Source organism: Telmatherina bonti (genome assembly GCF_933228915.1).
Source record: "Telmatherina bonti genome assembly, chromosome: 9".
Lineage (NCBI taxonomy): Eukaryota > Metazoa > Chordata > Actinopteri > Atheriniformes > Telmatherinidae > Telmatherina > Telmatherina bonti.
The window spans coordinates 10,442,990-10,505,639 of record NC_136627.1 but is presented as its reverse complement, the minus strand read 5'-3'; the positions used below and the strand labels follow the sequence as shown (position 1 = coordinate 10,505,639).

The following is a 62,650-nucleotide window of genomic DNA, read 5'->3' as shown; positions in this document are numbered from 1 at the left end:
TGCAGCATCTGCTGTCCATGTGAAACGTTCCGCTACGACTAAACTACGAAACAATTATCAGGACTTTCAATGCAACTGATGGTTTTTATTTCCTCACTCTGTAGCTACCTTTATACTACTGCATCCTCCATTCAGGCTCCATTCATTAAACTAACAAAACAAATTCTTTTTTTTTTTTTATCTTTTATATTGACCCATAAATAAATCCAACAAGGATCAAACATATTTTTCACAGTCTTAAAATTTTCCATGTAATTTTCAGGAAAAGCGTGTCGGTGCTGACGCGGGCTCTGACGATACGCTTTTGTCCCGATTCAATTCGATTCAGACTTTTTTGGATGCCGATTGCATTTAATCAAATCAATCAATCAAATCAAAGATACTTTATTCATCCCCGAAGGGAAATTCAGAGTTCAAGCCAGCTCGTCCAAGGTCAGACATACAGACATGTAGCATTAATGGCAAAAGAGTAATACAGAACCGAGCTTAAGCTTAGGCCGTGCAGCCAGTTTACATTTTCTGCTGCTGTAAGAAAACAAGTAAAAAGATCAATAAAAACAACAAAGATTTTATAATGGATTATTTTTTATTTATTTGGGAAAAAAATAGATTTTAAAATTGTGAAGCAAAAAAATCCCGATATTGGATTTTTCCATTCGATTTTTCCACCCCTGGTGCTGACCCGAGCTGGAACGGCGCTGCCGTCACACGTCTGCAGTTTGATCAGCAGATTTTATTCTGGCTTTAAACAGCTTGGATACGGAGTAAGTCTCGTACAGATCTGGTCTGTTTTCATGTCCATAAAAACTGAAACGTGTCCAGACGCGATGAGGAAACGTCACGCTATGTAACGATGGCGACCAGGCCAGCCGCCGGCAGGTGTGTCGGAGCAGGAATACACTGACAACCTGCAGGACTGCAGCCCTGGAGGATGACTGGACGCCATGCTCTAAATGCAAAGCTGGAAAACTGTCAGATTCTTCATAAATAAAGAGGATAAAGTGATTTTTGGTGGATTCGGTTCACCGCTATAAAAAGACAACTAGGTCTAAATGTCCAAACAACCTGGTTTCATGAGGAGGATGTCACAATACTGGAAATATTATACACCAATACAGAGACATGGAGCTGAAAGGACTCAATAATAACACCTGCAAAGAAAAATGACGCATCTATGCGACATTAAAAAGTAAAAACTATAAATATGTTGCATCTGGTCAGAATGAGGAAAACGGCATGTTTTAGTCAGCACGACTAAAAGCAGCTTCTCTCACAGAACTGATGTCAAATTCAGATTTTTAACATGAAATGGGAACCAACTTTGTCATTTATGTGTTAATGTAATAAATAAAAAAAAAGGTGCTAATTTCACTGATTTATGTACATTCATGTTGAAAGCCTTGATAAAAATCCTGAATTTGTTTGGTAAATACCTGGCAACCCCCAGTTTGGAACCGCTGCTCTGCAGCGTCCAGCAGATACATGCGACTTTTGTGTTCCTACCACACTTTACAGCCGTGTTTCTGAACATTTCTTCCATGTAGAAACATGACAGTAACGTATTCCTCGTCTCCCTGCACGTCTTCCTGGACAAAAGCTGCAGCGCATGTTGGTCTGTCTTTCCTGTCCTCTGTACCCCAACCAGCTGAGGCAGATGGGTGCCCTCCCTGAGCCGGTGTCTGCTGGAGGTTTTTCAAGATTCGATGCAATCTTTTGGTTTTCCTTAAAGCGGCTCTATGATGTTATGTCTACTTTTCTGACCTTTCTACAGTGTTACAGCATTGGATACTCATCAGACATGTGAGCGGCGCTGTTTTTCTCATGACCTAAACGCATGTTTGAGTTTTCCAGCACTCGACACATTCGGTTTCCATGGCGACAGAAACTATTGGTTTTAAAGAGTTTTTTCTACTTTGAAACTTTAGTGATCGATCCTCTTCTCCAGGTTGTGCACGTTCATGAGGAGAAAGCCCCGCCCACCTTCACGAGTCAGTATAACTACTCCTAGCGGCTGACCAATCAGACACAGCCTGCAGGCAGGACAGAGGGCGGAGCTTTCTCTGAGGCTGATCTGAGAGGATCGATACAAAACAAATGAAGGGGTTTGTGGAAAACAATTGATTATTTCTTGCCCTTCTGGACTTGCATATTAAAATAAATTAGACTGAAATAGAGACACTTTAACTAGACTATTCATTATGAACAGACTCAAACGGATGTGTGTGTAAAGTGAGATGACGTTGTGAGGTGGCACGACAAATTAAGCTGCACTGAATTGAATTAATGAATTGCATTAGAATCAGCCCGCGTTGCATCGTGATGAACCGATTATGTCCATCAGCTCGCCCCTATTTCTGACCAATCAAAGCACGGTGAATCTCTGAGGCGGCGAGACTGAGAGGGAGCTTATCAAGCAGAACATTGGCTCTTACAGACAGCAGTACACTCGCACAGATCAGACTTCCGCACTAGAACGCAAACATTTTATGGGACCGCCGTGGCCGACATTTCCAACGACAGTTTCTATGAAAATGATGCAACTGTGCAGTCTCAGCTTTCATCTCCAGCCAATGTTTCTTTCAAGACTTTGTACTGATGATGAGGAGGGTCGAACTTCAACCCAGTGCATCCTTCAGATTTACAGTTTGGACTCTGTGGTGGTCTCACGTTGTTTGAACCAGTCTCACCATTAAAATCCAATGACTCCTGGCGCTGTAGCCATGGAAATGGCCTTTGCTATCAGTATACCAAGATTCATTCTTAGACTCAAAGAAATAACCAAGGAGATAAAGTATGGCTCCATCCCTGAAGATAACGACCTTACAGGTGAATAATCAACTGGAAAGTTCTTAACCCAGTTTGGGTAATTTGGCCCCATTGAAAAGCAAAAAGATATTTTCATCTATTTGCCTTCAAACAATGCTGTTAACGATGATTCTCCCGGCATCGTTAGCAACGTTTCACCAGAGGAAACTTTAAAAGAACCGCAACATTTCTCCAGAAGGAGGTCTTTACCAGTTTTTTTTTTTTTACTTACGCTCTGACTTCATCCTCTTTGTAGAAGATTTCAGGCACAGTCTCCTTCTTGTTGACGACAGCTCTGGTGTTTTTCTGCACATAAAGTGGGTCTCGCTTGGGTGGAAAGGCCTTGTATACGTCAAACCAAATGGGCTTGTCTTGTGGCTTTATCACTCCTGCGCGCATCAGATCTCGAACCCTGGTGATCGCACAGCAACAGAGGATTAAATCCAGTTTATTGGTGCTGGCTATATTCAGACTATTCACCTTAAAAACATTGAAAGAGTCCACCCATTTCTCTCTCTTGCCTGCACAGAGGTGCTGATGCATGCTTTTATTTCTGGCAGAGTAGATGACTGCAATCTCCTGCTCTCTGCTCTTCCAAAAAGAGTATTTTTAAGCTACAATTACTTCAAAATTCTGCCACATGTCTTCTGAGGAGGAGAAGAGTGCAGGAACTTATATAATCGCTTATTATTTTTTACTCATTATTTAATGAGATACTTTTCTATTTATACCATAATAGTATACTTTTATACCATTTATACCATAGTGGTATAAACCATAGATGGTATACTATGTATACCATCTATTTATGTGTTTTTATTACTCTGTATTATTCAAGTGCATTGTTCTTATGAGCTCATTTTGTTTATTATTATTTCGGAAGAATTTATTTGGTCTTATTAAAATCTTTATCGTTAGTGTTTTCCTTATGGGGATCCGTATGCCAGCGGCTATGCCTACTCAGCCTGGATGGTTGTTGCCATGGTGATTGGTCTTGTCTAGGTGACTGTGGGCCATGCACTCGCAGCCTTATGGCTGTGTTGTATTGACCCTGGCCAACCCTGATCCGGGTGGTTTCCGGTGCTGGTGGAGGCCTTTGTGGCTCCTAGTGCAAACAAATTCCCAATGTTTTCATCACAGCAGCGTCAGCCAGATGTGTTACTAACTAGAGGAGATAGTAGCACATCCAGTCCAGTCCTCGAGATCTACTGTCCCGCAACTTTTAGGTGCAACACACATCAAATGAATGACTGGTTACCAGACCTCGGCAGGGTTGAATGACATGTGCATTGTTCAATGTGACTGAGGACTGCTGTCCTGGAAAGTTTTAGATGTTTCCCTGTTTAAACACCCAATTTAATTTAATGACTCCCTGTGCTGAACTTGATAAGCTGCTGGATAATTTAATTGGATCAGGTGTGTTGGGAGAGAAACATCAGACACTGACAGGACCAGGGTTCACTGCCACTGACACCAGCGTCTACCTGGTAAAATAAAGGTTGAATTAAAAAGAAAAATCAAGTTTTAATGTTAGTCTGATGTGCTTGAGAAAAGACTGGTAAACTTACAAAAATAAGAAGGAGGGGAAAAAAGAACTGGTACCTTAGAGAGCCAAGATATTGTTTCCACACGAGGCACTGAGGAGGTGGGACCAACATGCCGCATTAAAACAAGCTAAGTTAACCTAATTCACATTTATCCTTCTAATGAATTCTTAGAGAATAAATTTAATATTGGTATGAACATGTGTACTTTCTGTAATGCTGACATTGAAACTGTAGAACACATTTTATTTGTGTGGAAAATCGGCTGATTTCTGGGTTAGTTTTCAACATTGGAATTCCTGCAAAAATATTGACGGTCCCCCGCTATCCTTTCAAACAATTAGATTTGGTCTGCAAAGGGAAAATAAAACATTTGAATTTGAAAATATTAATTCGATTTTATTGGCAAAAAATTTTTATTCAAAAATGTAAAGTTTTGAAAATATACCCAATTCTTGAAGAATTTAAATATATATATATATATATATATATATATATATATATATATATATATAAATATACACACACATACTTATCAGTACAGTGAAGAAACAACAAAGTGTGTTCAGAGAGAGGCTTCTTCAGGTTCAATGTAAGACTGAAAGATACAGAAAATCCTTCCTGCCAGCAGGCATCAGCCTCCGGAACAAGACCTCAAGTTAATTATACACTACAATATTGAATTTCCCTTTGAGGATGAATAAAGTATTTTTCATTAGTTTTCATTTCATTTTTCATTTTATTTAATTTCACTATCCACATATATTTGAAAACCTTTTTTTGCAACAGAGCAAGCTCTTGTTTGTTTTGTTTTGTTTTTTTTTTCTCTCTCTTTCCTTCTTATGTTACAATTTTACAGCTCAGTTGCATTATTTGTACCTGGAAAGACCTGGTACAAGCTGTGTAGTTATACAATTTATTTAAATAAAGTTTAAAAAAATAAATAAATAACCCATTTCACTGCCTAGTAGTGGTGTTCCCACCCAGAGAAACATGATTTTCTGGACAAAATGCTATCTTACATAACTAATATATCCTTTACTGTTTAAAAGGATCATTTAACAGCTTGTACCACAGTTTTAACCAAGATAATAAAATTCCTCCTGTAAATGTTCAACATTTCTTGGCTCCCAAACAAGCGTGGACCTTAACGTGGCGTCTTTTAAGGACATATTTAGCACTTAGCTGTCTTGTTTAATTGATGCTTTTACATGCAGACAAATAAAATCTGACCTACCTGGTGAAGACGGTTCCAAACCTTTCCAACCTGCTGCCCGCCATCTCAGCAGATACAGAAACTCTGTCAGCTCTGGAGGAGGAATCACTACGTTCACCTTAACGTCGACAGGCAAACAGCTGCAAACACAAGACTTTTCATATTTCTCTCGTGTGTTCTTCCTCTTCTTCTCCTTAGTCCTTTTGCCTCTGACCCGGAAATCGATCCCAGTATAATCGTATTAGAAATGGCAGCGCCCGCTATGCGCGCGCTGTGGTAGATGACATTGAATTACGTGACCGTTGTATACTTTGACTCTAGGGGGCGCTGTTGTTTAATATTTATCTATTGATAGAGGAATAACCCGCCTTTTCAAGGGGGTTCCTTTACATAAAAGTAAAAACATAAAACAAGAGCAGAAGCGTCTACAAAAAAAAAAAAGAAAAAAGAAAAAGAGAGAAAGACATTTAAAAACAGGGAAAAAAGAATAAGTAAATAGATAAATAACAAAACAACAAAATAAAAATAAATAACATAATACATGTTGCCCCTGGTTTCACTGGCTGCGCAAGTAACGGTTGCTACGCAGACTGCGTAAGAAATGAAATGAAATTAAATAAAATGAAATGAAATGAAATGAAATGAAATGAAATTGTTGAGCTGCAACAAGAAACATTTTGTCTGTAAGTGACTATAGAGCTTTCTGACGTTCAAGAAAATCCTTCAAAAATTTAAATTCCCTTATATTTCAACTTCAATTATATATATATATATATATATATATATATATATATATATATATATATATATATATATATATATAGAGATAGATAGATAGATAGATAGATAGATAGATAGATAGATAGATAGATAAAGATAGATATAGATTTAGATATATATATAGTTGTGCTCATATGTATTCATCCCCTTTCATTAAAGAAAAAACTGAATTTACAACAGTCACTCAAATAATTGGAGACTTAAAAAATGAACAATAACTAAAAATTTGCAAAAATTTGCAAAAAAAAAGACACTGTTTTTTCATTTAATAAGTTGAACAAAGAAAAAACAAACAAACAAACAAATTGGTCCTGGATAAATTAGAGCACTTTTCTGTTGAACAGTGGGACAAAATACCTGTCAACAGGTGCAGAAGTCTGACTGAGAGGAACAGAAAACACCTGACTGGAGCGGAAACATTAAAGGATTGTCTTAACAAAGTATTAGTTTATGAGTGATGCAATATGTAATAAATTATCTTATTTCTTATACGCTTTTTGAAAAAAATATATTTCTATTGAACCAGAATTAAAAAATAATGTAATGATTTTTATTTATTATTACTTTAGTCTATTTCACTTTATTTTACAGGCAGCTGTTTTTTTCCTTCTTTAATAAAAGTGTGTGAATGAATATGAGCACAACTGTATGTATATACATACATACATACATACATACATATATATATATATATATATATATATATATATATATATATATATATATATATATATATATATATATATATATATATATATATACATATATATATATATATATAAGTGAACCTATGACAAGGCTGAAATTTCACCGTTTAGCTCTATGTTTTCCATTCATCTATCTTCCCTCCCCCTCCTATCAGCACACAAAAACACAAGCTAATCAACCTCTGCATACAATTATGCAGCAAAATTGAGAGAAATTATTGGAAAAAGCAGCAGTGAAACATTAATTGCTTTGAAAATATAACAGTTTTTTTTTTTTGTCCATTTTTCATTTGTTTACTGCAACATACTCAAAACCAAACTTTTAGAAAGAATTGGGACTGGCAACCTGTCCAGGGTGTACCCTGCCTTTTGCCCAAACACTGCTGAGAGGCTCCAGCTACCCTGCAACCCTTCACTGGACTAAGTGGTTTCCTCAGAGGTTTTGCTCCATGTTGACATGAAGCATCACACAGTTGCTGCACATCATGATGAGAATCTCCTGTTCCACCTCATCCCAATGCTGCTCTACTGGACTGAGATCTGGTGACTGTGGAGGCCGTTGGAGGACAGTGAACTCATCGTCATGGTGGAGATGATGTGAGCTTTGTGACATGGTGCATCATCCTGCTGGAAGTTTCCATCAGAAGACGATACACTGTGTTCAGAAAGGGATGGACATGGTCAGCAGCAGGACTCAGGTAGGCTGTGGAGGTTAAACCACGTCATGTTGGTACTAAGGGGTCCAAAGTGTGCATCAAGAAAACATCCTCTACACCAGCAGCAGCCTTTAGTGTTGATCCAAATCAGGATGGATCCATGTTGTCATGATGTTTCCAGCAGATTCTGATCCTACCATGTGAATGTGGAGCTGAACTGGAGACTCATCAGACCAGCAACGTTTCTCCATCTTCTATTGTCCAGTTCTGGTGAGTCTGTGTGAATTGTAGCCTCAGTTTCCTGTTCTTACTGACAGGAATGGCACCCGGTGTGGTCTTCTGCTGCTGGAGACCATCTGCATCAAGGCTGGAAGTGTTGTGTGTTTAGAGATGATGTTCTGCAGATCTTGGTTGGAACCAGTGCTTATTTAACTTCCTGTTTTCTTTCCATCATCTGAAACCAGTCCAAACAACTGCTGCTCGCTGGATATTTTCCCTTTTCAGATCATCCCTGTAAACTCTGGAGATGGTTGTATGTGAAAATCCCAGTAAATCAGCAGGTTCTGAGATCTCAGACTAACAAACATGCCACATTCAAAGCCATTTAAATGATCTTTCGTCCTCATTCTGTGTTCAGTTTGAACTTCAGCAAGTCGCCCTCACCATGTCTACAAGACAACATGCTTTCAGTCGCTGCCATGTGATTGGCTGATGAGATATTTGTGTTCACCAGATGTCACTCTTACTTCGCACATCGTTCCACTGAGCAGCAAACTTGATTTAAACACTAATGTTTCAGTTCAGATGATCACAGGAGCAAATACAAAATGGGTTTTTCCATTTCTGAACATGTATGTTGCTTTCTTATTTCACTTTTTTCAGTACTTCCATGAGAAATGGCCCCAGTGTATCTCCTGTATATAAATCCTGAGAAACCTTTGCCTGAACCAGGCTCAAGGTGGTGAGGGAACAGGAAGAGGAATGAACAGCTTATTGAAACAGTCATATAACAATAAAAACGAGGCAGGGCAGCAAGATCTGCAGCCGCAGATGAGAAACATGCAGTAGTTTAAACATTTCCAAGCAGATCGAGCTATCTGAGGTCATTAGGGTCACTTAGCTTTAGAGCTTTCAACTAGTCTGACCTGAACTTGTTCATAAAGGTTTAATTGGCACATTGCAGATACAACAGTACATGTTGAATTCACATAGTATTTTGTTGGATACACACTGTAGCATTCCTTTTCTATCACACACATTTTCACACATTGATATATTTTGTTGGTTTTTCTGGTTCTAACTTTAATATTTTATATATACATATATATATATATATATATATATATATATATATATATATATATATAGATAGATAGATAGATAGATAGATAGATAGATGTAGATAGATATAGATTTAGATATATATATAGTTGTGCTCATATGTATTCATCCCCTTTCATACAACAGTCACTCAAATAATTGAAGACTTAAAAAATGAACAATAACTAAAAATTTGCAAAAAAGACACTATTATTATATAATATTATATATATTATATTATATATAATATAATATTATATAATATATATATATATATAATATTATATATTTTATATATATATATATATATATATATATATAATATTATATAATATATTATATTATAATATAATACACTATTATTATATAATATATTGAAATACAGCAGAATCCAACATTAAAATAACACTGTGCAACTTTCTGACCTTAAACATATGTGTGTAGCTTGTTTGGATGGCTGATTGACATTTGTTCATTTGTGGAGTCATTGTTGCCCCGTAGCATCAAAAAGGCTGAGAAACCACCCTTCACAACTTCTTTTTCCTGGGATGCTGCACCATTTTAGCAGCATCTCAATTTACGGCACAATATACCAGCAAGCAAACAGCAACACACCAGATGTTTAGAATGTGTAACATGGCTGATCTATCAAAGAGACACAAGATGACTTCATAGGAGGAAGTGAGAAAAACAGTGACATAGCCAGAGATAAGGCGAGGGTCAATACCAGACTGGCTTTTATTGGCTGGAATACCAACATATGTTATCTTGGAGGACAGAAATGGGAAGTTTGAGTCTTTTTTTGACTCTGCTCCCACATAAGAGTTGACTCTTTTGGCTCCTAAATGGTTTTTCATTTCGTTTCACTCAGTTTCTATTTTAGTCCAATTCAGCAATTATGAATGGTTTGTTTGTTGGTAATCAGTTTTTATTTATTTAGCTTGGGGTGAAGAAGTGTGCAACACAGAACCACACCGAGCAAATCAAGAAAATAAACACCAAAGTCTGAATATTATGACACTAAAAGTGGCTGAAGGAGTTCCGGGTAAGATGGCGTGAAGGACACACGCATCACTCCGTTAATGAGTAAACCTAGGAGAAATAATATCTTCCACCTTCCACTTATTAGGTCTGAAGTCAGGTCAAAAAAAGAAATCAGTGCCTGAATCCATTTTGCTCCAGAACACAAACGGGTGAAGGGAACATGACAACACTGATGAAGCTAACACAAGCAATAACAAAAAGGACAGAGAAACTGTAACACGAACAAGCACCCTGGACAAAAACCACAGAGAAAGAAAAGAAATGAGAAGGAGTTATGGCCATGGAGGCCGTCCTCAAAGGAATAGATGAACAAGGGGAAGCATAGGGAGGAGACTTGTAGCAAGATGCAAAGTCACAGCGCTATTTTCACCTTCATTAACTTGGAAGAGCTCAAAGAATGCAAAGGGGAAGTCAAAAACCTGGAAATAAAAGTCCAACTATTGAAAACAGAAAATGAAAATCTGCAAGAATGCATACTAAAGCAGAAGAAGTGCAGAGGAAGATTGTGTGTTTGCATCAACAACAAAACTAAAGAAGCACTAAAAACACAAGAAATGACATCAGACTCCTGAGAAAACACCTAACTGCAGACCCAGGCGGATCACCGTCCTCGTCACTAAAAGAACAGTAAGAGATCAGATTAGAAAAGAACAAAGAAAACTCTTGCATGTAGGAAGAAAGGGTACGATCTACCGAAGATCTTACATGAGAAGATGCGATTGCGTGAAAAAAAAATCAGGCAAGGAGTCAAGAAAAGGCAGCGGCACGTTGAGGCCCTTTTTAAGGAAAGTAAAATTAATGAAGCAGAATTACACACGAACTTCTCTCATATTTTACAAGATCGACTGGGAATGTCAGAAGACACGAACGAGTCAGCGCTCTGCCAGCTTGGTTGGGTGATCCTGACGATAAAAAAGCTGAAGGAGTGTATGTAAGTCCCAGAGCCAGACAGATGGAGGAAGTGGGAAGAATACTGTGTAGTTTTGCAAATTAGAAAAACACAGACAAGAATTCATCCTTACTGATGAATTGGGCATAAAAACACTAACCTAGACAACATTAAATAAAGAAATATTTCAAATTTATGGTAACACTTCTTCTTCAGCATTTTCAGATTTCAAGTGTTACAACTTTTGTTGAAAAAAAACATTTTTTTATTCAAGTTATTGATGAAACCTACAAAGAAAAATGTGATGAACAATTAAGAATGGAAAAATTTGACTTGGTCATGAATAAAATAGCTCTAAACCATTCACCAGGTCCTGAAAGATCATTTCTAGACACTTTTGGACAAAATTAATCATATTATTATTCCAAGTAATTAAAGAATCCATATTTAAAACAGAAATGAAAACTAGGATGAAGGAAAGTGTTTTTAAACTCTCACCAAAACTAGGAAAGGACAGAAGAAAGGACAAAAACATTAAATGATCAAATATGACAGACAGCACTTAGTCAGGATTCATCAGAGGCAAATCAGTACGCAGCAATATGCGGTTCTGGACCAAATACAATCCACCTGATAAATGTCAAGTATTTTATATTCATTTTAGATTTTTGCAAGGTGTTTGAATCAGTGGAGCATAAATGTATCTCTGAGATGCTCAAACATTTTGGAATCAGGGCACATGTCAGAGATGTGGCTACTCTGCTGTAAACCAACATAAATGGTTGAATTTTTACTTGGAGAAGTCCCATCCCCCAGGTTTGACATAAGGAAGGATACGGCAGGGATGCTACATTTCCCACCTCCTTTTCATCCTAACTGTGGTGAGGAAGGCTACACCTTCTAATGCTAATCTGCAACCACCAGGTGTAAGCATACACCGTATATCAAAGATGGACGGAGCCTTCGGCAGTTAAAAGTGAAGCCTATGCGGAAGTGCGTGAAACTGCAGTTCCCCATTCATCCACTAGGGGCTGCAAAACAGAGCGAATCCCCATAGACTCCCATGTTAAAAAGGCCAACTTCACAGCAGAAATAAACATGTTTACAGCCTGGTTCAAAAATCCATTTTCGTTTAATTGGTCAGGTTTACCTTCATGACAACTGTGGAGGGAGTGAATTTTTTTCTAACTCACCCGTTTAAAAGTAATTTAATATCAACGTTAGGCATATTTAGGGGCGTGTCCTTTGATTGACAGGTATCCGATCTCCCGCTTCAAGATCGAAGAACGTAGAACAACCGCAGTTTTTAGCTGGTTAACAATGTGATTAGCTTTAGCCTGCTTACCTCCGTTAGCTGGTTAGCTCCTGTTATTTCTGGGTTAGCTCTGTTAGCTCTTATTTACAGGCAGCTCGGAGTTCACTCGATGTCAATCATCCACCGTGATGCTCACAGCCCCCCTCTCAGCTCCACCTCTTTGCCCATATTTGTATTTTCCGGGTGAGACGACGCGCATGCCCCTGCCAAGATGTCGATGGTAGGAACCGCCCACCGAGCTTCAATTCAGCTCTTCAGAAACCTATGATTTACGTCACGGAGGCTACGTCCATCTTTTCTGATGCAGTCTATGGGTGTACGCCATTAGGGCTAATCAGAGGGCCTATAGATGGGCAGGCATGTCTTCTCCTCAGTCTGTCTCCTGGATCTATCCTGCTGCAGCTTAGCAGCAAGTGGTGTTGGTTCAACCCATTGGCAATTTGTGACTATGATCTATTTGTGAACACTTGCCATTTTTGTCTCTGGGTACTCTCTGGGTGTCAAAAGGGTCTTGGCTGCAGCCTGGAGAATGAGGCGGGGCTGGATCAACATTTTGATTGGCTTAACCCTAACCCCACACACATTGGATGTCCAACCCCGCCCAATTTCCAGGCCCACCCCATTCTCCAGTTTGCAGCCGGGGGTTATCCTGGGAGTCTGCCAGCTGTGGCTGCTGTTGGGCTGCCGGGTGAGCTGAGCCTTCAAATCCTCCCAACATCCGTTTGGCTGTAAATCTGGGTAGGCTGCACTTCACTTCCAGGTAGGATATCCAGATTTTCACATGGTTTGTTCGTTATACCAATTAAGTCATTCTTTTTAGGCACACTGGTGAGGTGTGGACCCAAACGTGCCATTGCTCCAGGTGCCTTGGAGGCGCTGCTGTCTTGTCTGGCTCACAGTAAGCATTGGAGCGGACCTGCTTCATCCAGTGGAGGGATTCATCTTAGCGGCTGTGGTTTCCGTCGACATCTAACTATTCCTGCTCTTCCTGGGTGTGTTTGTGCACGGTTGGGACTTATTGGTACAGAGGCAACCTGCCTTCAAACATTTTGCATGGTTAAAGTTTTTCATGTTTGCTTTTGGTTGTGGTTACTTTGTTTTGCTGTTTGCATGTTTATTTGAGTTGGTGGGTTGCTCTCCTATCTGCAGGCCCATCCCAGTGTCCATCAGGCTGTGGACTCAGGTTTTTATAAGTGTTTGAATTTAAAGACTTTTAACCATTTGTTTGTGTTAAACTTTGTTTTATTGTGAAATCCACAATCACAGTCCAGGGATTTTATTTAACTTGTGGCCTTGTTGGCAGATCACTAGGGAGTCACCCCTGGTTGGCGTTGTCGTACTCAGTCCTCCCCTCTACCCCTCGCCAAGGGTTAATGTCCCTTCCAACAATAAAATCTTCCCATCAAAAGCACTCAGAGCGCAAACCTCCGCCAAGTGCCACAGTTCTCCCCATATCGTAATTATTTGTTCTCTTGCTATGATGATTACAAAGGCCCTTTTTTTCTTTTTGTTTCATATTCTGGATCATAGTATCCGTAATGATTCCTTTACATGGATCAGTCTTCGATATATTTTACTACCTGTTGGAAGCTTGTCCTGTATTTTTTCCTAAGTGCTCCAATCATTTTTGTTGGAGTTAAATTCACATATGTTTAAAATGGCCCCATCTCACAATGTTAAAGGTAGAGTATGTTAGTCAATATTTTCAAAATGAATTACTTAAAATAATAACTACAATCATAATTAGATAGTTTTTTTTAAACATGTAGGTCCCAGTCAGTCCATATTTGGTGCGTTATTAAATTACAAGTTTAATTAATGACAAAGACCCTTCTTGAATGTTTTCTGACCAGTAAAAAAAAAGTACTTTTTTCCACCAGTAGGGGGAGTATAAGCCCATTTATTGCAGTGTGGCTCTGAGCTACAGCTCACAAGCGATTCCTGCTCTCATTGGAGCTGGCAAGGAGGAGGGGTGAGGGCTGACTTTTGCTCATTATTGCCAACCTGTGGTTGTTTGTGGAGGTAGCAGTTTTGTGGTTTTGCTCACGACCTGATGTTTGCCACCTGGTGGTGGAAAGAATCACCTTGAAATCTTACATACTCTGCCTTTAAACACTACTTTAAATTCCTGGATCCAGACGGTGATCCAAATCACCACTAAAATAAATCAGTTTTTCTTTTTTTACATTTCCAACAATTTCTGAAAATTTTATTAAACTCATTCCATACCTTTTTGAGTTATCTTGACCACAAAACAAATGCTGGTAAAAACATAACCTCCTTGGCGGAGATTATAAAAAACCTTATGTTTAAAACATGTATTGATCCAGATTTCTCAACCTCGCAGGTCATTGTGTTGTTGTGACTGATTTCACTGAGACAGTATCGTCTTATCGCTGCATGGAAGGAAAGAAAAGGGGAAAATGTGAACTTTAAACCCTTGTCAGCTGACCACAGCTGAAGCTCCAACATGGGGCCCTGGCTAAGCAGGACTAGGAACACCACACTCATTACTTTCCACAAAACGAAACAAAATACATCATCCTCAACATCTTGCTGCATTTCTGCTCTTTGTTCTCAACTTAAGCTGGTTCATTTAACCTTCACCTCGGGGAGGGAATAAAGCAAAAAGAACACATAATGTTCTGGAAACTCTGAAAGCAGATGGAACTGAACAGGCTATTTGCCAAAATGTGGCTTTTCTGGTTCCACAACAGAAAGGGGTTTAGAGCCGAGAGCTGGCTGGTAAGTCCGGGCTGAGTTCAGGAATGTCAGCATGTTGCTGGGTGTGTAGACACACACACACACACACACACACACAGACACAGAGAGAGAGAGAGAGAGCAAAACAGAGGAGGGACAAAGAGCAGAAGAGAGAGTCATAAATGCAATAATTACAGTTCAGTCAGAAAGCGGCTTTACTCTCTTCTGGTTTCCCAGGCTGCCACATTGCTGATCCACTGACAGGAAGGAGAAACAATCTGAGGATACCCTTCTTTGGATTTATTTCTTCTGCACACATCGCCAAGAATTCAGAGATCTCCAGAATTCCCATTCCTAGCCATGGATTTGCTCCTGGATTTTGGCTAATTATGACAAACACCTCTCATCCACTTTCCTCAAACAAATCTTTATTTCACCTTGCACCGTCCTCACTCCATATTTATGGGGAAAAAAAAGGACGAGGAGTCCTTTGCCATGTCTGTGACGGCCCTCTTCAGGGGCAAGTGGGGACATAAGTCACAGGAAACTCCAGATAAGCAGCGAGAAGCAAACACGACTCAAACGATCCACCAGGACGACGATGATGAGGATGAATCCAGCACCGGCTTCAGCAGAGAGCCAATCCGCAGGAACTCCCGTTTCTACCGGTCCATGAGAAAGAAGAGGATGGCTGCATCTGAGCAAGCTGAAAGTAAGACAACAAGCAGCCTCAGCTGCAGCTGTCATCATTTACCTTCACTTCGGGAGTCAAATTTATTTGCATTAAAGAAAACTGCTGCAACCTGAAATGTAGTTCATATTGAAAGATAAACAAAGGCTTGGTAGTTACTATTCTTCAGTAGAAGTCAACCTGAGGAACAGGTTCTCTCTACACCTGTAGAGAAGCTATATTTCCCTCAGCTCCGCTCGAGTTTAGGATGTGGAAGCAAACAACAACCTTGGATCTGTGTGTGAACACGCAAACAGCTGACATGAAACCAGCAAACTTCTTTCAACTCACTCATCGCAGACTTCTTAAAACCTTTAAATGAAAATAACCAAACATACTTATCATACATTTTAGAGATTTGTCTGTGTGAATGCAGCATGTGCAGACTGACAGCAAGTACGTGTTTGACCTCAGACTTTGCCCAGCAGCTTAGTTAGTGATTAACTAATACATAACTAGGCTGTTGGAACATAATTATAAAAGAAAACCATAAAAGAGGCTGAGATTCGAACACTAAATTAAGTCACAAATGGTCTGAAAATAATAATAATAATAATAAATACTAAACTGTGTCAACATGGCAGCAGGAGTTTATGTTCCCAGTTCTTCCATGTGTCCAGGTGTCTTTGTGCAACGTATTCAACGTCTCAATGTCCGCATTAGGAATGCTGCATGTGCATGAATAAGTAGAGGAGAAACCTTTGGCCAGAACACAGTACTGATGGTCAGACTGTCACTAATGAAAGCATAAAATCCAGCACAGCTTCAGCACAAAATGGGACGGGGGTCCACGCCTTTTAGTTGTTGGCATGACGGGAGTCCTGAAAGGAAAACAGGTTGGGAACCGCAGCCTCAGATGGAGCCTGTCCCACAGTATGTGGTGTGATGCTGGTGGTATCTGCTCCTCTGTGGAAGTTTTGATGAGCGTGGCTCAGGCGTGCAGTCTGCCTAAGTTTCCTTTAGTCTTCTAAAAGAGAAAGTGTCCCAACTGTGAAAACAAATAGCCAATGTGCTGAAACTGTTTAAAGAGAGCTCACCTGAACCTTCGTTAAAGTTGTTCTTTTATCTCTGCAAAGGCCACTTCTATTAATGTTCACGTATTGTTTTATTATTATCATCATAAAAACTTCTAGCTGCAGCTTGCATCATTGCAAATGAATATTCACCTTGTAGGCTTTATTCTTTTAGTCTGAAACTTTAGTCATTTCTGCCATCACCGTGTTTTCCTAATGATTACAAGAATCATTTCATAGCTTAACGGATCTCCTCTGACTGTGACTCCGGTATTCAAAAAGACCTCGTGGCTGCAGAGATATACTTATTTTATTATGGATATGCAGTTCTAAGCACGAGGCTCAAAGGCTTAGCAGGTTCCAGTCATTTATGAAGCAACATGACAAGTTCTCTGTCACATCTGTTTACCAGAAACCTGAAACTGTTCACCTGCTTCTCAGCTCCAGCGATGTACTCAGGGGTGTGGACCTTTGTCTTCGCTGCTTCTAAAATGATTTGCAGCCTTTCAGCTGATCCTCTCACAAATCCCGGTGCAGTTGTTGTACACCAGGTCACACTGTGCATTATAAACACATTTTAAAGAGTTGGGATGACTCAATCAAAAATTTGCTTTTGTTGTTGATTTGAAGTAAATCCTGCGATTAAAACCATGATCTAATTAACCTAAAAAGTTGGCAGAAACTTCCAAACAAGACAGATTCTTCAGCATTGAGGTTGTTTGGTGTTGGATGAACATTTTCTTTGATGAAAAAGAAAATTGATGTTGCTGTAAAAAGTATTTAGTTCGTGTTTCTTAGTGAAATTATTGAACGCATTAAACAACAAGACCTTAATAAATAAACCCAGTAAAACCTGCAGGGGTTCAGTCAACAAGTGATGAGAAATGTGTGGAACCACCTGATCATATTCAGACCCATAAACAGACGATGTTTAATAAACTCAAACATATTAACTAGAAAACACACGAGTTTAAAGATAATTTTCCTTTTAAAGATCAGATTTAAATGTATCATTCAAGCAAACCAAACTCAGTCCATAAATCCATACAGCAAACATATTGATTGATATTGATTCCACATTGTAGCTGTGTACATTTTAGTGCATATATCACATGAGGTGATGGATTCCCATACTGAGTTTTTTGGACAACTTTCCAGTTTTGCATCCTGAAGACACAGGATGACTAGAACATGTCACATATAAGCTTGTCAGGCTGTTTGTCCAGCTGATGGCAAACTGCCCTTCAGTCGTAGTTTAGTGCTCAGAAACATGAGCAGCTCCTAGCGTCGTTTCTCAGTGTACTGCTTACAGAACTGTCTGTCTTTGGAAAGACTGATGAAGCCATTTTACTGGCAAGGACCTCATCCCAGCACTGGGAGATGACTGGTTTCATGTGGAGTCTCAGTGTCAGAAAGTAAGGAGGAGAATTAGAGGTCAGGGACTAGATGAACCACGACACAGAGGAAGGACATTCATGCTGCTTTCATCTCTCACAGCTATTGATCCAAACTCAGTTAAACTCAATTAATTTTACTGCTAATTCCCAACAAGTTGCTTCAGAGCGCCTAAATACAACCATTTAGTTTAGCTCAATTCAGTTGTATGTAATTGAACTGTATTACTTACAGCAGGGGTGTCAAACTTCAGTACTCGAGCAGGTTTTTGTTGTCTCCCTGCTCCAACACACCTGACCGAAATCCATAAATATGTTGACAAGAAGCTGCTGGATCCATTCGATTTGAATCAGATGTGTTGGTAGAAGGAAGCAACAAAAACCTGCCGGATAACGGCCGTTTAGGAATGGAGTTTAACACCCCTGATTTACAGCATCTGCATCCACTCGCACCCAAGGCGACAACACTTCTCTGAGCACCATTCGCCGCGTGTTGAATGGGGCGACGAGTGAAGTGTCTCACACTGCTTCTGGATTTCAGCTTAGTTTTAGTCAAACAAATAACAGAATGTGTTGCGATTCTTCACCTGACGTTGTGTTTACCTGTTTAAAGAAGGGTGAAGAGCACAGGGTTGCTTTCTGCACGTCTGTAAGTCAATAATTATCTGCAACACAGCAAAGATTTTTAACCACAGGATTCCAGCTGCTGGAGGGAATATAACAGCGAGGGTAGATCGATCTGATTAGTCATAAATACACAGAATAGTTATAAAGGAATGTTTTCAGTTTCTATGTTAAATGTCTGAAGACGTGAAAGCAGAGCTGTCCCTGTCCACGTCTACACTTTACGCATTACGCAACACAGAAAGACCAGAGAAAGCAGATAAAACTGGGATCATAAACAAGGTAAAGAACTAAAAAGAATTTGTTTGTCACTTTCCACTTTGGGTGTGAAAAATGAGTCAGACTCTGACGAACAAGAACTAATACAGTGCTGAGGGCTGTGAGAGGAGGGAGGAGATAAGAGGGTGTGAGGCTGACGTGCAGGAGGGTTAATGAATGAAAGATAGGGAGGGTGCAGTTGAGACTGACTGAGCTGTCCTCAGTTCTGACAACTTCTGCAAACCTTCAGGAATAGTTGCAAAACATGTTCACTTAAAGGCTAAAGCAAGACGTGAAGTTCAAACTGATCAACATTATTGTTTATTTGCAATATTCACTCATTTTGAACGTGATGCCTGTGACGGGTTCCAGAAAAGCTGGGGCAGGTTCACGTTCTCCGCTGTGTTACATCATCTTTCCTTTTAACAACATTCAATAAGGACACTGCATGTTGAAGCTTTGAAGGTGGAATTCTTTCCCAGTCTGAGTCTCCGTTGTCGTAATTTGGGCTTCATAAATGCACCAGACATGTTCAGTGGGAGACGTGTGGACTTCAGGCTCGCCAGTCTAGTACCTGCACACCTCCACTATGAAGCCACGCTGCTGTAACACCTGCAGAATGTAGCTTTGCATTGTCTTTCTGAAATAAGCAGGAAAATCCCTGGAAAAAGTTGTCACTTGCTCCAAAAATCCTCTCAGCATTATGTTGCCTTTACAGCTGTGCAGCCATGGGCACAAATCAAATCAAATCAAATCAAATCAAATCAAATCAAATCAAATCAAATCAAATCAAATCAAATCAAAGATACTTTATTCATCCAGGGGAAAATCAAGGTTGAAGCCAATTGGTCCAAGGTTTGACATACAGACATTTCACATTTATGACAAGTTTACAGAACTGAGCTGAGGCTTAGGCCCCGCAGCCAGTTTTACCAGCACCGCCTTATAAATGAGGAAAAGATGACATGAGGAAGGATTGGTGGGTGTTGGAAATAAAGAAGTGTCTCTACACTTCACCTAAAGGGGGAAGGATAAAGATGCAAGGAAAAAAACACACACCTCTAAACATAAGCACAAATTCAGACAATAGACAACACACAAAGTGTGGGGGGGGGGGGGGGTCTCCCAGGCAGCCAAGCCGCACGCCCATCCAACTCGCCGTATGGTAGTGGAGGGAGGGGCGCGGTCTGGAGAAGGCGGTGAAAGATAGGTGTGTGTCTGTAACAGTGTGTGTGAGTGTGTGCGTTTAGTGAACTTTCCCCAGTTCATCTGTGCCACCTGATGTAAATGCAGCCTTGCGAGCTGAGTTCAGTTTAACACCCCCCCCCCCCCTCCTTACCATCACAGATACTGGCTTTTGATCTTTACACTGAAGGGACGAAAGCTTCCAGAGGTTCCTAGTTCTGAGAAACATGGTTGTCTCGTGTGCAACACCTGAGTGAAAACAGGTTGTTCATATCCAACGTAATGCCTTCTCTCTCTTTACCTTTCTCCTCAGATCCCTCCACGCCTGGTTTGGACCCCAATCCACCCAACAGAGCTGGAGTTTCCTCCTCTAATGCTCCTTTGGCTCAGAGATCACCTTTATTGCCGGGGGCCAGACGGTGAGGCTGCATACCGACATCGCCAAACCCTCTTATTGAATACAAACACGCCCAGAAAAGCAAACAGGCGCATACACTTCAATACTTGTTTAAACAATTCACACTATTTGTATACATCACACTCTTATAATGGCTCATCGTGTCTGTGATATGCACACAAGCCTGCTGAACCTCTTCTAAGGTTAAGCCATTGTGTGTGAGACAGCAAGTTCATCGAGCTTAAGAACCAGCGCTGTTCACAGGATTGCTGCCCTGAGCTGCATGGGAGCTTCTTCACTTGCAAATGCAATCTTCCTCAAAGTTGCTCTGTTGTTTTTATTACTGTCAAATTACAGATAAGCATGTTGACTCCTGAACGAAGAGCATGGAAAAATGCAGTTGTTTTCAATGACGGCCAAGTTTTTCAGGACATAAAAACATGATAATGAAACATTCCCGAGTGCTGGAGTACAACAGGGAAAGCTATCTGAGTAGAAAGAACCGTAGATGCAGACTCTGAGGCAATGTCCCACTGCTGAAATATGGAATGTCAGTAATCCTCCACAAGGAACTTCATTCGTGGTGGGAAACAAAAGAGCAACCAGCTTTCTCGGCTGAGCTGCTTAGTGAGCGCTACTAGAATAATATACTCAAATCAAAGCTTCAAATACCTTGTTGGAGTCTTTGTTTTAAGTTCTACGTGCCAGATACGAGGAGGAAAATGTGACAGAAAACATGCAGACGAAATGTTCAGAGAGTTGTGTTGCTATTCAGATAAAACATGAGCCAAGAGTTGTAATTATCTTCCAAGTTATGCTGCTTTGTGTTTCCTTTCTGTAGTAAAATGTTTTGTTTTAACAGGAAACAGCTTGTCTTCTTGCATTCTGGAGAAACAGAATTCCCAAATACCAGATTGTCCACTGTAAAATGTACCAGTATAATATGGGTTTTAACAGAACATATTTAGTGGATATGACTTATCTGCAGTAGGGCACTGAATGCAACTTTTCTTATTTACTTTTGTACTGGAAGATTAGTGATTTACTTTTTATTACCTCTGCCAAGGTGGAGGTCATATATTCAGCAGTGCTAGTCCGTCGGTCTGTCTCTTAGCAACATAATTACATCCACAAAGGAGGTGGTTATCTGTTTACCTATCTGTTTTTCTCACTGTTAGCAACGTTACACAAAAACTACTGGATGGATTTTTTTGTTTTTGTTCTATTTTCTGAGAAAAGTGCTTGGTCTAACTTAGATACTATAAAATTTGGGAATGCTCTGGATCACCATCTGGATCCAGGATTATTTAAATCAGTGGTTCCCAAACTGGGGGGCGGGCCCCCCAGCGGGGGCCCAGAGTAATCACAGAGGGGGTGCGGCAAGGCTAAATAAAACTTGGGAGTTTTTACACCAGATTAATTTGTAAAAACATAATTGGAAATGATGATAAATCAGCAAAAGAGACTTCAAGTACAAAAAAAAAGAAAAAAAAAAGCAAACTATCATGGAGTATATCTGTCCCAGCTTGACCAGTAATAATAATCACCAATGGCGGGTAATAATGACACCATAGTCTTTTGTATGGACCAAAATAGTATAATTTAATATCATGAAGTACGAAGCCAAACAAGTTACACCACTTGTGGACTTTTCATCCTGAACACAAAGAAAAGCCTGCAGGTTACTTTAGAAATAAACTGTCCAACTATTATATATAGCAAAGTTGTTTTACTAAAGCAGCATCGTCTCATAGAAAACTCTCCTCAACCAAAAGTAGTAGTAGTGTTTGACACTAAAGCAGAAGAATGGATAATAATACTGACACGATTTTAATTATAGTTACCTACAATACAGCCACTAAAACTAAAGACGCATTTCTTAGTATGTTTCTTTGGTTTATGTGACTCGACATTATTGTCGTCGATGACAAGGGGGCCCTGCAGAAAAACTTTGGAAACCACTATAACATTGTGATACAGAGCCATTTTCAGTTTATATGCATGTAATTCAACAATAAATTATCGTGGTGATGAGGACCGCTGTCTTGCAGGTTTTTGATGTATTCCTGCTCCAACACAGCCGGCTTACATTAAACTGATCCAGCAGCCAATAAGTCCTACACAATAAATGATTGGTTTCAGTCAGGTGTGTTGGAGGGGGATACATGGAAAACCTGCCGGACTGTGGCCTTCGAGGACCGGAGCTGGACACTCCCTCTCTACCAAAACAAGTTCCTGCCACAAAGTACACTTTTTCAGGAAATATTGTTTACAGTATAAATTTTTCATCAAGGATAGAAATAAATAATTGCAATAATAAACATCCAGTCAAAGGTTTTCCTGCTTCCTTCATGGAAGTTAGACTGTTTCCTGATGGTGAATTCACAACTTAAAGCCAATTAGAATGGGACCCCCAGAAAATGACATTTTATCTTATATAAACCTGTTCCAACCCTGAAAGTTTTACATCAATTCATGCAAACTATATCTTGGATTTTTATACTGTGTAGTTTTTGCATCAGTCGGGACAAGGTTTAGCTAAAGAAATAACCTATTTCTCCCAATAAAGTGCTCTTGGACAGCTGTCTGGTGAAAGTGTTTAGACACTACTGAGCGCCTGGGAACCAGTTATGTATGTTTGAGCCAGATTTGGATTAGGAGTTTCAAGTTGAACAGCATGACAAACTCATTATAAATGATTGCACTTCTCTGGTAAATGTGCTCATTACCCACAACATTACTTGACACTAAGAATGACTTTTCTTTGTACAAGCGGGGGATGGTAAGTTCAAACTACAATTGAGGAAGAAAGGCCCATTTTTGTTTGCTTACATACGTAAATTGGTACCTCTGTTTCAAACGTGGTCATACATCGCCGCCTTCGTGCTCCATGCGTCTTTTACGTTGCCACAGTTGTTAAGTCAGTTCATCCACAAGTGGGCAGTTCTGAGTTCAGAATTCATTTTTGTGTTTTTACGCCTGTAGCAGTAATTTACCACTATAAAGTTATTTACAACCACGTGAAAACACCGAAAGAAGAAGAAGAAGAAATCCACAAAGGTTTCTGGTTTTTCTCTTCAACTTCTTTGCATCTTCTTCTGGTGCTTTTTATTAGGAAGCATCTGCATTGTCTGCTTCCTGTTCCTCATCTTCTCTGGTTTGTGCCTTGCGCTGGTTGCATGTCAGCTGTATAACTCCATACTGCCACAGGGATTACCAGTAGTTTTTCTCAGTTTTCTGCGTCAAATGACAGACAGCTGAGCCACTTGTCCGTCTGCGTATCCATCTTGTGCATCGTGAATAAATGGGCCTTCACTTCTTATGTTTGATCTACAGTTGAACAACAGACATACTTTGTCTTGTAAACAAGTGTAAATGCACAACATACTGCCTGCTGTTTCACTCACTGTTCCCATGATGTTTGATCTAACATCCATTCATACGCCTCAGGCTGACACAACAGACATCTGAAACAGTTTCACAAGCGCCTGGGGCTCAGTCATGCCCTTTGAGTGTTCAAGCAGCCTCAACTTTTGGCTTCAGTCTCTCTGCAAAGTCAGCACAGAACTTGTCCTCATATTCATATGTGTGTGTGAACAAATCCAAACATTATCACAGTTGTGTTGCTGGCCAAGAAAAACAAACAGCATCTACTGAACCAAGAGTCCTGGGACTTAGGGAAACTGAAAGGGGTCAACCTGTCCTCATAACCAAAAACTCACCTTCTAGACATCTTGGAAATAAAAACACAGGGCTGTGCTGTAATCTGGGGATGTTGAAATCATATTTAGATGTAGATCAATCAGGAAATATGAAAAAACACACAACTGGGCCTTAAACAGAATCAACAGGCCCCTTTGTGTTACAAGAGTAGTTATAAAAAAATATAAAGATACAAACAACACGTTCTTTGAAGTTGTTATACATAAATACTTTCACTTTAGTATTGTTGTATTTCCTGTTTTTCTCATTCTTATTCTGAGCTCAGCTGCAGTTCCAAGTCAGTAAAACCACAACGTCTGATGCCTGTCAGATATAAAATCGTTGCCTGAAAGAATTTTACGACTTGAGGCAGTGGTTTTTATCCTGGAACACCATTTCTCAGATGGGGGAGGACACGAACCCCTGTGGGGTATTTGGAGACACTGCAAGTAAAAACAATAACAAAAATATAAATGTACTTATAATCCTGTTAAATCAATAAAATATATATTTCTAAGCTAAAATTTAAATTTAGTTGATTGTTTATTCAGTTTAATTAATTGATTTTTACATATTCTGGTTCATACCAAATGACTTGTATCAAAAAATTTACACTGCGAATTCACTGTTTGAAGTGTAATATCCATGTTGCTGACAAAGTTAAGAGACAAAAGTAGAGCTGGTCAAATTTCTCTCTGCATCTAGGAGTGATTCATGTCCACAAACAGCAACCCACCCATGACATTGTATGTCTTATGTGGGCAGGAACTAGCCAATAGCAGCATAAAGTTTGTGCAGATTTTTTTAGAACAGAAATTTGATTAATTCAGGTCAATACATGACTCGATGTGCAGAACCTTCAGCAGATCATCCAAAGCAAAGCTTCTTCTGTGGTGCCCCTGCTCATGGCTAAAGCCATAAAACCTCGCTATCTCTGAAAACCCATCTTCTTGCTGCCGATACTCTAGCAGAGATGATGATAATAATAACTAGAAAAGCAAACCTCTGGCAAACACAATGTTAAAGAATTCTTGAAAAGATTCCTGGATCCAAACGATGATGTGAATCACCACCAAAATTAAATGATTAAATTTCTTTTTATATTTCCAACAACTCCTGAAAATTTCATGAAAATCCGTCCATAACTTTTTGAGTTATCTTGAACACAAACAGTCAAACAGATAAACGCCAGTTACAACACAACCTCCTTGGCTCAATTACCTCCTTGGAGGTAATAATAATGATGATGATGATGAACAAAAAACAGCAAAAATCTCCCAGTTTGTTGCAGGGCAGGTAAAAATTGGACTGTGTAGAACAGGTTGAGGGTTACCAGACTCATTTTCACTACAGCTGGGTGGATCCATCCATGTGAGTGGAAATCCACACTGACAGATTTTCACGTTGCTGATTTTGTTTGACGCGTTGACAATGAAATGTTTACAAACATGTCTTGTTCTTCAAATGTTTGGAGAGGAAATCCGGAGTTTAAATCTTAGATGTTGTTAACACGTTTTTCCATAAAACTGCTCTGAGCTTTAAGGGATGACAAGAAGGTTCACCATGAACGTAGTCATGAACGTCACCGGTGTCACTACTATTTAAAGACAGGAAAGGCTGAGCTCCATTCAAGGTTGTTCAGCCAGTGGTGATATGGGGAAGATGACAAGTTAAAGGGGAAACTGAATGCACTTTATACCCAAATTGAAACAGTTCTCTGACATATTAGGGGTGGAAAAATCAAATTTTAAAAAATCACATTTTCAGGATTTTTTGCTTCACAATTTTAAAGCTGATTTTTTTCTGTTAAATTTTTTTTTCAAATAAATAAAAATAATTCCATTATTGATTTTTTTTTCATTTTTATTGTTTTTATTGATCATTTTACTTGTCTTCTTGTGCATTATAGCAGCAGAATAATTGTCTAGCTATTGTGTTGTTTTTTCTGAATTGAAATCAAGAAAAATGACCACCAAAAAAGGTTTTGTGCATTTTTCCTTTTTTGTTTTTAATCTACAAAAATCAGCAATATTTCCAAGAATTGTGAGAATCGCAATTTAAATAGAATTGACACCCAAAAAAATAGCATATATGATATATCAATTAAACTTTGGAGCCCTGCTTTGGTGAAAACGGTCCATAGTTTTAGTGCAGCTGCTTCTCTCTCACCCCCTCAACAGCACCGGTCAGGCTACGCTTCGGTCCGGCTAATGGATAGAGCCCCATGTTTTTTTGTCTCAAACTGAATGGCTTGTTTGCCTCCATTGGTTTTTAATCCATCCTAATCTTGTCTTCTCTTCCTAAACAAACTGAAATAATCACAAACCATCCTGTCAAATCTATCAGACTCTCCTCAGCAGATGTCTCTGCCCTCTTTGTCTATGTCCTGTTTATACTGTTACGGCCCATGGCCAGTCATCTAGTAGATCATCATTCCAACCATCATCACCTGGGGGATCTGATACACCTGGCTTTCTTCCTGGAACTACCCTCAGATTGATGTGTGCTGGATGCTGATTGGTCGCCACGCGCCCACATACTCTTGATTGGTTGGACCTTCTACTGAGCACCCGAATAAAGGCTGTCACCGACCTTCATTCCTGGCAGCTGTGTTTTGGTTGAGCCCTGGTGCCATAGTTGCCACTCATTCACTGACTGTGAATGAGATTGACTGTTTGGTGTTTTTGATTGGACACTTTTGTGATTTCAGCTGGGTTGGTGCCAGCTTTGGTTTATACTCTTGTTGTTGGGTTTGTTTGGTTGTTGATTTCTGACCTTTGATGCTTTTAAGGACTAGTGGATCCAAAATAAAGCCTTCATTTGCACATTTTCCTGGTTTTCTTTTGATAATGTTACCACCCCTGTTTACCCGTGGACAAACTCCATCGGGGGTCGTAACATTATGCAGAAGGGATGGATTGATAATTATCAGGGCCGTTTCTAGCTTTGTGGGGGCCATAGACAAGTTGCTGTTTGGGGGCCTCTAGTTTGTCTAATTATGATGGAGAGATTCCTAACCCTTTAGATGGTAAACTAAGATGTCACCATTTATTGTACTACTTGAGCAAAAAAGGCTGCAGGTAAAAGTAAAGATCTTTAAGTTGAGACACTCAGCAAGTTAAACTGTTTAATGAAACACAATAATACAGGGAAAATATATACTCTATATATCAATAAATAAACAATTTTAAGTATTTATATGTATAAAAAAGGATACTTTAAATAAGAAAATCCAACAGACCAACACTTAATGTAATTCTAAATTAACTTACCATTATCAGCTAAAAAAAACACACATCATGCAGAGTGACAGTTACAGTGTATCATCCTCAAAATATCTGCCTCCTGGCTGTTTTTTTTGCAAAGTCATCAGTGATGTTCTCATATGACAGCGGTTTGCCCGTCTCATGGTTGCGCCTCCAATGCATTTATTTGTAAGGTGTTGGCCCAACCATAACAATAAATTCACAAATTTTTCCCTACTTTTTCTCAGAGTTTGGTTTGTTACAAAGGGCAGAGATATTGTTACGATACAGGTCACTGTAAAACATTTAGAATGATGTCCTTTATGCTAAAATATTTTTATTACGCTGTTTACCAAAGACATAAGGCAGCTATAATATAAATAAATGTATGAATTTGATACTAACATGTTTTATTGTTGCATTTGGATTTATCTATTTATTTTCATCTGGTCCAATAACAAATTATTACTCAACCTGACTTGTAAAATGTAATTCCACACGATCTGCTTTCAATTCGATTATTGCAACCATATGCTGAACAAAATACGAGAATAGTTGCTGGCTTTCTCTTGACTACAGTTGACTCTTACTTTTTTACATTTATTATTTTATCAATACAGAGATACAGTTGTACAAAGTCTGAAAATAAAGTGTTGTATCAAAACTGTACAAATCAAAAGTTAACAATAGAACATGAACAAAAACAGAAAGGGGGGGGGGGGGGGGGAGAGAGACCCACATAAAACATTAAAACTCGCAAAAATCATAACTCATGACTTGGCAGTGTAGGTCAGAAGCTAGATGTTAACCGCTAACCACCAGGTAGCAAGGCAAGCAGCTCCACCACATAAGCAAACTTCCAGCCTGTATGCAAAGACCAGCCACTGCTTACTATTGCAGTTTATTTTATTTAGGCCATTTATTTTAAAGCCTTTCAGAAGAGTCATAAACACACAAGTTATCTACAGATAAAAACGGACATTTTAATTGTCCTCAGAAGAGGCTGTAGAGTCAGCTTTGGGGCCCCCTGGTGGCTTGGGAGCCCTAAGCATTCGCCTAGTTTGCTTGTAGCAAGAAACGACTCTGATAATTATATACATATTTTATTTTTCATTGGTGTTAAAAAGTAAATAACAAACTTTTCATTATTTAAGTTAACTAACAAAAACAGAACTCCATGCCATGCTATGATTTTAACCAAACAGCAAGTATCTGTAAGACAAGGACCTGCTTGATTAACAATAACCCCATTTTCTATGTTAACTAGCTGGACTTAGTGTCACCTAATTCAGCTTTTTAAAAAAAACAAACCTCCCCATATATCCATTTCAGGACTGTTACATAGACGTAAAGAAGCCGTCAGAGTGAAAGGTAAGAATGAGAACGCAGAGTGACGATAAACAGACTTTTGCTGCTGGTGTGTGTTGTGCTTCAGGCACCACCAGCCAAACACAACTTCATCAATCAGTAATGTCACAACATCAGATCCTATAATGAGGTGAAAACATTTAACAATCTTTTCCGGAGGGGGTTAGCTCCACAACCCCAAAAATGGGCCTAATGACAGCCATTCTTTATATTTAGCATGTTCATTATTTTAGTTGGAAATTTTATTAATGAGGTGCTGGTAAAATTCTACCGTTTCCTACTGAAAAAGCTTTGCTTTGACGAGGGCAGGAGTGGACAAGTTTGGTCTGAGGGAATCACAACACTGCTGGTTTCAGATGTTTATTTGTTCTAATGAACATGACTGATTTAAATTAATCCAACATCTTATCAAATCCTGCTCAGGAAGTCATGCAATCAGGTGTGTGGTCCTCAGGGCAGTAAAACATCTCATAAAACATCTAAACCGTTTCCTTCCCCTGACCTACGGGGTACTACAGGTTTAAGAACAAGTGGTCCAGAAAATCTTCTTTTGACCTCCTCACAGGCTTCAGTGGAATATCAAAGTTTGCAAAGAAGCCAGAACGTGCCAGACTGCTGATTATTTTAAAGATTTAAAGATTTTTTTGTCCATAAGCACTGCAGGTTCACAAAAAGCTGTAAAATGTTCCTGTCACAGTGCAGCAAGTGGGTGGACCCAAAGGCAGGTCGATGAGGCAGGAAGGGGCAGTAATAAAGTTTTAATCAAAAGAACTGAAGATCAACACAGATTAAACAAAGGACACACAACAGAAGCAAGACAGCGACATGAAAATTAACTAGCAAAGCTAAATGGAAACCAAGTGGACTCATAAGAAACAGCGAAAGTGAAATAGCGAAATCCTACGCAGGTGAAGTAATGATACATGAAGCCGGAAGCAAAACCGAAGACCACTAGCGATAAGCTACAAAAAAGACAACGAAAACAGAACTAAACCCAACACAAAAACCCAAAGCAAAGCCCAGAGAACACAGCAGTGTTTCTATCACAGTTTTTCGCAAATAACAATATACAATACAAATTGCGGTTTGCAGGTGTTTACAGCGCTAGCCATAATTCTCACCAGGTAGCGTTTTTTCAGGGTTTTCCAGTTTCTGCAGAGGATTTTCAAAGTCCTTCCCCCTCACTCTTCTTTCTATTTCTTATAAATTCTACATTTCACCGTTGTTTGCTATCAAGGATTGCGGTCATTTTATTAGATTTTTTTTTTGTTTTTTAGTGGCCTAAAAACTAGACCACAAAAAAAAAAAAAACAAAAAAAAAAAAAAAAAAAGATTTTCATGTCCTCGTCCGTTCCAACACACCACACCATCTTTACTTGAAATGAACTGGTCACACGTTACATCTGGCCACGTGGAAATGCAAAAAAGTGTTTTCATTACACTTTTATGATGTAATTCAATATCGATACGTCTGAAAAACACATCATGACGGCATAAAAACCTTTGAGTGATATTTCCGAGGATTTTCAAAATGTGGGTGTTTCAAATACTGATTTTTTTTTTTTTTATTGGGACATTTAGGTTTTGCTTCATTTGGTAGGGTAACATAAATGCAGCTCATGACAGTTCCTGGTTCTCTGTGTTTGCATTGGAAGATCAACACATAGTCTGATATTGTTCATGTTTATTCTCCTCACTGATCCACAAGCTGTTCTGTGTAAATACTCTCCAGTATGTCTATGAATGGATGCACATATCTGTGCTTTAACAGAGGAAATAACTCATGTCATGACTTTTAAACTGTATTCACTCTTTATCCCAAGCATGTACATCTTCCAATGTTTGCGAATGAAAAGCAAGCTGCTCATCTTCATTGGTGATTATAACCAGTCATTCCCTGATAACCAGTGAACAGCTGTTATGCTACACACTGTCATGTGTTGGGTTAAAACAAACCATCTCTGCTGAAGGATGGTCAGAAAGAGCCCAATGAGCAGGTGGTTTCTGCTCTGTTGCAGTGTAGACCAGCTCTTGATCTTGATCCAGGATCCTGATTAAACCACAAACTTGTGCCTGATAGCCTCTAGGAAATCCCTGCACACAAGGAAGATGAGATTTTCCTCCAAATTGCTTTTTATGTCATGACATGTGAATTAAAAACATGTTGCACTTTCACTGCACAGTGCAAGCCATTTAAACTATTAGGTTTGATTGTACGTTTGCAGAATCAGGTATGAGAGAATTCACCTGACAGAAATGACAACTGTAGACACATGAACACCCGCAAACCTGAATGACCTGAAGCGACATGATAAAAACCAGAAGTGCACAATTCCTGGACAGTGATGTCAGAGACAGATTAAGACTCAGCAGGTGAACAATTACTTCAAGGTAATTACACACAAATGAATCATGGAGTTTACTTAGTTTCTCACCAACTCTGTCTGGGTTTTGGTTATAAAGAACATGGTGTATACAGTTGTATTTATGGGGTAGGACTGCTTGTATTGTGACCTGATGGTCAGTGGTTCGATTCCTGCCTCAGACACTGCTTCCGCTCCGAGGAGGATTGTTCTCTTGGGGCGGATCCCAAGCTTGGATAAATGCAGAGGGTGGCGTCAGGAAAGGCATCCAGCATAAAACATGCGCCAATACAACCAAGCGATGATTTCCCTTCAAAAGGAACAAGCTGAAAGGGAAACAACTACAATTCAGTTGTATTGTTACTCATATCATATCCTATGTCATTATATGATATGATGACATATATGTCATCATGTGACATATAACATGTCATGTCATATTGTATATCATATATATATGATATCATATGTCATATCATTTTGTACTGTATTGTAGCATGTCATGTCATCATATGTCATATCATGTCATGTCATGTCATAACATAACATATATCATATCATATATCATTATCATGTATAATATATATTGTTTATCATATCATATCATCATATCACATCACACACGTCACATCATATCATATATCATATCTCATGATCATGTATGATATATCATATTGTGTATCTCATCACATCACATCATATCATATCATATCATAAAATATATTATATCATATATCATTATCATGTATAATATATATTGTTTATCATATCATATCACATCATATCATATATCATGATCGGCCTCCCACTGAAACAGGTAGACAGCCATGTCTGCATCGCACTGGACGGCTAATCAACATCTGACGGCAAGGACAAGCCTTTTCATACCCTCAAGATGTCCGCTGACAATGTCTACATGGTTGTCGCATTCTTAACTTGCAAGAGTATCTCAAGTTAAACTGAAACTTTTGCTCTGCAGTTACATATGTGGCGCTCTTAAAAGGAGCTCTCTTTGACCACACTTCTGTCTTTGCAGTTTATCGCATTCATATTCCTTTATCATTCTGAATAACAGCCTATAATTTGTGAAAAGGGCACACTTCTTACCTGTGGGAGCTTTGCAGGCTATTATTATAGTGATTATGGGCATGAGTCACTGCAGATCTTGGGACATTTACTGCGCTCCGTTGGCGATTTTTGGACAGGAGCTAGCGGTTAGCCAAGGAGCTAGCCCGCTGGCTGTAACAACGGCGATCTGTGGGCTGTGGCTATCTAGCTTGAAGAGCTAGCCTGACAACCATCTGACAAGGTGTGGACTGGTGCTAGCAGCTAGCAACCAAGCTCAATTGCTGAGTCCCAGACACATTGTAGCCACAGCACCGGATCGGTGATAGTGGATACGTCGCAAGCATAGATTGTGGTCGCAAGCTAACTTGCGTTAGCTGCGGCTCGAGCAACATCGAGATTGTATTTTGGCTTGTGTACAGCGTATTAATTTTCTAACATCGATATGCCAGCGAAGAAAAACCCACTAATGGAGGAGACGGAGGACATAAAAAAGACACTCGATTTTCTCTCACAGGACATTTCTACAATAAAGATGAAACAAGACAAGATTCTTAAACTTGTGGAGGAAGTGGCGGAGCTACGTATTCGCATCGAGGAGAAGGACAAGAAAATTGCGGCCCTAGAGAGGAAAGTGGAAGATCTTGAACAATACTGCAGACTAAATGACGTGATTGTGACTGGACTAAAGATAAAACCTCGATCATATGCGCATGCAGTGTCTACCGGCAGAGAGGAGGAACCCGGTGAGCTAGAGGTGAGCTCTGCGGAACAACAGGTGGTGGCTTTTCTCGCCACCAGGGACATACATCTGGATGAGGACTCAATTGAAGCTTGCCATCCGCTCCCCAGGAAGAAGAACGACACACCGGCTGTGATACTAAGGTTTGCAAATAGGAAAAATAAGATTGCATTGATGAAGCAAGGAAAAAAGTTAAAAGGTACGAATGTCTTTTTGAATGATCATCTGATCAAAAGGAATGCAGAAATCGCCAAGAAGGCAAGATTCTTAAGGAAACAGAACAAAATACAGAATACTTGGGTGATGAACTGTAAAATATACATAAAATTGAATGGATCACCTGAAGAGGCTAAAGTACTGGTTATTAAAGACTTAGAGGAACTGAATAAATATGAGTGACATTAGTGAGTATGAGTCAATGAGATAAAAAAAAAAACAAACAAAAAAAAAAAACTGTGTATATGTCATCCAGTTACATTTCCTTGGATAGTACACATTTAAGAACACCTCTAGGAACTCTGGAAAATGAATTAATGGAATTGAAATTATCTGAGTATACTGAGTATAGTTCATGTGATTTGGAAGACCAAATAGACCCGGATAACATGTTTCTATCAGCTAACCCTATTTATTGTAATTATTACACTGAGAATGACTATAACACCTTCGTTGATTCACAAGGGAAGTTTTCTATTATCCACTTTAATAGTAGAAGTATGTATACAAACTTCAATGCAATCAAAGAATACTTACAACAAATTAGGCATCCATTTAGTATTATAACAGTCTCAGAAACATGGTTCAATGAAAACAAAGGTATTGATTTTGAGTTAAGTAGTTATAATCTCAACTATGTAAACAGAACAAACAAAGCAGGAGGTGGAGTTGCAATATATGTAAATAAAAAATACAAATACAAAATTTTAAAAAATATGACCGTAACAATTAATGACATACTTGAATGTTTATCTATAGAAATCATCAATGAAAAAAATAAAAATATTATAGTTAGTTGTATATATAGGTCTCCAGGTTCATGTGTGGAAAAGTTTACTAATTGGATTGAACAAACATTTTCTGCAATAAGCAATAAAAAAATATTCATTTGCGGGGACTACAATATTGATCTAATAAATCCAAATAATCACAAAACAACTGATGATTACATAAGTAGAATGTATACTATGAGCTTATTTCCAGTTATTACAAGACCAAGCAGAATTACAATGCACAGTGCTACACTTATTGACAATATTTTTACAAATAATATGGAGTCTACTAACGTCAGTGGTCTGCTGATCTGTGATATAACTGATCATCTCCCTGTCTTTTTAGTGTATAACGATAATAATAATGATAATAAACACAAATCGCCTAAAAAATACAGGTACAAACGAGTACAAACTGAAGAGTCAATCAATTTACTCTATAATGACTTGGTCGAACATGATTGGAGTGCTGTTTACAGGAAGAAAGATGTGAATGGTGCGTTTGACACTTTTTTGGAAATCTTCTCTTCAGCATATGATAAAAGTTGTCCAGTTCGCCAGTTTTGTATAAACAGTACATCTGTGAAATGTCCATGGTTAACTAAAGGTTTGCAAAATGCTTGTAAGAAAAAAAATACTTTATATAAGCAATTCATTAGATTAAGAAGTGAAGAGTCTGAACATCGATATAAAACATATAAAAATAAATTGACTGATATATTAAGAACTAGCAAAAAATTATATTATACCGATTTATTAAATAAAAATAAAAACAATATTAAAGAGGTCTGGGGGATACTTAATAAAATAATTAAAGGAGATACAAAAAATAATTCATATCCAAACTATTTTATTGATAACAATAATGATAATTATAATATGAAGGAAGTGGTTCAAAGTTTTAATAGCTTTTTTGTAAATGTTGGTCCAGACCTGGCAGCAAATATTCCTCATTGTAGTAGCAACAAAACAGGTTCCTTAATAGAAATAAACCCAAAGACAATGTTTCTTTTGGGAGTAACAGATGAAGAAATTATAGACATGGTGAACAAATGCAAAAATAAATTTTCTACTGATTGTTTTGACATTGATATGTCATTGATTAAACGAATTATAAATAGTATTGTTAAACCATTAACGTACATTTGTAATCTATCTTTTCAAACTGGAACATTTCCCAACAAAATGAAAATTGCAAAAGTATTTCCACTATATAAAAATGGAAATAAACACATTTTCACTAATTATAGACCTGTCTCCCTGCTCCCGCTATTTTCTAAAATATTAGAGAAACTGTTTAACAGTAGATTAGAGAATTTTATAAATAAGCACAATTTAATTAATGAAAGTCAGTATGGTTTTAGAACAGCGAGGTCAACATCAATGGCCATTATTGATGCAGTGGAAGAGATAACAAATTGCTTGGATAAGAAGAAATATGCAGTTGGTATATTCATTGATTTGAAAAAAGCTTTTGATACTTTAAATCATAGCATTTTACTACAAAAATTGGAAAAATATGGCATTAGGGGAGTAGCTCTAAGCTGGATCAAAAGCTATTTAACTGAAAGACAACAGTATGTGAAAATGGGAGAATTTTCATCAGGGTATTTGGGCATTGGGTGTGGGGTCCCACAAGGATCTGTTTTGGGCCCAAGGCTGTTTAATTTATATATTAATGATATATTTCAGGTGTCTAAATTACTAAAATTAATCTTATTTGCAGATGATACGAACATATTCTATTCTAATGACAATTACAATGATTTGATTCATATCATTAATTGTGAATTAAAGAAAGTGAAAACATGGATGGATTTGAACAAATTATCTTTAAACTTAAATAAAACTAAAGCAATGTTCTTCAGAAGCCACAATGTAAATGTAGATTCAGTGATAAAGATTGATGGTGTTGATTTAGATGCTGTGTCGGAAATTAAATTCTTGGGCTTAACTATTGACAGCACATTAAATTGGAAATCGCACATAAGGCACATACAAGGTAAACTTTCTAAAAGTATTTCAATCATTAACAAAGCCAAATACTATGTAGATTATAATGCCTTACTGTTGTTATATTGTTCATTGGTCTTGCCGTATTTAACTTATTGTGTAGAAGTGTGGGGAAACAACTATAGAAGTTCACTGAATCCCCTCATAATACTCCAGAAACGTGCTGTACGAGTTGTACACAAGGTGGGATATTATGACCACACTAATACTTTATTTTTTCAATCGAAATTGTTAAAATTTTTTGATTTAGTTGACTATTATACAGCCCAGCTTCTATTTAAAGCTAATAAAAATGTTCTTCCGGTGAATCTTCAAAAACTTTTTAGGCAGAGGGAAGGGGAGTATAATCTGAGGGGTTGTGGTAATTTCAAAGTTAAAGCAGTAAGAACCACTAGAAAAAGCTTGTGTGTGTCTATATGTGGGGTTAAGCTTTGGAACCAACTGGGATCAGAACTCAAGCAATGCCCAAATATTCATTTGTTCAAATCAAAATTCAAAAACATGATATTGTCACGGTACATGAATGAGAACTGAGTTTGTATGTTTACTCATTAAATGGTGTTCTTGTCTATTGAATGGTTAGTAGTAGAAAATACTGTAAAGTATGTATAGTTATTTCAAAAGTGTCATAACCTATATTGCAAGTAGTCAGGTGTTTTACTGTATCATAATAATGTATTATATCTTTATTACTAGAATATTGATCAATGATAACTCAGTGATATAATTGTATACATGTATTGTTATTATTGCTGTTATAATTTTTTTGCTATATCATCAACATATACAATACCTTCAATTAATTAACGTACAAGTATTATTATGATATCTTCAAAATTATATAATACCTTGATATTGTTATAATATTATAAATGTATAATAAATATAATATTAATATAATGTAAATGTAGTATCAATATTCTATCTATATAATATTCTATATCTAAATTTCTAATATATATATATATGAACAAAATTATATATATATATATATATATATATATATATATATATATATATATATATATATATATATATATATATATATATATAAGTAAATGAGAATGGTGCTATCTTAATGAATTACACACACATAGCATAATTCTTAGTGAAGGGCAGGCAAGGGGGGTTCTGCTGCTGAGAGGTTATCACCTTTTAGTAGTAGACCCCAAATCTTGTCTCTTTTAATGCATAGTACAGGACACTCAGCCAATGGTGGTACTGTTGCCAGGGGACTGACCCCCCCTGGCAGCAGGTCCACTGAACACCTGGCCCTTTGAAGGGACATCACGCTAAAGTACTTAAAAAAATAAATAAATAAATAAATAATAATTAAAAAAGGGTATTCAATTCAAAGATTAGCCATCAGTACCATTCAGTATTAATACTGTTGATAGAGTAAATACTAATTGTGTTGATATATGGCGGTGATATGGTAATGGCAGTAATTCTGATAGTACAACTAAATGTATTAAATTATATCTTATGTATGCATATTGTCTAATATTGTATATGTAATTCAAGACTAATTGATATCATAGCATGTGAATATACATATGTTATGCACTTACTTCAACTAAAAAACTTAATTATTGCAACCTAAATATGCATATGATGACGAGGGGTGGGAATTAATAAGTTTTCTTCTTCCCACTCCTTTTCGAGGTACAGTTTTTATTTATTTTGTTGCCCAAAATGGGTATACTGTATGAAATACATACACAGATACATATACTATTCTTATTGTATCTACATATGTGTGTATTTATATATGGGTATATGTTTATGTATGTATATGTACATGTGCGTGGGTGTATGTATGTATGTATATATATATGCAGGTGTGTGTATATGTATGTATGTATATATATGTATATGTATATATGTGTGTGTGCATATGTATGTATATGTGTGTGTATGTATGTATATGTATGGGAGTATATATGTCTGTATGTGTATGTATATGGATATGTGTATGTTCACGCTTTCTTATCTGTCTCGAAATAAATTCATTCATTCATTCATTCATTCATTCATGTATGATATATCATGTGTATCACATAATATATCATATCACATCATATGATATATCATGTCACGTCACATCATATCATATCATATATCATGATAATGTATGATATATCATATTGTTTATCATATCATCATATCACATCATATCATGTCATATTGTACAATCTGCTGATTCTTAAATTCTTGTACTTTTTATTCAGATGAATATGGTTAATATACTCATAGTATTAAAGGATTTAAGTTTTCAGGAAGAGATTATATGATTCTCAGATGTTTATTTCTATTTTATTTATTTATTTTTTGTTTGTGTGTGTGTGTGTGTGTCAGATCAAGCCCTCAGCTTTCGACACATCATTCCAGAGCTGTGTTGCCAAGCAATGGAGAGGCCAGTCACAGACATGCTTTGAACAACAGAGATGCTGTGGATAGAAGAGGAGGAGTGGGAGGAGGGATGAATGTGGACATATCAGCTGCCTCCAAAAGCCAGCATAAAGATTTCGCAACCGACATGATCTCTTACCGGACTCACAACATTTATAGTGAAGAAATTAAAAGGCTCCCCCAGCATACAGCTGCAGCTTGCGCTATACGAGACATTGAAGGGAAAACGATGGACTCACCGCAGCCTAAATCTGATGGAGCAGAGCGGGATAACATCAACCTCAGGTCAGACTAAATTACATTACAGATGGAGGCGTTTAAGGCACAGAAAAAGAAGACGGACGGTTTTACTTGGGCTTAAAACCATGAAACACAAAGAAGCTAATTAAAAAGAGAAATTTTGGCTGCTCATACAAAATGACTTTGGAGAAAATAGGGAACAGAACAACTGAGAAGTGACCAGAATGTGAAAGTGAAGACGCTCAGGTGGTTGTTTTTAGATTTACGTAACCCCTGCCAAATATAATCCTGGCTCTAAAGTTGGCTTCGACTGTTACCAACAGCATCTCCATCAGCCGTGACTATTTATATAATATAATTAATTAAGATTTTTTTTTTATTTCATTTGCACAAACATGTTCATTTTTTATCTGTATGTACTTACTGTATATAATAACATATGTCCTTTTCCTTTCCTTTTTAGGTTGCTAGGCAACGGAGAAAACTCCCAGACAATATACCACAACCTGAAAATCATCAAAAACGTTGGTGAGTTTGTCAAAGGGTGAGGATAGCGCATGTATTCCACCCACTTTAACCACCCCCAGAGTTTCCAAGTGTAGCTGGAAGACTAGAAATCATAAAATAGTTTCATAAATATAAAATGTTTAACGACTTAAAGACTCATCTCTCTCTCAACACCTAACAAGCTTAACTACATTGAAATACAACAGATTTGACACTTTATACATAGATTATTGTTTCTCACTGCACTAAAGATATACATTTATCTATATGAAGTACCATTTCTGTAACTGTTTAACTTGTCCATCAAGGTTGAGTGGTTTTCTAAGCATAGATATTTCTGTGTTGACAGGCGACTTATTGAAGAGTAGCTAAGCCACTGGGCTCACAATGGCTGTTTGCAGAGATTAGTCTCACAGCATACCTGCAATGCTATGGTAAATACAAACAAGAAGAAAGGACAAAATAAGCAGGGAGATCTTGATCAGGAGTCCAGTCATACCTGTGCATTTTTACTTTCTATGTGTGCATTTCACCTCTCTTATGTAAGTCTGAGTCCAGCTCTACGCCCACCAAAGCAATCTGCGCTATATGACTGTAGAAGATTACGCAACGGGCCTGCATTGTTCAAAGTCAGTCCAATGTATCAGCAAACTTTCACCCACCATGAGCATGCTGGGAGATACAATATCTCTGCAGCTCTTCCACCTCTTCTCTGACCGTATGGTGGCAGAGATACAAAGAATAATATCTGTTAAGGCCAACGTCTCTTCTTCAGGACCAGCTAGCATAAGCTAACATACACTATATATTTACCTCCACCAAGGTGGTTATGTTTTAGGAAGTGTTGCTTTGCCTGTCTGTTAGCAATATAACTTGAAACATTATGGGTGGATTTTGATCAAATTTTAGGGAAATGTCAGAAATGGAATAAGGGCCAGGTGATAGGATTTTGGGGGTTGATCTGGATCACAGTTCGGAACCAGGAATTATTTTAAAGGAGTCTTTACTGTTGGTAGATATGGATCTTTTTACCTTTATTCCTTCTAACTAAACAGATAATGGTCAGAATTATTGACAAAAAAAGAAAAATGATAAGACGATGGGATGGTAGATGTTACATTAACAGCTAACCCAGACTGCCACCATTTGAGAAAAACCAAATTTCTTCAATGACTGCAAGACTATAAAAGCCATTTGATTCCTTTGGTCAGTAAGGGTATGTTTTTATGGTTGGAGATTCTAAATGAGACGTAGCATCTGTCCTAATGATGGGAATAGATGGTGATTTTAGTTTGAATACATTAGACTGTTGGTGTGGGGTTGATAACTGAGTGGGCTGTTGGGCTTTGGGGGTGTTTGTCAGGCGAGTGACCTGATGGCTTGAGAGGTCAGCGCTCTGTGAGTGTATCTGGTTTTTATATTAATGCTAATTGCATGTTGCTTAGACACAGTTTGCATTTATAAAGTTTAAGATTCAAAGATTCATATCCAAAGAAATGTTTCCCTTACCATCACATATTTGCACGCTACATGTGTATCCACAGCTGCTCTGCAGCCCACTGATGAAAACGCAGCAGCCAATGCATGCCAGTGGCCTCTCTCACCACCACCAAAACATTTATTCCCATTCACACCAGTGATGGAGACACTGGAGGCAAGGAGGCTGACGTGTCTTGTTGAGGGACACAATGACTGCCAACCTTACCAATAATTGGACGACATGCTCTTGGGTTACTGTTTAAAGTCAGTATGGCCGTAGACGCCAGTCAGCTGTTAAAGAACTGGACAGCCGAAGGAAACAAAGAGTTCCTGCATATAGACGTCCTGCACTCCAGACTCCTGTAATGTTAATCATATGCTACGGGCAGCGTTGCTTTGAAGGCTAAGTAAGCAGATGAAAGCAGATTAATATATTATGTAATATATTATGAAAGTATATTTGCTTACATGCAAGAACAAAGTGAAACATATTTTTGTGTGGAAGGAAAGTATAAGTACGTTTTAAGGATTTGGTAACTTGAGGTGGAACCATAAGCTCTCCCTGACATGGAGATAAATATGACCTCCGAAAGCTAAAACAAAAATACAGTCTTACAACCAACAAACAAATCTCTTTTGCTTTTATGCAACTAATCAAATCATTTTCTTGTTTTTGAGAAGGTATGTTATTCAGAGGTGGAAAAGTTCCAACTTCGCTTTTCTTCACTGCCAGAACTCCGTGACAGCAGTCAGAAACTGAGCACAAAATATGAATTCACAACAAGGAGAAAATCTGCGCACTCTCCAAAGAACACAAGAATTAGCCATAAGATTAAAACCACCAGCTGACACTGGAGCAGTTTTTATCTTTTAAAATGCTTATTGCATGTTTTCCCATATTTTATGATTTTTCTGTCATGTTCAAATGAGTTATTATTACTTTACTTGCTGTACATTTTACTGCAACTTTCATTAAATTACCTAAATTCCTTTGTAAGGTGAAATTCTCCAGGCAGAGTGCCTCAGTTGGGATATGCACGTTATCCACCATGACTATTCAGAAGATATTACACTGCAAACACTGACTCCTGGGATTACAGGGTGGGATTGTATGTTTGTTTATCATGTACTATGAGGAATGGATATATAAGAAGCTAGCACAAGCTAGGTGAAGCTAATGATTATGGTTAGTCACTGGGAATGGATTCTGCTAACAAATATTCACCTGGATAGTTCATGTGAGCGAGCAGGGATGAAGCTAGTTGCATTCAGGCCAGTTCCCGGTAATCATCAGCTTCTCAACCTTTCCAGGCGGAAGATGGCTGCTCTCAAAGCTGGAAAAGCAGGTGCTAGCCATTAGCTATCAGCAGGAAAAACTATCATGTACCCCAGCCACCTTTTCCTCAAATCAAATTAAACTTTATTTATAAAGCACTTTCATATGAAGGCTCAAAGCTAAAACAGAACAAAACTTTGCGTTCATTGGACCACTAAAAATACCAATTTGTTGCTTCCACAACAGTTTAGAAACAAAATGATATGCCAAAAGTTATGGACAACCTTCACATTCTTCACACATTGTGCACAAACAATAACAAATTATCTGTGGCTAATTGACAGAGGTGCTTTCACTGGCCCCTGTCACAAAGAGATGGTGGTGTGGACCCTTAATGCAGAGATGGGAGTAAGGGATGCAGAATCAAGATGCTTTAATGAACTAATTTGAAAACTGGAAGGTTGAACTTAGGCAAACAGAAGAGACTAAGGGTAAACTAACACATGAAGCAAAAACATGAAGCCAACAAAATGAACCAGCAAGTTGGAACAGAAACCATTTATTCATTCATTCATCATCCTAACCGCTTAGTCCGATGAAGGGTCGTGGAGGAGCTGGAGCCTATCCCAGCAGTCTTTGGGCGAAAGGCAGGGTACACCCTGAACAACTCGCCAGTCCATCGCAGTGGAACAGAAACCAAGGGGTATAAATGCTGGGAAACAGAACTAGACACAGATGAAATGGATGAACTTACTGGTGTGACAACGTGACTCGTTAGCTCCGTAAGTTCTTTGCTACAAGCAGCTCAATGTCAATCATCCACCATGACGCTCACAGCCCCCCCTCTCAGCTCCCCCTCTTTGCCCATATTTGTATTTTCCGGGCGAGACGATATGCATGCCTCTGCCAAGATGGCCATGGTAGGAACCGCCCACCGAGCTTCAATCCGGGTCTTCAGAAACCTGTGGGTGACGTCACAGCGGCTCTGTCCATCTTTTTATGTACAGTCTATGGTTATCACCAACAAAAAGGCTGAAAAACAGCTTTTACTCAATGGCTTTATGTAAACTCAACACTGTCACAAACAAATGATGATCCTCCTAGAAACCCATTTCTGTTATTATGGTTCCACTCCAACGTCGTTGCGTTGCATATTTACTTCTCAGTTGACCTGAAAACAAAGCTGACGGTACGCTTTCAGAATTATCAGGTGTTTTACTTGTTTCGCTTTCCTCTCTTCTTCATCTGAGGTGCCTTTTTAACAATTTTTGTAAATTTCTTTTAAAGGTACTTTATCCTTTATGTTGTCTGTCTATCTATCTATCTATCTATCTATCTATCTATCTATCTATCTATCTATCTATGGAGAAGTATATAAGCTGTTCTATTTTCCACATCTTTGCTGGTGCGCTCTACCTTCTACCTGTTGATGAATTAGCATCACGGATTTTCCCACCTCCTTGACATGCCTCCAGGAATTTGACAAATCAGAGGAAACTGAAGTTACTCCTCCTGTTTTCAGGAGGGCACTTCCCCCAGAAGAGAGTGTCATTCTGAAATAATTACAACCCACTGGGAGTTCTTCCATCTACCAAGCTAACCTAGAGCTACACAAGATTAAAAAATTATGCCAGGTCCACTTTAACTGTGTCGGGTTCTGCTGGAAAAACTGCATCCTGGTATTCAAATGTTATTCAGACGTGTATCATTATGCAGACAAAGTTAGCATGAGAAGAACCTATTTATTAATATACTAGTCAGTGTAATGTTGATCCGATCAATGCAACTTATCATTTTTCCAGCTTTGTTAAAGATTAATGTTGTACAATTTAACTTGAAGTGAGGTTATGTAAAATCCTACATGTGAAACTAAAGTTCTTTTCTTTTTTTAACCTTTAGACTTTCTGTACCAGGAATACCGGGACACTTCCAAGCAGAAGGAGATCGAGCAACGGCGGCAGCGTGAGAACCGCTATCCTGAGCATAAAACCAGGACTCCAGTGGCAGATTGTGGTGCAACCTTTCCACCAGCGCTACAGCTTCAGCTGAGAAACAGTGCTCACTCATCAACCTTGTGGCAGAACCTGGAAGCTGTGCAAGCCAGCGGCCTCCTTGACCAGCTATCACAGAATGAAATCATTATGCAAGAGGTGGGCAAGTTTTTGGATGTAAAAAAAAAAAAAGGCAGATTCAGGAGTGGCTGGAGTGGTTCTCAAACTCCAGGTTGCAGCACACCAGTGTTCCCAGTTGTGGTGTTTGTGTGTCTGTGTGTGTTTTTGTTAATGTTAGCCAGGAAGTGCAAAACAATATTTCACCAGCAAGGACCACACCACAACCTCATGAAGTGATTTAAGTGATTGAGCAAAGGTGAATGTGTGGCGAGCCAGGCAGGAAGGGTTAATCAGGATTTTTAGGAGACTAGTATAGTTGTCTCTTTCATGAAGAGACTAAAAGACTTGGTTCTTTTAACTGGCTCGTTCATAGGCAACATGATAGTTAAGTATTTATTAATGACAGGGGACAGTTACCAGAAGGATGTTGCTGGATTTTTGTTGGATTTTAAGATAAGTGTCATCACAGCTGGATTCATCCTGCATGTGGTTGTATTATTACTTCAGATGTTGGTTAATCATAAATAGATTAAAAACATCTTAACCTTTTTAAAGCACGCATGAAGAAAAGCTGGGGAGAAAATTCTTTATCTATAAATGTTTCTTTTTTTAAAAGACTTTTTTGTATTTTCGACATGTAATGCTGTGTGACAGGCCAACATTATTGTAGTGTAATCCTGATTCCTGGTATATATTAGGAGGCAGGAAATAAGTATCAGATTGTGTGCAACAGGGTTTTGAGCAAAGTTTTTACCATAAAGTGATGCAAAAGGTCTCAGAAATCATATGTATCAAATATGATACATTTGACTTTATGGACTTAATCAGATTTTTAAAAATGATTCAAATAAAATGTTTATTAGTGTGTGCTCTGGACAGCTGTGGAACTGGTCATCAGTGTTACTATTCTGCTTAGTGGAGGTGTTAATTTGTCCTCGTCATTTGCTTCTCTTTCTAGGCCATGTTTGAGCTTGTTACCTCCGAAGCATCCTACTACAAGAGTTTGGAAATTTTAGAGACACACTTCCTCCGTAACCCCGTTTTATACAACACCCTCAGCCAATCTGACATGCATTTTCTCTTCTCCAACATCGAGGAAGTCATGAAAGCCAGTGAAAGGTAGGTCAGGGTCCTGGTTAATTCCAAGCAGTCTGCAATCGACATTTATATTGGTACTTATGAAGTTTTAGTCTTCAGATAATTGTCTGTCGATGTTTTCAGGTTCCTGATGGATCTTGAGCACCGCATTGAGAAGTCCATTCTGATTTCTGAAGTGTGTGACATTGTTTATCACCATGCAGTAAAGCACTTCAGTGTCTTCATCACTTACGTCATCAACCAGGTGTACCAAGAGAAGAACTACAGACGCATTTTGTGAGTACCTCCTTTAATAAATACGTGTGATATAACATGAACATACATCTCATAATTATGCATTTTCTCTGTGAGGGACGCTACGAATTAAATTAAAGTTGTCATACAATTTTTGATGTTTGTGCCACCAAGAAACTTCCCTGAGGTCAAAATGTAAAATTCACAAAAGAACCTTCCAAGCAACCATGTTGTGTTTTATGCTAAAAGCCACAGACTGCAGTAACAACTAAGTGAACTGTAGGTGGCAGCAACGCGACGTACAATATGCCATAAAACAGAAAAGAAGACAAACCAAAGCAAAACTTTTCATAAGATTTATGCATGATTATCATGACTAATCTCACATATTTTGTTTGTATGAAGCATCATATATGCTCATCTTCAGAAATGAACACATTGGCAAGTTTTAATATGTTAAAAAAAAAAAAAACAGCTACAAGAAGTTTAGAGAGGATTTTCAAAAAATATAAAGTAAGGGGATCGGTAAAAAATAAATCAATCAACATTAATTTATGTTTCAAAATAATATAAAGCAAAAGAGTTTATGGCTATAAAAACAAGCAAATCTTAAACTGAATCTGTGGTCATGTGGTTATGCCTAGATGTATCGACTTAAATAAGAGCTGCAATATTATAGACTAGCTGAAGGTGAACAGGGGAGATGTGGTACACGACAACATAAAGTGCATTGCAATAATTGAGTCATGAACTAATAAAAGCATAAAAAACTATTTCTAGGTCACAACAACTGAGGAAACATAACAGTTAACTTTTACCTTGAAACTGAGCTGAATGAAGTTTGTTCTCAAAACAGATTTAATCTGTTTGACAGAATTTATTCAGCTCTCAGAAGCACGTAGAAATGTTGATTCAAACCTGAAGCTAAAGGACCAAAATCTGTCAATGGACTGAAAATGTAAAATAAAATACATCCAGTCTTGTTATTATTCTAGTGTAAGACATTTTCATTAAGCCATGACTTTATTTCACTCAGGCAGCTTAGCAGAGAGCTAAGTGTTACACTTTCATTGGACTTCACAAGCAAATGCATTTACGGATCATCATCATTAAAATAAATTTAAAAAAAACAAAAAAAAAACCAGATTGTTTGATTATTTGTAACCCTGGCAGCAGCATGTAAGAAAACAGAATCAGACCAAGAATGGATCCCTGTGGTACACCACAAGAGTGAAGCATATGATTAAAAAACATCTCCCTCCAAAACAGAGAAGCTCTTGTTAATCAGCCTAAACAAACTCAGAAAATGCTGCAAATATAATTCTCCATGTGAGAAATAAGGATTGTGGTTCCTCATGTCAAACGCTGCTGCAATGGGAGACCTAGCTTCAAGTGCTAAAGCTAAGTCACTCATTTTTGAAAGAGCAGACTCTTTATTGCGTCAAGAACTGAACCCTGACTGGAATTGATCAAGAATTCACAGAAAATAAAAAAGTTTTGCAGACCAGACACAGAGTGTAGTTTAGGGGCCTTACATTAAACCTACTTCATAGTTTCTGTTGTTTTTCTGCCATGATCTCAAAATTAGCACGACTAAAAGTACTACCTCCTCTGTTTTAGCCGAGCTAATATTGTTGTTTATACCGTCCAACTCTATCCAGTCTGACTTCTCTAACGTGCCTCCTAATGTGTCCTTCAGTAATAAGCGTTGTTCACAAGCAAGGATGTGAATAGTGATGTTAACAAGGAAGCAGGTTGCCTTGGTTGCACATTTAATCTCCAATACAATTCAATGAAAAGCATTATAAATTATTCAAAGAAAGCATAAAAGCAGCAAAAACAAAAAAAAACAAAGCAAAAATCAAAATAATATAAACAAATTAAAGCTATTAAAAAGAAATATATTCTCTGCTGGATACAGCAGATAATCTGTTTAGCTTTAGCACAACAGGGTTCTTAACCTCTATGATAATTGTCACCTTCTCCATGCTAATACCAAGCCAAGGCGGTGTCTAATCCAGTGTTTTACCAGTTTAAAGACGCTAGTCATTGACCTGACAGTGTTAATGAACAGCCAAGACAGCAGATGATCCACTGAGCGGCTGCATTAGAGGCATGACTCACCACTCAGTTCAATGAGCTGCCGGCTTCTCATTGGCCACCACCGGCCACTCACTTATCTGTCCTGGCTTGTTGGTAGGATGAGACGTTTCTTCCCACATGAACATAGTCAACTTCTTCCCTCTGCCAAGTCCTCAGTAATCTTGTTTTTGGCTCTTTTCCTGCCGCATATGTCTGAAATCTTCTGTGAGGAGGTGTGACGGATGTTGTACATGTAGAGAATTGACATTATTTGCATCGAATTTGCAGGTAGAACAGTATGCCTTGTGAAAGCTGCAATTTATTTGTCTTGTATGTGATTGAAAAATGTGTTGTTTACTTATGAGTAATTCCTTAAAGTGACATGTGTCCAACTCCGTTTGTGCTCACTTAGCCACTCTTCCGCCCACTCCCGTGGTTTTCATGGTGATGATGAGAGCTGCTCCAGGCAACGATGCAGCCACTGCTTTCCTAAAGGTTTCATTAAATCAGAGGAGAAGAATTAGAGAACTAGTGTTAATTTTGAAGCTGGGTCGTTTTCCCAGTGTGAGGTTAATGATCGCACATTTTTGCCATGATGGCTCCTTAACCTGGAAGAGATAATATACAGTTGTTTTCATATGTCTTCATCCCCTTTCATTGAAGAAAAGGCTGAATTTACAACAGTCACTCAAATAACTGGAGACTTAAAAAAGGAACAATAACTAAAAAATTGCAAAAATATAATTTAGTAATAAAAGACACTGTTTTTGTTTTATTTAATTGAGTTGAAAAAAGAAAAAAAAATTGTCCTGGACAAATTAGAGCCCTTTTCTGTTGAACAGTGGGACAAAATACCTGTCAACAGGTGCAGAAGTCTGACTGAGAGGAACAGAAAACACCTGACTGGAGCAGAAACATTAAAGGATTGTTCAACTAAATATTAGTTTATGAGTGATGTAATAAATAATCTTATTTCTTTGCTTTTTAAAAAAAAAAAAATATTTCTATTGAACCAAAATTAGAAAATAATGTAATTATTTTGATAAAATTTTTATTTATTATTACTTTAGTCAATTTCAGTTTATTTTACAGGCAGCTGTTTTTTCCCTTCTTTAATGAAAGGGTATGAATAAATATGAGCACAACTGTTTGTAATGAGGTAGATTAAGAGCTTGACTAAAGTAAAATCAATCATTACAACAACGAGTTTTTTCCTCTTGCTGTGGCTCCTCAGTGCATAGAAGAGAAGTTTTGAAGTTTGTAAGTTTGTTAGAAAATGACTTCACTAACCAGGTCTTACTGTCTTATATTCAGACCAAAAGCTTTTATGATCTTGTTTTGAAAGTGATATACCTGGCAGGAGCAGGTTATCTAGGATTGGTAATCTTTGTAGTGTCTAATATTATGCAGTAACTAGTTAAAATAGGTTATTTTACATGCATATTATGTTAAATGACGTCACCGAGACACTGTTTGAGATCTCTCCCAATGTTAGCTGTAAAGCCTTGTTCCAACAGCTCCCTGCTCCAACTCACACACAGAGAAATAAGAAAATATATCTAAACTTTAGACAGATGAGAAATATCTTTAAACAAGATGTAAAAGGTCCTTTTAAAGTCCCTTTTTAGATGAAATAATAATTTAAAAAAAAACAAAACACTTCCTTTCAGTGTTTTTATCATGGTGACATTCAGATTCCAGATGTGGTAGAAGTACACACATACTGGTGTATGGTAGCGGTTCAGGAGATACAGAGGGTTCTCCACTATTCCAGAGGTTACTGGTTCCACTTCTGTGTCATCTGGAGGCATCTAGAATTTCATAAAACATTTTCCACCTCCATTCAGGTATAGGGGTGATTGGTTGTGGACTGAGAAGTTCTTGGACAGCCGGTTTATTAGCAATTCTGAAGTTAAGAATCATTTTTTTGTTTTATCTTTTTTATTTTTATTTTTTTTTATTAAAGTGAGAAAAAACAACACTGAAAAAAGCCTTACAGGCTGTTTGGAGGTTTGTTTTCTCTGAAACGTAGAGTAAGAGATCCTGTAAAAATGGTTTGAGCATTTTGAAAATACACACTATAACAGTCCGAACCGCTTTCATCAGACTTCCTGCTGAAGCCACATCTTCAACGCACACAATGCTTCATTCAGAGGGTTCACTGATCTTTTCTGCCATAATCTCCATTATGTTTATGTGAGCTAATGTAGATAGTCAAGCTCTGACTCTTAACTTGTTGCCTTTACAAACGCTCCAAATGGGATTTGTGTGAATTCAGAGGAGTTTAATGAGGAGGGATTATTGGCAGTTGAGCTTGAGGGCCATCTCACCATCGAATCATTTAAAATGAGGTGATTAAATCGATTGGATGGTGTTTTTACAGTCCTGTCGGTTCTGCAGATGACTAAATATTTGTATTATTGGGTTTGAGCATTATAATTATTTGACTGCAGTTAATGCTTCAAAAAAAAAAAAAAGTCCAATCCCACCTTAAAGGACGCATTACGTAAACTTCTGACCTTAAAATTCCACGTTTCAGACTTGTTCAGTGACACACTGACATCTATCATGTATATCTGTGGCTAAGAGGCTGAGAGACGGCACTGTCCCACTTCTACATCCAGCACACTGCGTGACGTTGCATAAGAGTTCACACATTAGAAAACGGATATAAACACACGGGCTGGTTTGAATGTGCACAGTCGCTGATTCAACAAAGAAAAGCAGGAAGATTAGAAGACAGAAAGAGACAAGAGTCACTGTGAGACTGTCTGATGACAAGCTGACAATCTGGGGTGTGTCCCTGGGAAAATGGCAAAGTTCTGTAGTGTGTCTAAGGGACAACAATGAGTGTTTCCCATCTTACTTTAAGATGTTTAAGTCTGGATATTTTTTCTTTCTTCTCTAATTCTTACATAGTGTGAAGATCTTCCTGCATGGACAGAAATATCACATTATTATAATCTGAATCTTCTCCTTTCCTCGTGTTACGGCGGCTCATTACTGCAGTGTGTTTTGTCTGACTGTGTGTGCAGAGAGGAAAATCAAGCATTTCGGGATGCCATGGCTCTGCTGGAGAAGCATCCACGCGTCAGGGGCTTGTCCTTCACCTCCTTCCTCATCCTTCCTTTCCAGAGGATCACGAGGCTCAAGCTGCTAGTTCAAGTGAGTGTATCAGCTGTTTCCATACCAATGCATTGCTATGAGGGAATTTTAGACCATTTTGAAAGAAAAAAAAAAGAGTAAAACTTGTAACGGAGATGGTTTTGTTGGCATTTTATGGTTCATCTATGTGTCTTTGTGCAGAACATCCTGAAAAAAGCTGAGGAGCACTCAGAGAGAGAAGCAAACGCCATAAAAGCACATCAGCAACTGGAGCAGGTGAGCGCCGCTGAGCTCAGGTTGGTTTTTACAAAGTCAGATTAGAGAGGGAATAAGGTTTATATTGCTCTGAAGATTTGGAATAATTGGATGATTTTTCATGCTTTGAACTAAATGACCATATTTGTCAAACTGTGGAAAGGTATATTCTCCTGATGGGTAAGTCCTATTAGCTACTGGTGCATCATGAGCAGACCAGCAGGGGGAGGAACAGACTCCGTCTGAGTCACAGAGCTGCTTCAGTCTCTCTGTGAAACCCAAACGTCTCCCATAAAAACTAGCAAAGAAAAGAAGATTAAAAAGATCCTGCAGGTGTCAGAAGTGACTTTAAAGCCACACACACAGTTTCAGAGTGGTTGTGTGTAAATGTTGTTTTCATTTTCCTGCAGATTGTAAAGGAGTGCAACGAAGGGGTGCGAAAAATGGCTCGAACTGAGGAGCTGATCAGCATCGAGAAAACTCTGGAGTTTAAATCCAAGGTAAACTAACTTTCATCGTTTTGGATTTTTAGCTCTGATAAAACCACATCGGTGACTTCCAGCCAGCATGGGGAGCCGGTGTGGGCTGTATGAGCCCCAAAAGGGATGTAGGTGGGCTAAGTGGGGATGAGGGGGGGCATGGTGGGCTGGCCAAATGGGTCCCAAGTTGGGCCCCACCTGAAACCCAGTCAGAACCAACTTGAAACCCATATGAGCAAATCCAGGTGAGACCACCGTGAACACTGCAGACTAAGTCTCACATGGACATGCTGGGCGGGGTTTATCAGGCTTTTGGACATCTGCAGCTCAGTTTGATGAGCGAGCCCAGCATACCGGGTCGAGCGAAAGCTTGGTCATGTTTAATGTTCACCATGTCACTTAGGATTCACTTCAATTCTAATGTTTATAAAGAAATCAGAATGCAGCATGTTGTGTGTAAACACGACAGACTGGGAGGGTCTACTGGTCAGGTGGACGGGAACAACCACCTCATCTTAAATGTGAACAGAAGTCCTGATTGGGATTGTTAAAACAGTGTGTGGTGAGCACTAAAGCTGTTTGCATGCTTACCAGTCTGATTTCACACACTGCAGACTGATTTACCAGGAAGGCCATCACTGCCCAGTCTGTCAATGAGACTGTTTTAACTGGAAAAGCATCAGAGAGCGCAGACCTCCACCAAGCAGCGCAGCTCCACCCATGTTGCAATTTACATCCCATGTTATGTCCTATATTCATTCTTCATGATCATAACCTACCTTTAGAATATAAAAATATAATTAATAGTCAAATATTTATCACAAACAGGGCAACCTTGTTACAGTTTTCTCTTTATTTTACCAGAAAAACATTCAGCATTATATTTAAATTGGCGTTATTTATGCAAACTGGAAATAAAAAGCAAATATGCAGGCCTAGCTGTTTTTTCTGCATGTGCAAAATAACTCTATGGAATAAATAACTCAAAATATTTATTCCGTGAACATTTTTTTTTATCTTGAAGTCAAACTCAGTGTTTAGACTTTAATCTAGTTTAAAATAAAATGAAAAATTAATAGTTTGCAAAAGTTACTCTGGATTCACCGTATTTCATGTAATTTGCATATGTGGGTGTAATGGTGATCACAATGTTTATAAAGTAGTGTAATAATAACGTTACTGTTGGAGAAAATAATCTCCCAATGAACGACCGACACTCAGATCAGGGAGAAGGTACGAAAGTTTTACTTGTTGTAAGGAGGTCGCAGAAGTCAGCAGACTGAGCAACCCCAGTCTGTGGACAACTTAGAATCACACCGTTATATACGCTTCGTTCCACCCCCCCCTCTGGGAACATCCTCATCACAGTTCTTGGTGGGGGACACTTGGAGTGAGGTTTACAATGCCGATCTCCAGCAGAGTTACTGTCCTTTTGGAGACGTTAGCATTTCAGAGACGCTTTGAAGTAGATAAGAACTTCTCTACAAACATTATTCTGACCATCTGACCTTTACAAAAGCTCACAATGTCATAATTACAAGCTTTTTCCAACACTTACACTGTTCCTTTATGTCAGTGGTGAAGAACCCTTTTAAAAGCTTCTTTGTCCACATTTCCTTCCACATCACTCCTAACGCTGAACAGAATCTAAGTTAGACCAAGACTTATTCTTGAAGACAAAAATCCTAAAAATCTGCCCCCTAGTTTATACTTAAAGTTGCCAACAGACAGATCAACACAAAAACATAACCTCTTTGGCTTTTATGATTGCGCAAAGAAGAAGTGATGCCATTTAGGAACAATAACTAAAAATTTGCAACAATATAATTTAGTAATATTAAGACACTGTTTTTTCATTTAATTGAGTTAAAAAGAAAAAAATGCAAACAAACAAATTGGTCCTGGACAAATTAGAGCACTTTTCTGTTGAACAGTGGGACAAAATACCTGTCAACAGGTGCAGAAGTCTGACTGAGAGGAACAGAAAACACCTGACTGGAGCGGAAACATTAACTTAAATTACTTTTCAAGTTAAATTATTAACTTGAATTTACTGTAGTCAATTTCAGTTTATTTTACAGGCAGCTGTTTTTTCCCTTCTTTAATGAAATGGTATGAATAAATATGAGCACAACTGTATGTAATGAGGTAGATTAAGAGCTTGACTAAAGTAAAATCAATCAGTTTTTTCCTCTTGCTGTGGCTCCTCAGTGCATAGAAGAGAAGTTTTGAAGTTTGTAAGTTTGTTAGAAAATGACTTCACTAACCAGGTCTTACTGTCTTATATTCAGACCAACAGCTTTTATGATCTTGTTTTGAAAGTGATATACCTGGCAGGAGCAGGTTATCTAGGATTGGTAATCTTTGTAGTGTCTAATATTATGCAGTAACTAGTTAAAATTGGTTATTTTACATGCATATTATGTTAAATGATGTCTTTGCAACTTAAAGGTGCAAACAGACAGATTAACATAAAAACATAACCTCTTTGGCTTTTATGATCATCCAAAGCTGAAGTGATGCCATTTAGGATGTGGACGGTTGCAGTTTTACATCCATCTCCACGCCTGAACAGGACATTTCTAGATGAGTTACAGATGATGTTGCCTTGACAACCGTGAGATTGAACGAAGGTTTTCTCCACCTACTGATGGCCAGAGAGGTTCTACGACACATCTGCTTACAGAAGTGTTATTTACCTTTAATGACAAGCCACACTGCAGCAAACATCACTATGCTGACAGGACAAAGTGGTCTCTAATGGATTTTTACCTTTTCATTTCTCTGTTGATCTCTAGTCTGTGCCCATCATTTCACATTCACGCTGGCTGCTGAAAAAGGGTGAAGTGCAGCTCATGGCCGGACCAAAGAGCACGAGGACCATGCGAAGTCGTAAACTCTACCAGCCGGTCTTCCTGTTCATTTTTAACAATCTGCTGCTGGTCACCAAGCGCAGGTAAGCGTGAGGAAAGTTAGTGTCACATAAATGCTTCCGTCAGTCCTGATGTCTAAAGCAGCAGTTCTGCAGTAATCCTTCATTATATCATCCTGTTGGTGAGGGAACGGTAGCCTGGCGGTTACAGAGGTGGGCTTCGGTCTGGACCCAGATTTAAGTCTGGATGAATACATGGCAGCCACCTCTCCAGTAAATCTGGATGAGCTTAAAGTGTCTTCATCATGCTCGTTTCAGTCTAATTTATTTTAATATGCAAGTCTAGAAAGGTAAGAAATAATCAAGCATTTGGCCACAAACCCCTTCATTCATCTTGTATTGATCCTCTCAGATCAGCCTCAGGCTGAAACACGCCAACAGAGAAAGCTCCGCCCTCCGTCCTGATTGGTCAGCTGCTAGAAGTAGTTATACTGAGCAGTGAAGGTGGGCGTGGCTTTCTTCTAGTGAACGTGCACAACCTAGAGAAGAGGATCGATCACTGAGTCCCTCCAACAGGACGTCACTAGATTTTTGAAGTAGAAAAAAACTCTCTAAAACCGATGGTTTCCCTCGCCATGGAAACCAAACATAGAGAATGCTGGAAAACTCAAACATGCGTTTATGTGATTAAAAAAAAACTAAAAAAAAACCGCACCACTCACATGTCTGATGAGTATTCAACACTATAACACTGTAGAAAGCTCAGAAAACTAGACATAGCATCATAGAGCCGCTTTAAGAACAGAACAATAATTACTGTCACAAAGCAAGAGTCACTTCAGTCCCTCAACTTCACGGTTTTTATATTTTTTGTGAGGTTGTTTTGCTTTGTGACTTAATGGTTTCATCTCAGGTGTGTGAAATTTAATGTTATTGTGAACCGCATTTAAACACTTTTAGATTTTTTGTGTGATTGCTTTGTAGTTTCCTGTTTTCTTTCTTATTCCAGGGAGTTTCTGTAAGATCTGTGGAAAAACCTGTGTGGTGGTCCGGATGATGTCATGCAGCTCAGTGTATGTTAAATATTGTCAAACCGCCTGGATGTTCTCCAGAACAACAGTTCTTTGCAACACAGATCCCAAATCAAGGCAGAACTCCAAACAGGATTTCTTTCTAAAAGCATCAATCAGCTGATCAGAAAAGATCTCAGTGATCTGATCAGCTGATTGACGGTGAACACAGCCAAGCGCTGACGTGGACTTTATAATGGTCATCACTTCTCACCTGTCTGTCGCAGGTGTCTTGTGTTTGAACAAATACATCACATCAATGCTGAGATTACCTGTGAAAATACTGCAGCTTCTCTGTTCGACCATAAACAGACACATGGAAGGAACTGCGCTTTAATTTGCACATTTTTCTGCACACAAACACAAGCGGGTAAATCCATAAGTTTGCGTGGTGATGCTCGCACACACACACACGAAGCACACCTCTGTGTGTATGCAGGGAAACGAGGTGAGCTGGGCAGACTGGTGGTTGCTGGAAATCTTAAAGCAAACAGAGAAAAGGATTACTTACAACCCTAGAAAATAATTTAACTTAGCTTAGTGTGTTGCCTTCTGCTACATGAGGTGGATGTAGATGGAAGCAGAAAGTGGAGAGTGTGTGGAATAATCAGCAGCGGCCCAGTGGACGCTGACTGTCCCGATCCATTCCAGTGGAGGCCTGAATGGCTATCAGTACCTTCCAACCAGCAGGACTGTTTGGATGTTGAGCAACAACATAATCTTATCTTGATAAATAAAGATAAGACCCTGAACGTTTCTGTTCCGGCATTTCATAAAGCAGCAAATGATGGCAGGGAATCATCATCTATAACTGGTACTTTCCATGCCAGTCGCTTCGGTTTGATGGTTTACTGGTGGAAGTTATCAGACCTACGAGGCAAAGTACAAGACTTTTATATGAACAGACTTTCCTTTCCAACTTTCTCTGTCTGGTTAAAGTAAACTGGCTGACTGACAGGAATCATGGCTTATACTGGGATTCAACCAGGTTCTTCCCAGTCGGCTGTGCCTGAAATCGTCCATAAACAAAATGGGAAGGTTGTAAAAGGCAAACAGAAGTTGAGCAGGTACACACTCAAAAATAGAGGTACCAGCTTGTACCTAAAAAGGTACAAATGCTTGTCGCTGGGGCTGTACTCTTTTGAGAGACGTTTCTGTACCCTTCAGTTCTGGTCTATTTTTGTACCTCATCAAGTTCAACCTTACCTTATCAAGTTATGTTTTTTTCTGTTTTCACAGGATTAGGCCTGGTCCATTCCACTTAGCAATATTATCCTATCTTTAATCTAGAAATAATCTTCAAAACCATACACTTAATTTGCAGCATCTGACCTTCATTGTCTGGTGTAGTAAATGACTATTAAGTAGTACTACTGTCATCACTCAACTCTGCTCTAGTTTGTAACATTACAGCCATTAACATTACATTTTTCAATGCTGCAGGTACCCTTATGGTCGAAATGGTACAAATTTGTACTTTATGTCACTTTGAACTCTTTTTCGTACTCTGAAGGTGTGCTTCTGGTCTCTTAAAGACCAGTATTGTACTTTTGAGAGAACATTTCTTTAAAATGTACCTATAGGTACAGAAATGTCCTTATCTTGTACCTCTATTTTTGAGAGTGTAGGACAGAAGCTGATCAGGAAGCAGAAATAAAACCCGTTCAGGTCTGAACAATGAAAATAAATGGTGAGAAAAGTCACATTTTTTACCATGAGGTCTTTATTTGGCGCTTCAACAAAATGTAACAAAGAAGTAACTTTTTTTTATCATTATTTATTTATTTTTTTTACCATTTATTAGCATGTTATATGTCGAAATGATTATAGTGTAATGTTCATCTTCCTGCTCTCCATTCGGGACTCAGAGAAAGGTTTTCATGTTAAAGTGACACAAAATGTCTCAGAAACTGTGTGTGTCTCACATGTCATGTTGGAATTTAAAGGGTTAATCTGTCTTGAAATCAATAAAAAGTCTAAACGAACGGAGACAGAAAGCAAACGGTGATAAATGAGATGAAGGAAATGAGATTTACAAACAGGAAAAGCAAATGGCAGCCATCTCCAACAGCGTGGGTAAACAGCCGTTGCATAACTGGATGATATTCAGCGATGAATCTGCATTTAGCAGGGAGACGACAAACCTTTCTGATGTATAGATGTAACGAATGGCTGCTTAGTGGTGACATGTGGATGCAGGTCAGCCATAAGTCGGATGATGGCATTAACTCCTAAAGTAATTACGTTTTGGACACTTCTCATTTACTCAACTAAAAGCGGGGTTGATGATCTTTTCAGGATGATAAAGCATCTTGACACAGAATAAAAGGAGGACATTTTCATCAGGGAAGAAGGAACTCAGCGATGTGACCATCAAACATACTGGATGTCTTTAATGGCTGAAATGTATGGTGGGAGGAAAACAGTCCAGTACAAAGCTGCCTCCTGCAAAGCAGAGAGATTTTATTTTTCCTTCCATTCATTTATAATTCCAGATATTCCCTCTCATGATTTATTCCATTTCAGCTGCCTGTACTTTGTTTAGATACTTTTCTCCAAACTGGACGAACCGTTTAGCATCTCCTGAGTTTCACACTAATCAAATATGTCCCGTATGAAGGATTATTGTTGAACTGTTGTTCCGACTTGTTTTGCCTAGATGGAATAAAGTCAGAGCAGACAACGAGTTAAGATTTAAAGACACATATCTTGATTGTTGCCATGACAACTGAAGAGTTAATCCATGCAATATGTTGCAGTGGGGACAAGTTCCAGGTTCTTGACTCATGCACCCGGGCAATGTTAAGGACTGAAGATTTTGAGGACCAGGGCCAGCAGCTGGCCAACGTCTTTAATCTTAAGATGCTGGAGAACCAAGAAGAGCGTGAAGTCACCTACATGCTCAAGACCGCCAGTATGTGAGTATCTGAGGAAGAAATCCACCTTGGAATTGGTTTTTTTTTTTTTTATTCTTTCCTTCTGAACAGGCTCCAGATTGGATTTATATTGTTAGATGATGAGAAATTACACATGGCTGTTGCTTTAAGGAAAGAAAATTTCCTTTACTGGGGAAAAAAAAAAGTTTTGTTTCTTTTTAATTAAAAAAAAAAAAAAAAAAAAGGAATTCTATTCTATTCTATTCTACAGTCATTTAGCAGATGTTTTTATCCAAAGCGACTTACATGTGAGAGTGAGAACAACACAAGCATGAAATCAAATAGTAGAGGACATCATAGGAAGGTACTGGAGGACTGCTGGACATGTAGTAATTTTCTACAGGCTTTTATTGTTTTTTTTCTCCCACCCCACAATATTACATATGTTCAAATATAAAGGATGAATATTGTAATATTTGTTTCAAAGAACTCTTCAACTCTTCTGACAAATATAACTAAACTAAGTGCAGAAGATCTCCTGTTCATCCAATCTTATACCAGGAAAGTTCCACTATGATCACAGACACATTTTTCAAGGGAGTCCTGGCAAAGAGCGGCACCAACACAACCCACACATAGGAGAAAATCCTAACTACAACATAGTAACAAGTAGGGCCTGTAGGAGTAGGAACACTCTAACGATACAAAACACACCGTTTGTTTTCACTTCGAAGAGTTTTAGGTGATAAAACGGCTTTTGAAGCCCAGCTGCAGTGTCTGTGTCACATGATCGCAGCAGCCTATCGGATGTCATTATGCTGCTGCTACTGGTGACGATGAGGTTTTGTTGTGATGTTTTATTCGTTTAATGCAGGTTATTACGCACTAAATATTTAGATATTTCTCATATTACTTTTGCATATATATATATATATATATATATATATATATATATATATATATATATATATATATATATATATATATATATATAGCAAGCTCGCCTGTCCATCGCAGATAATATAACTATATATATATATATATATATATATATATATATATATATATATATATATATATATATATACACATATATATATAGTTATATATATATATATATATACACATATATATATAGTTATATATATATATATATATATATATATATATATATATATATATACACATATATATATAGTTATATATATATATATATATACACATATATATATATATATATATATATATATATATATATATATACACATATATATATATATATATATATATATATATATATATATATATATATATATATATATAGTTATATTATCTGCGATGGACAGGCGAGCTGTCCAGGGTGTACCCTGCCTCTCACCTGAAGGCTGCTGGGATAGGCTCCAGCTCCGCTGCAACCTTTACTTGTATTAAATGGGTTTCAGAAAAGGGACAAGAGGTTTTGCTATTGATAAGATGAAAAAAGTACCATAAACCAAAGATATCTTATCAACTGGGAAACCTTTGGTAACGCCCATCCCTAGCTTTAATAAAAAACAGACTAAATCAAACAAAATACAGATATAAGAGAAAGTAAAAGCAGTTACAGGTCAGTGATTAAACCTTCAGATCTTCAACAAATGTAATATAAGTAAGAGGGATTAGCTGTAAATTTCCCCTTAAAGATCAGTAATTATTTCAAATCTATGATTTTAATTTCAGTTTTACACTCCTGCCATCTCTTATTTAAATCCATATATGTAATGTTTATGTACTTGTACTTACTCACTGTGTCAGAATATATGTTCTATAGACAGTATTTATTAAATATGATAACTTGATGGCTCCATAGTAACTAATTCGTTAACTTAATTGTCTTTGGACAGACTTTTTTGTATGTGTGTTGTTTGACACCATGTGTTGCTCCTAACTGGACCACATGGTTCCAACAATGCAGTTTTCCCACCGAGGGACTGATAAACGTTTTCTTACTTTTATGTGCAACATATTTTGAATCACTTTGTACTTCAATTTATAATGTAAACAGCAACATTTTTCACTCTTCAGCTTCTTTATATTATATTATATTATATTATATTATATTATTGATAATGGAGTTGATCTAATAGACTTACATCAGCTTTCTTAGTGCAGCTATAAATGTAAAAATAATTTTTAAGCCCTGATATTGTAAAAAAATTATAATATAAGAAATTATTATTATTATAAAACATGACATTAGCACCAAGTCATAATTTTTATCACTTAATTAATGTTTTATTTGTTTTATTAACCTGCGTTCGGTTAAAGAGACAGTATTCAGGGAATTATGTATTTCGGGGAATGTGTGTGTGTGTGTGTGTGTGTGTGTGTGTGAGGCGGGGGGGTTTGCTCTATGTCCTTGTGTGTGTATGAGTGTGTGGAAAGAGCTTGTTTCTTTATTGTTTTTAATGTCTTGTTATCTACTGTCTGTTTTAATCCTTATGACTTGATTTTATCTTGTAAAGCACTTTGTGTTGCCATTTAGCATGAAAAGTGCTCAAGAAATAAAGTTCGATTTGATTTGATAAAAATAAAGCAATAACAATTAAAAGGAGTATATAAAAAAGTACAATGAAGGTGAAAGTAATACCCGATTTTTGCTGTCAAAAAGCCAAACGATCCATACACTGTACCTTTAATAATTATTATAATTAACTGATGATATTCGTATCACCTTACAATCATTCACATGCATCTGCATTCTGCTGTGTAGTTTATAAAAGCTCTGCTACCAGCTGCTCTAACATATTGTTTTCATACGACAAACATAGGAGTGAAAAGCTTCGGTGGATGTGCGCGCTCTGTCCGAACAGACGCACTCGCTTCATGTCGACGAGTTCCCACCAGTCAGGTGAGAGAAAATCACACGTTATATGAAGCTTGTGGTCCATTTGAACATGAACTTACAGCTATGTGTCATGTTTCTCAGACTCTCCACAGGTGCAGTGCATCCAGTCGTACTCGGCTCAGGAGCCAGATGAACTCTCCATTGAGATGGCCGATGTTTTGAACCTTCTAGAGCGAACAAATGACGGTGTGTAGAGTGAATGGAAAAACAAAACATATGAGAATATGTTTCCCCTTCTTTCTCTCCTCATATCACTGCTTTATGCCATATATTTTATTCCAGGTTGGATGATGGCTGAGAGGCTCCATGATGGTGAAAGGGGCTGGTTCCCCAGTCGAGTCGTAGAGGAGATACAAAGCAAGGAGGTCCGAGCTCAGAACCTCAGAGAGGCTCTTAGGATCCAGCAGGCCCATGAAGCTGGAGCAGTCCCTGAAACTAGAACCAGGGTTGGGATGAGGCCAGGAGGACGTACTCCAAAGGGCCCCAACTCTTTGTCTTTGGTCTGAAAAACAGTGAATGAGTGAAAGTTGTGAGTGTCATTCAGACGCATTTGCACTACGAGAAAACTAATCAGGAAAGATGTTCCTGTTCAGTGACATCTTATTCCTCACAGCGGTGAACGGTTATGGTTAAGCCAGTAAACCTTGTGCGAGCTATGGCGTGCATCAGTGTAAATATTTGTACAAACTGATTTGTACAGTCGAACCACACAGTGTGGTGTCTCACTCCTGCAGGTGTTTCGGTAGGAGCTGCAAGAACCCAACATGTTTCTGCAAAAACCCTTCAGAGGAGGAATTGGGTTTTAAAAATGGTGTTTGTTGTAAAAAAAGAGACTTGTCAACTCTACACAGCGACGTGGTAGTCGCAGTCATACATGCTGATCTTTTAGGACTGCAGTGGCAGCTGTAACAATCACTGCTGTAAGACAAAATAACACAAGCAAACTTAACACAAACACATCAAGCAAAGATCGGCAGATGTTTAACACTAAGTACACATCACGCAATGCTACACACTAAGAAAACACAGCCAAGACATAAGACATGAAGGAAATGCACCTGCACTCGATTAACAATGGACAGAAAAATTCTTTTTTAAAAAGTTTTTATTTGACCTTTTAACAAAAATGTAAAAAAGAAAATAATGTGCATGTACGGTATATTACCGTGTTGTAATATTGTTATTGTAGTGCAAAAGTTGTCCACCAGGTGGCAGAAGACAAGTATCATATTGTATTGCAGTAGATCTTGGAATCTGTATATGATCCACTGGGTGGTAATTGGTTAACGAAGCAGTAAATACTGTCCCATCAGATGCATGGTAAAGACAAGACTATACAGATTATACAATGACGATGTTGACTGCATGAATGTAAAAAAATAAAATGTGATTATCATAATAATAATAATAGTAATAATAATACTTTCCTGGTCCTTTTTCAGTCATGGAATGTGTATTGAGTAACAGCTGTATTTGCACTGTAAAATTATCTTTGTAAATTATTCTCTGAAATGAGCAAAATAAACTTCACTGAAATGAAAAGGAGCTGATGATGATTTTGGCTACATCTAGAAAAACCTGTCAAACGCTACATAACAAA

At 38.1% G+C, this 62,650-nt stretch overlaps 2 protein-coding genes across 2 annotated transcripts in view; one reads left to right on the top strand and one right to left on the bottom strand.

Moving 5' to 3' along the window:
• Positions 1–5,781, bottom strand: part of mrps23 (mitochondrial ribosomal protein S23) — a 7,848-nt gene extending 2,067 nt beyond the window's left edge. The window contains exons 1-2 of the mRNA XM_079247027.1: positions 5,587–5,781; positions 3,038–3,217 (exon numbers count right to left, since the gene is read on the bottom strand). Coding sequence (XP_079103153.1) covers positions 3,038–3,217; positions 5,587–5,630 — 224 coding nt within the window. The 5' untranslated portion in view covers positions 5,631–5,781. The remainder of the gene's footprint in view (positions 1–3,037; positions 3,218–5,586) is intronic.
• A 26,977-nt stretch (positions 5,782–32,758) lies between these two features.
• Positions 32,759–62,411, top strand: ngef (neuronal guanine nucleotide exchange factor). The gene is made up of 14 exons (XM_079245831.1): positions 32,759–33,208; positions 38,426–38,764; positions 39,183–39,247; positions 43,881–44,131; positions 45,051–45,211; positions 45,314–45,466; positions 50,542–50,671; positions 50,813–50,887; positions 51,277–51,366; positions 54,144–54,301; positions 58,047–58,205; positions 60,974–61,053; positions 61,132–61,236; positions 61,333–62,411. Exons 1-14 carry the CDS (start codon positions 32,769–32,771, stop codon positions 61,554–61,556), a joined length of 2,430 nt encoding a protein of 809 aa, XP_079101957.1. The 5' UTR covers positions 32,759–32,768; the 3' UTR covers positions 61,557–62,411.
• Positions 62,412–62,650: the final 239 nt, after the last annotated feature.

Coding starts and splice junctions, on each gene's coding strand:
- ngef (XM_079245831.1), top strand. CDS start 32,769: ATGCCAGCGAAGAAAAACCCACTAATGGAGGAGACGGAGGACATAAAA. Junction 38,765..39,182: donor CGGGATAACATCAACCTCAG/GTCAGACTAAAT, acceptor TTTCCTTTTTAG/GTTGCTAGGCAACGGAGAAA. Junction 61,054..61,131: donor GACGAGTTCCCACCAGTCAG/GTGAGAGAAAAT, acceptor CATGTTTCTCAG/ACTCTCCACAGGTGCAGTGC.